Source organism: Cibotium barometz, chromosome 9, assembly GCF_041138505.1.
Source record: "Cibotium barometz isolate CiBa-2024 chromosome 9, ASM4113850v1, whole genome shotgun sequence".
NCBI lineage: Eukaryota > Viridiplantae > Streptophyta > Polypodiopsida > Cyatheales > Cibotiaceae > Cibotium > Cibotium barometz.
The window spans coordinates 52,169,022-52,241,110 of record NC_141054.1 but is presented as its reverse complement, the minus strand read 5'-3'; the positions used below and the strand labels follow the sequence as shown (position 1 = coordinate 52,241,110).

At 43.6% G+C, this 72,089-nt stretch overlaps 1 protein-coding gene across 2 annotated transcripts; it reads right to left on the bottom strand.

Annotated features, from left to right (window-relative positions):
* Positions 1 to 24,074: 24,074 nt before the first annotated feature.
* RID2 (S-adenosyl-L-methionine-dependent methyltransferases superfamily protein) lies at positions 24,075 to 62,528 on the bottom strand. 2 transcript variants are annotated; one of them, XM_086803096.1, is made up of 10 exons: positions 62,420 to 62,528; positions 62,196 to 62,313; positions 61,989 to 62,064; positions 61,746 to 61,829; positions 61,058 to 61,113; positions 60,913 to 60,969; positions 25,302 to 25,351; positions 25,033 to 25,185; positions 24,722 to 24,860; positions 24,075 to 24,341 (listed from the first exon to the last, which is right to left on the bottom strand). In XM_086803096.1, the coding sequence occupies exons 2-10, from the start codon at positions 62,292 to 62,294 to the stop codon at positions 24,174 to 24,176; spliced, it is 882 nt and encodes a 293-aa protein (XP_086659222.1). In that variant the 5' UTR covers positions 62,295 to 62,313; positions 62,420 to 62,528; the 3' UTR covers positions 24,075 to 24,173. The 2 variants fall into 2 exon arrangements, with proteins under 2 accessions (XP_086659222.1, XP_086659221.1); XM_086803095.1 differs by lacking the exon at positions 62,420 to 62,528 and having other exon boundaries at positions 62,196 to 62,388.
* Between the last annotated feature and the right edge of the window lie 9,561 nt (positions 62,529 to 72,089).

The window sequence follows — 72,089 nt, the reverse complement described above, 5'->3', positions numbered from 1 at the left end:
TGAATGAATGTGATAGCATATGAATCGGGATGTGAATGATGAGAATGTGAATGAATGATAAGGGATGTGAATGGATGTGATGTGATGTGAATCAGGATTTGAATGAATGATATAGGATGTGAATGAATGATAAGGGATGTGAATGGATGTGATGTGATGTGAATCGGGATATGAATGAATGATAAGGGATTTGAATGGATGTGATGTGATGTGAATGAATGATATAGGATGTGAATGAATGATATAGGATGTGAATGAATGATAAGGGATGTGAATGGATGTGAATGGATGTGAATGGATGTGAATCGGGATGTGAATGAACGATAAGGGACATGAATGAATGTGTTAGCATGTGAATCAGGATGTGAATGAATGAGATGTGATGTGAAATGAATGTGATAAGATGCGATGTAAACTGGATAGATGTTAATGTATGTGAAGTGATGAGATATATGGGTAGATGCAAGTGGGTGAGATCTGATGAGGATAAATGAGAAAATAAGTGATGAGATAGAAAAAGATGTGACTAGATGAGAATGGGAATGCTTATGAAATGAGGTGGATTGATGTGTGGATAATGTGGATTGATGTGCATGGATGTTTGGATGATGTGGATTGATGTGGATGGATGTATGGAAGATATGGATGGATGTGTGGATAATGTGGATTGATGTGGTTAATGTGGATTGGTGTGTGTATGATGAGTGAATGATGTGGATTGATGTGGATGACGTGGATGGATGTATGGATGAGGTGGATTGATGTGTGGATAATGTGGATTGATGTGCATGGATGTTTGAATGATGTGGATTGACGTGTGGATTGATGTGGATGGATGTATGGATGATGTGGATTGATGTGTGGATGAATGTGATTGGATGTGACTTGATGTAGGAATGATGTGATGTGATAGAGATCAATGATGAAAATAAAATTGTGGTAAGATGAAAAAAAGATGGGGTCTAATAATGTGAAAGGATGCGGAGTAATGAAAAAAGATGGAAATATTGTTGGAACTGTAATTGTTTGTGAAATCTGTTTTTAAATAACTGATTTAAATCAAGAATGCTGGTGAAGCACTTTGATCGTCTTGTGAATGAGGTCGTGGAGACCTATCTGTTAAAGTTGCAACTGCTGTGAGTGACGGAGAGTCATCGGAGGACGTCTCGTGTAGCAAGGTCGGTTGACCAGCCTCGGTTTGATTAAATGGTGAGCTTCCGGTACAGTGGATAAGGGACCAAGGAAGTGGCCTATGAGTGAAGCGCTAGGTGACCTGCGAAGGATCCTAGAGGGTGCTAACCATACGGTGCTCGGGATCTAGGTCACTGAAGATACCCCGAGTACGTCGGGGAAGATATTGGAACAAGGAGTAAGAGTTGTTTTCTAAATTCGGGCATGGATCTGGTTGATTGATCTTGCTGGTCCTCAACGGATGAGTCCATGGCTCTTTTATATGGATCTGTTGGTTGATCTTGCTGATCTTCAACAAAGATTCCATCTGGATATTTTTATGTGATTATATTGCCGGGTACTATGAGCTAGGAACTATAGAAAAGGCCCCTGAGTGAACAGGTGGTGAGCGTTCTGGTTGCCAATGATGACAAAGGTACACCAATGAAGGAAGGAATTAGAAATTAGGATTCAACTGGATAATTCATTAGGGGAAGGTTGAGGTCTATAGGGGCCCTTTAAGCTGCCATATTATGATTTTAATGACTTTTTGTTAAAACGTTAAGTTTCTTTGACTTTAGATACCTTCTTGTTCTTCAAACGGCTAGAATTTTGAATTTCAAAGTTTCCCGCCAAAATTGAATTTGAAATCGAGCGAGCAAAACTATATCATGTGACATATCTATGGAAAGAGCTCGACGAGTAGATTCTGGATCTGTAATCTCCGATAAATTTTGAGCTCATATGTAGAAGTTATGGACGTCCAAAATTTCAAAAACTTCCCCCCCCCCCCCCCACTTTTTGGAAATGAAAAGTACAAAAAGGCATCTTCTAGAGAATCTTTTGACCACCTTTAATCACCCAACATTTTTGTATACATGGCATCACACGATTGGCTCTTTTCCTTAATAACCTTTTAAGCACATGGCATCTTAAAGGGCCCCTATAGACCTCAACCTTCCCCTAATGAGAGGATAATGATCAGTAACACTATGGTTTCATTAAATGATTGTTTTAAAGATTGTTGAATCTGTGAAAAAGGCAAGTTCATATTGGATGTGTAAGTGGTGTGACTAGTTTTATGTTTGCATGAGTATCCGGCTAGGGGGCCTGGGAACTTTTTTCCCTGGTACCCGGGACAAAACCTAACCAAATTCCTAATTGGATCCCATCACTACAGTGGTTGGGCGGTTGGCTAACCCATGGGACTAGATGGGGTTAGGCGGGATTGATGGATTCGTAAATTGAGACTGAATTTCTGTATAGTACGATAGATGAGGTAAATCTTAGATAAAAAATTGTTCTATGGAAAAGAATCAACGGCTGTGCCTCTCAATGAGGAAAAAAGCGTTGGTCTCTATGATCCAAGTACACTCTTTTTCCTTGATCTAACTATGGGACTTACGGGTTCGATCAGATGAGTTCAGTTAGTTAAGGCTTTTGACTACGTTAGAGAAAAGTTATCCTAGAGGAATCACCCCTGCTTTGTGGGCAAGGGAAGTTTTTCCAAGTTCGTTTTGGAAGAACCGATGGATTAGTCCCTTGTCTGGATATCTGTGGTGGGCGAGGCCCTGCCGACTGTGGGACCCTGCCCCACGTAAGAAGTGCTACTTCCACTGCTAGCACTCCCAATTTCGTTGCGCAGTGGGGTCTGTGATCTTACAACTGGTATCAGATCAAATTGGCTAATGAGGATCAATTGAGAAGACAAAAATATCAAAAATTTATGAAGAAGCAGTAAAAGGTTGTAATTGTGTGATAAAAATTCATACAAAATAATATTCAAACTGAAATTCGTAAATTGGTAATTGGGTCTTCAGATGGAAGTACTGCAATTGTATGGAATCCCTGACTTGCTTGAGGCCTAAACATGATGGTATTTACCTTATAGTTCCAAGGACCGTGATTACCCGTATATACCAAGGGTATAACTGTAGCTCTTTACTGGCAGTATATACGAGTAAATCTAAGACTTTAAATTGTAAGCATTAATACTATCTAGATGATGAATTCAAATGTGATTGATATGATTTTAAATTCTGATTGAGAACTAATGAGTTGATTTGGATTTTGATTGAAAAATGAAGATTTTTGAATTTTGGCTGAATTGTAATAACTAAGCAAAACCACAATAAGTTCGTAGCTGGAATGACATTAATGACTTCAGTAAATCACTATGAGATTAGTGGATTGTGCTGGCAGATTGTTGCTATTAACACTTGACCCAGTGGATCAAGTTAAGGGCTGTCAAAATAAAACTCTGTAAAATTGAAAATTTCCATGGCAGACTGTTCAGATAGAAATCTCGGTCTAATGGACCATTATTGTGATAAGGATTGAATGTTACAATCTGAGTGAATTATTATCTGATGATGAGTTTTATATAAGGGATCTTTATCCCAGGATTTTGTTGGGTTCTCCAGACTATAAGGAACCCAGAATCAGTTGGATCTTAAGGAACCCAAAATCGGTTGGATCTTAAGGAAAAGAATTCCCCTCCAGTTTTGCGAGATGAGGACATCTCGTGTTTATTTAAGTGGGGTAGAATGTAAGAATCCTCCCCAGCCTCTTAGGATGTCCAGTATCTTCCCGTGTAATCAAATCCCTCTTCAGAAATATAAAAGATCTTGTTTCTACTTGTTCTGGCTTAGAGAGAGAAAATATTCTAGAGAGAGATTATTCAGATTTTGGATATTTTTTAGTGGAAAAATATCTCTTCTTATTAAAATAAATTCCCCCAAAACAGAAGTTCAAAAAGATTTTCAGAAGGTGCATTACAAATCAATTATAATCTATTCAAAAGGCCTTATCCTGGGGGTCCAGATTTTTGAAAAAATTTAAATTAAGGTTCTGAGGAGGCAATCAGATTCATCCAAATGTATGGAGGAGATAAATGAAGAAATCAAGAAAATCCCCATAAAAATGAGTAAATACTCACATAAGATGAAGAGTTGACTAAGGACAAGGATATTAGTTTAAAAAATAAGAGATATTTAGTGAAATGATGCATTTTTGACACCTCAGTGTGGGGGAATTCCCCTCATGAAGGAGGCGCCTATTTCACATGTGTGGTGGAGTTTTAAACTTACAAATAACGAGATATTTTTATCTCTCCTCTTTCCTGCTTCAACTAGATCCAAAAAGTAAGCTAAACTGGCCTAAAAATGGTCAAAAATTGACCAAATTGATCTGGAAAATTTTAGAATCAGTTTGCTTGGTTAGAGGCTCACTTTTTCCTATAAATACAAGCCTCTCCCTTTGTTAAAGCTTAATAGTGTTTTATGCACTATTACTCTGCTCCACCCCAGAGCCAAGAACTATGAATTTCTTAATAATTCATTAGTTTTTGACCTTTCCCTCTTCTAAAGAATTGGTGACCACTCTTGTTGCAAACAAGAGTAGATCCCTCAAACCATCAAGCCAAAAGAAAGCTCTCAAAATTTTATCTAAATTAGAAATCTTACTTTTTCTTTATTCTTTTAATGGTTTTCTAATTTTTGTTATCTTTAAAATGATAATCTGATGCTATGCCTTGCTGGAAAGGCTGTCCCCCTCTCTCATTCTTAAATTCAGCCCTTCTTTATCCTAGATAAGTAATCTAATTGTTGGAATTAAACTTTTCATATTGTTTCTCTTTTAAAAGTGAAATTTGATTAGTTTAGAGTGCTTAAAACCATTTGGGGATAATTTTAAGTAATTTTAAGATAGGAAAAATTGAAAAATGCTCAGCCATATAAAGGAGGTTATGGCAAAATTTTCTAAAAATTGGTGAAGTAAGTTTTATCTTTTATTATTCAAAAAGAGTAATCCCCACCATTTGTGTATCCAAAAAGTGTTATTTTGATTTTATGCATAAAGAAATTTATTTTTAATTCAAAAGAGTTTTTCTCATCAATTTTGATTTTATGCATATAAAGGTGCATAAAGAAATTTATTTTTATTTCAAAAGAGTTATTCTCATCAATTTTGATTTTATGCATAGAAAGGTGCGTAAAGAAATTTATTTTCATTCCAAAACAGTTATTCTCATCAATTTTGATTTTATGCATAGAAAGGTGCATAAAGAAATTTATTTTCATTCCAAAAGAGTTATTCTCATCAATTTTGATTTTTTGCATAGAAAGGTGCATAAAGAAAAAAAAATTTATTCCAAAAAAGTTATTCTCATCAATTTTGATTTTATGCATAATAGAAAGGTGTATAAAGATATTTTTTTTAATTCCAAAAGAGTTATTCTCATCAATTTTGATTTTATGCATAGAAAGGTGCATAAAGAAAATTATTTTTATTCCAAAAGAGTTATTCTCATCAATTTTATTTTTATGCATAGAAAGGTGCATAAAGAAATTTTTTTTATTCCAAAAGAGTTATTCTCATTAATTTTGATTTAATGCCTAGAAAGGTGCATAAAGAAATTTCTTTTTATTTCAAAAGAGTTATTCTCATCAATTTTGATTTAATGCATAGAAAGGTGCATAAAGATCTCATCAATTTTGATTTTATGCATAGAAAGGTGCATAAAGAAATTTCTTTTTATTTCAAAAGAGTTATTCTCGTCAATTTTGATTTTATGCATAGAATGTTGCATTAAAAAAATATTTTTATTTCAAAATAGTTATTCTCATTAAATTTGAATTTATACATAGAAATATGCATAAAAGATTTATTTTTATTTCGAAAGTGTTATTCTCCTTAAAATTGAAATTATGCATAAATAGATAAGTAAAGAATCTTTATATAAAAAATAAGGATTCTCTTGCATTCTAAGAATGGATGTGATGAGAAGGGATGTGAATCAGATAGATGAGAATGATGAGAATAGATGTGATGAGAATGAGAGGTAAATAGATGTGATGAGATGGGATGCAAATCAAATAGTTGAGAATGAATGGATGGATAGATGTGATGAGAATGTGAGGTGAATAGATGTGATGAGAAGTAATGTGAATCTGATAGATGGGAATGAATGGATGGATGGATGTGGATGTATGTGAAGAATAGAAGTGGATGTATGTTAAAGAATGGATGTGGATGTATGTGGTGATAATAAGTATGGATGTGGATGTATGTGAAGGATGGATGTGGATGTATGTGAAAGAATGGATGTGGATGTGTGTATGTGAAAGAATGGATGTGGATGTGTGTATGTGAAAGGATAGATGTGGATGTGTATGTGATAAGTATGGATGTGGATGTATGTGAAAGGATATATGTGGATGTTTATGTGATAAGTATGGATGTGGATGTATGTGAAGGGATAGATGTGGATGTGTATGTGATAGGTATGGATGTGGATGTATGAGGGAGAATATATGTGGATGTAAATGTGATGAATATGAACGAGAATTGAAGCGATGAGATGTGATGTAAATTGGATAAATATGAATGGATCGAGATGTGAATGAATGATATAGGATGTGAATGAATGTGATAGCATATAAATCGGGATGTGAATGAATGATATAGGATGTGAATGAATGATAAGGGATGTGAATGGATGTGATGTGATGTGAATCGAGATTTGAATGAATGATATAGGATGTGAATGAATGATAAGGGATGTGAATGGATGTGATGTGATGTGAATCGGGATGTGAATGAATGATAAGGGATGTGAATGGATGTGATGTGATGTGAATGGATGTGATGTGATGTGAATCGGGATGTGAATGAATGATAAGGGATGTGAATAGATGTGATGTGATGTGAATCGGGATGTGAATGAATGATAAGGGATGTGAATGAATGATAAGGGATGTGAATGGATGTGATGTGATGTGAATCGGGATGTGAATGAATGATAACGGACATGAATGAATGTGTTAGCATGTGAATCAGGATGTGAATGAATGAGATGTGATGTGAAATGAATGTGATAAGATGCAATGTAAACTAGATAGATGTTAATGTATGTGAAGTGATGAGATATATGGGTAGATGCAAGTGGGTGAGATCTGATGAGGAAATAAGTGATGAGATAGAAAAAGATGTGATTAGATGAGAATGGGAATGCTTATGAAATGAGGTGGATTGATGTGTGGATAATGTGGATTAATGTATGTGCATGGATGTTTGGATGATGTGGATTGATGTGGATGGATGTATGGAAGATATGGATGGATGTGTGGATAATGTGGATTGATGTTGATGATGTGGATTGGTGTGTGGATGGTGTGGATAATGTGGATTGATATGGATGATGTGGATTAGTGTGTGTATGATGAGTGAATGATGTGGATTGATGTGGATGATGTGGATGGATGTTTGGTAGAGGTGGATTGATGTGTGGATAATGTGGATTGATGTGCATGGATGTTTGAATGATGTGGATTGACGTGTGGATTGACGTGGATGGATGTATGGATGATGTGGATTGATGTGTGGATGGTGCGATTGGATGTGATTTGATGTAGGAATGATGTGATGTGATAGGGATTGATGATGAAAATAAAATTGTGGTAAGATGAAAAAACGATGGGGTCTAATGTGAAAGGATGTGGAGTAATGAGAAAAGATGTAAATATTGTTGAAATTGTAATTGTTTGTGAAATCTGTTTTTAAAATGACTGTTTTATGTCAAGAATGCTGGGAAAGCATTTTGACCATCTTGTGAATGAGGTCGTGGAGACCTATCTGTTAAAGTTGCAACTGCTGACGGGGAGTCATTGGAAGACGTCTCGCATAGCAAGGTCGGTCGAGGTCTTGAGACCAGCCTCGGTTTGATTAAATGGTGAGCTTCCGGTACAGTGGATGAGGGACCAAGGAAGCGGCCTATGAGTGAAGCGCTAGGTGACCTACGAAGGATCCTAGAGGGTGCTGACCATACGGTGCTCGGGCTCTAGGTCGCCGAAGATACCCACGAGTACGTCGGGAAAGATATTGGAGCAAGGAGTAAGAGTTATTTTCTAAATTCGGGCATGGATCTAGTTGATTGACCTTGCTGGTCCTCAACGGCGGATGAGTCCATGGCTCTTTTATATGGATCTGTTGGTTGATCTTGCTGATCTTCAACGGAGATTCTATCTAGATATTTTTATGTGATTATATTGCCAGGTACTATAAGCTAGGAACTATAGAAAAGGCCCCTGATGAGTGAACAGGTGGTGAGCATCCTGGTTGCCAATGATGCCATAGGTACACCGATGAAGGAAGGAATTAGAAATTAGGATTCAACTGGATAATTAGAGGATTATGATCAGTAACACTATGGTTTCAATAAATGATTATTTTAAAGATTGTTGAATCTGTGAAAAAGGCAAGTTCATACTGGGTGTGTAAGTGGTGTGACTAAATTTATGTTTGCATGAGTATCCGGCTAGGGGGCCTGGGAACTTTTTTCCCTGGTACCCGGGACAAAACCTAACCAAATTCCTAATTGGATCCCATCACTACAGTGGTTGGGCGGTTGGCTAACCCATGGGACTAGATGGGGTTAGGCTGGATTGATGGATCCATAAATCGAGACTCAATTTTTATATAGTACAATAGATGAGGTAAATCCTGGATAAAAATTTGTTCTATGGAAAAGAATCACCAACTGTGCCTCTCAATGAGGAAAAAAGCATTGGTCTCTATGATCCAAGTACAGTCTTTTTCCCTGATCTGACTATGGGACTTACGGGTTCGATCAGATGAGTTCAGTTAGTTAAGGCTTTTGACTACGTTAGAGAAAAGTTATCCTGGAGAAATTGCCCATGCTTTGTGGGCAAGTGAAGTTTTCCGAGTTTGGTTTTGGAAGAACCGATGGATTAGTCTCTTGTCTGGATATCCGTGGGCGAGGCCCCGAGTGTGAGACCCTGCCCCATGCAAGAAGTGTTACTTCCGCTGCTAGCACCCCCAATTTCGTTGTGCAGTGGGGTCTAGGATCTTACAAAAAGAGTTCCTAGGTCCCCTAGCCAGCGCTTCATGCAAACTTCAAGGTAGACACACCACTTACACACCCAATATGAAATTGCCTGTTTCACAGATTTTAGCCACACCACTTACACACCCAATATGAAATTGCCTGTTTCACAGATTCAACTGTCTTTAAAATAATCTTTTAATAAAACCATAGTATCACTCATCATAATCCTCCAAAATATCCAGTTGAATTCTAATTTCCAATCATTATTTCATCGGTGTACCTATGGCATCATTGGCAACCAGAACGCTCACCACCTATCCACTCAGGGGCCTTTTCAATAGTTCCTAGCTCATAGTACCCGGAAATATATTCACTTATAAAAATCTAGATGGACTCTTCGTTGAAGATCAGCAAGATCAACCAACAGATCCATATAAAAGAGCCATGGACTCATCCGTTGTTTGAGGACTAGCAAGGTCAATCAACCAGATCCATGCCCGAGTTCAGAAAACAACTCTAACACCTTGTTCCATTTTCTTCCTCGACGCACGCATGGGTATCTTCGGTGACCCAGAGCCCGAGCACCATATGGTCAGCACCCTCTAGCATCCTTCGCAGGTCACCTAGCGCTTCACTCATAGGCCGCTTCCTTGGTCCCTCATCCACCGTACTGGAAGCTCACCATTTAAATCGAAGCGAGGCTGGTCAAGACCTCGATCGACCTTGCTACGCGAGACGTCCTCCGTTAACTCTCCGTCAGCTATTGCAACTTTATCACTTAGGTCTCCACGACCTCATTCTTCACAAGATGGTCAAAATGCTTCCCCAGCATTCTTGACATAAAACAGTCATTTAAAAACAGGTCTCATAAATACAGTTTCTAATGAACTCTCATCTTTCCACATTGTTCCACATCATTTCTCGTTATTCCACATTCTTCTACATCAATTCACATTGCTTAATCCACATTCAATCATATGTATTCCCATCGTCCTTAATCCATTCTCATCCAATCACATCTATCCTTATCACATCTCATCCATTCTCATCTACCCATATCCATTCTCATCCAATCACATCTATCCTTATCACATCTCATCCATTCTCATCTACCCATATCCACATCACATCCATTCACATCACATCTCATCCATTCACATCTATCCCGATTCACATATCACATCTCATTCATTCACATCTATCCCGATTCACATCACACCACATCACATCCATCTCACATCACACGACATCACACCACATCACTTCACACCTATTTCACACCACATCACATCCATCTCACATCACTTCACACCTATTTCACATCACATCACATCCATTCACATCGCATCTCATCCATTCACATCTATTTACATCACATCCACATCTATCCACATCATATCTCATTCATTCCATCCACATTACATCACATCCACATCCATCTATATCTCTTCACATCCGTACACATTCCATCTCATTCATCCACATCCATCTAGTCATTTCTATCCACATCCATTCATACATTCACATTCACATCCACATATATTCACATCACATCACATTTCATCCACATCTCATCACATTCACATCCACATCCATCTACATCACATCACATCTTATCACATCCACATCCACATTCATTTTCATCACACCACATCTTATCACATCCATATCCACATTCATTTGCATCACGCCACATCTTATCACATCCATATCCACATTCATTTACATCACATCACATCCTATCACCTATCCTCACATCTCATTCTCGTCTCTTCATTCACATCCACATCCACATCTTTTTACATCACATCCATCTCACATATCCTCACATCTCATTCTCATCTCTTCATTCACATCTTATTCACATCTATTCACATTTAGTAACATTTTCTATTTTTGATACCGATGGGACTTTTCTAAATTTCTACCAATTGTTTGGCCTCGTTAAAAAGGTACTTTTTCTTGACAGATATTTTCATATTCTTTCTCAAATTCCTCAAGTGAAATATATTCAATATTCTTCTTTTGAGTAAAATATTAATGGGATTTACAAAAATCAATCCACCTATATTTCCCAATAATGCTCAAAATTTCACTTTTGATAAATACTCATAATTTGAATTGTGCTAAAAATTTCTCTTTTTTCCATTTAATTTCTTGGATCTCAAATATCATGGGAATTCCTCTTTTTACATTTAAATGATTGAATTCCAAATGTTATGGGAATTCCTCTTTTATCATAAAATAAATATCTCAAACTTCTCTTGTCTTTAATAAAATATCCAATATTTTAATTTTATAAGAATTTATTTTTTACCATTTAAATGATTGAATTCCAAATGTCATGGGAATTCCTCTTTTATCATTTAAATTTTCTCATGCATAAATTAAACTTATCTAAAATTTCTCTTCAAATTTAAATAAAAATATCCTTTAATTTAAATATGATAAGAATTCCACTTTTACTATTTAAATGATTGAATTCCAAATGTCATGGGAATTTCTCTTTTATCATTTAAATTTTCTCATTCATAAATTAAATTTATATAAAATTTCTTTTTAAATTTAAATAAAAATATCCATTAATTCAAATATGCCAAGAATTTCACTTTTACTATTTAAATGATTGAATCCCAAATGTCATGGAAATTTTTCTTTTATCATTTAAATTTTCTCATGCATAAAATAAATTTATCTGAAATTTCTCTTTAAATAAAATATTTATTATTTTAATATACCAAAATTTCTCTTTTTCCATTTAATTACATGGATCTCAATTATCATGGAAATTTCTCTTTTTGCATAAAAATAGAAATACCAAAAATTTCTTATTTTTCTAATTAATTATTTACGCATAAATACTAAAAATTAGTTTTCCATGAATGTAATGAAAATCATTCTTTTAGTATAGGATGACTAATCCTAAAATATGCTAGGAAGTCCTCTTTTCATATTATGTACAAAAATGAATTATGTATTAATTTCTAAAAATTTTACCATAGCTCCGCTTTGCTATTATTGATCATTCTTTATATTTTTGAAAAGAATAAGACTTAGTAATATAATTATGATAGAATAACTATCATTAGATCTAAATTCAATTTATGGAATTAAATCATAATTTTATCATAATTTTATTAGTATAAAAGCATAAAAAGCTATTTTCTTAACCTCTAGCTTCACAAGCCTAGAGTTTGATTTTTAAATTGAGAATTTATCAATGAGAAGCATCATTTGAATAGAGAATCAGTCATAGGAATGACCATTCTTTTGGGAAGAGAGAGATATACATAAAAAATATCCTAAATTAAGCATAAAGATAAACTTTTCTTAATTATTCATTACAACTCTTAAGAAAAGCTTGATTGGCATTATAGACACTTAGTTAGAAACTTCTCAAGCTTGGAGGGATTGAGATATGAAAACATTGAGAATAGTAGAGAAAAACCATGAAATTACATCTTACCTCTTGATTTTTCTTGCTTCTTTATCATAGAAGGAAGCCCCCAACCAATCAATTGGTTTAGTGTGTTCAGAAGAAAGCCCCAAGGATTGTTGAAGAGAGAGAGAAGCTCCACTCTCTCCAAAAGTAGAGGATTTTTAAGGGATAATAAAAAATATCATTATTTTAATTTAATACTAGCATGGTATAGCTCAAAGATGAGAATACAAAAGAATGAGGGTCTATTTATAGGTGAGAGAGGCCACTAACTAAGTCCAACTAAGTTTTAGAATTTTTCAGCTTTAGTTTGGCTAAATTTGGACAAGATTTGGACCAGTTTGGCTCCCTTTTTGATTTGGTTTGATCCAGGAGAGAGGAGAGATAAAAAAAATATCACAATTTTTTTGAATTAAAAACTCGTCCACATGTGTGTAAAATAGGTGCCTACCTCAAAGTCTCCCCCCTCCTTACCAAGGTGTCAAAAATGTATCATTATTCTAAAATATCTCATTCTTTTAGTAATATCTCATAGTTTTTTAATTAATAAACCTTGTACTCAGTCAACTCTTCATCTTATGTGAGCATTTACTCATTTTTGAGTATTTTCTTTTTATTCTTTAGATTTATCTCATCCCAACACTTGGATTAATCTTATTGGCCCATAGGAACCTTAATTGGACCATATTTCAAAATTTTTAAAAAATCTTGTCCCTTAGGCTAAGGTCTTTTAAATCATTTTTAATTGATTCCTAATGCACTTTGGAGAATTTATTTTGAACTTCTGTTTCAGGGGAAACCATTTCAGACACTAGGAGGATTTTTATATCCAAAAATATCTCAATTTTAGATTATCTCTCTCTAGATATTCTCTCTCTCTAGGCCAGAACAGGGTAAAACAAGATCTTTCTTTTATTTCAAAGAGGGGAATAATTACAAGAACAAAAGGGGAGGTTCTTACACCTCAAAAGCTGGAGGGAGGAATCTTACACCATCTACATATAATTGTTTCCATTCAGATTACAAAAATAAGAACACAATAAAGTAGTAAGTTGTCTTTCTAGATTGTTATGCACCAAAATACAGCACACTTAGTAGCTTTGATGATAGCAGGGTTTGAAGCTACCATGCCTTGTTTTTTCATGGACCCCACCATTTCCTCAAATAGCTTCTAAAAATACAGTCTCTTGAGATCGACAAGGTCCTCTTGAAATGTATCTAGAAAATGTATTTTATACTTATCTGTTATTTCTACAAGGACTGTCACACCTTGTGCTCCAATCTCGTGCCATATCACTTCTCATCTTAGCTAATCTCTTAATAAACTTGCATTTGTTGCATTGCCATTGAAATTGTTATTAATACAAGAATATTGCTTTGTATATATTAAGAAAATAGGAAAAATAATTATTACTTACTCTTTGAAATTTGTAAGTCCTTCAGCCTTTGTGAATCTCCATCAATCAAGATATCTAAAATCATAGCTTTTTGGTCATTTGGCAATGTTCTAGATGCCAAGCTAAACAATCTATCCTTTGTCAAACAATGTGGTTTGTCATCCCAATTTACTTACACTAGTTGACTGTAACACACAAAACCAAAAGAAAACCGACATTAAAACCAAAATATCTCGTTGCCTATCAAAAAGACCTTAGAGGGAAGAGCGTAGGTTTCCTTACTCAAAGAAACCTTCTCCTTATGCAAGGTTTGCAATCACGGCCAAACCATCTAGTAGTATGCCTCCACTTTCTCTCATCTTTATTAAATATAGTTCTCCATTTGTCTTCAAACTCATTTGTAGACAAGGTATCCACAAGGGGGTCAATCTTTCGGGTGGCAGTGAGGTACTCATCCTATATTTCGCAGGTTACTACATTAGTATGACAATATATAAATGTTAGTCATATATTGCAAATGTTAGAAGATAAGAGATTGTACCTAAAATACTATTTAGGAAAGTTCTTAAAGTTCATAGATGTACCAAGATGGGCGACCCTTTTTTTGCATTGAGGCATGTTTCTCCATCCATGCCTTTTTTTGCATTGAGGCATGTTTCTCCATCCATGCCTTGTTCATCGCTCTTGTGTGCTTCATAATTGTTTTTTTATTTTCTACTCTAAGCACCCTAATGAGGTAAACTTTATCCATAAGAGACGACAAAACATAGCCCACTTCATTCATCATCCTATGGCAAACAAATTAGACGAAAGATAAAACATACTGCACTTGGACCATCCTAAGTCAAAGAGATTTAAGACAGATATTCTCGTAATGTGTACGTTCTCTTACCTATTTAAGTGAGCTATGAGAACCTCCCCCTCGCTATCCTCATTAAATTCAATAAGGATAGTGTCAACACATGGATGTCTTGATATAAAATTCTTGAATGCTACAATGCTAACGTAATTAGTCCATTGCTATTTGAAAAACTTAACACCGCGTTCAAAAAGTTAGCAATTTAAGATGAATCACATTTACTAATTTCTTCCATCCATGCCACAACGCGATGATTATCGTCCCACACATAAAACATCTTCGTGGTGGATAAGAATGTCCACTCTATGTCTTTGATCACATTCTCTAACTCCTCATTCTTCATTCACAATATGTCATCCCATCTACTGGGCGAAGGAGTGGATCTCTTCATCTATAATGTACACATAGAGGTTGTGCTTGCAACTCATAATAAGACCTTATGCAAGTTTACTTAAAAAGTGGATAACAATTACCTTTACTCTGTTTAGACTGATCTGTTGTTGTAGTGGTCTTAATTCTCGCCTTCTTTTTCATTTCCCTCTTCCATCTCTTCTACTTTCCTTTTTACTTTCATAGACTTCGAAGAAGCACCTTTTTTTTGTAGACTTAGAAGATCAACTTGGATTTGTTCGTGAGAGGTACCCAATCGTCATCTTCTTCTTCTTCTTCTTGCATTTTTTTCCTCCTCTTCTTCGCTCTGGCTTGCTTGTCTAGTAGTAGCAGTGCTCTTTAAGTGTTATCCACGCTTTAGAAGTTTAATTACATGTTGGGTGTGTGGCTCAATCCAAATACAACAACATATACAAGATAAATTAATTTAAGTAAAATAAAAAAATAAACATAATTACCAAGGAAACAATACATATAAAAACACTTATGCAATCTCTTGTTGGCCATAACATGATATAGCCTTTGCTTTGATTTACTATGGATACATCACCTTGGTAAGGTCATCCTTAGTAAGGGTAACCTTATTAAGGTCGCCCCCTCACTTTGGGCGATAATGGTAACGGCATCCTTAGTGAGGGCAACCTTACTAAGGTGCCTGATAACCCACATATGACCAGATTGATGATACATCAAGGGAGAATTTGTATGAGGTGCAAAGGGGCACATCAAGACAAGCATTGCAAAAGATAAGAGAACTTGTGCAAGAGGCAGTTTCAGATGTGGCTACGAGTGGTCCAAGGAAGATACAAATGGATATCACCAAACAACTTATTTTGGATGCAGTTTCAAATGTGGCTCCAAGTGGTCCAAGGAAGATACAAATGGATATCACTAAACAACTTTTTTGGATGCAGTTATTAGAAAGCATACGAAGGATGAATTGAATAGTAGCAACATGAAGTTGTTGCTATTATTGAAACACATGCATCCCCTAATTCAACATCAAAGGTAATTTGAACTCCATATTGATTTTAATTTTTTTGATTGTGCTTATCAACTTAATTATACATATATTGTTAAGTTGTCCAATTCTCTTATAGATTAAGGAGGATGATACATGCTTCTAGAATCAACGGTACAGTGCAAGGTGTAGAGTCCAGTATCCTATATTTGAAGAGACAATGCATTTTTTAGTCCTTCCATGGTAGTCGTTTTCTTGGGCAAGCTTTGGAGACAAGTCAAAGCGGTGTTACGTGTTTAAAATGTCAACCACCGGTGGGTTTAGACCTAGTGAATCATATACGTCAATAGGAGATGGTGATTTGAGAAGAGCTTGGGTTTGTTTTGATCACATCATGTGTGTGCAGGGATGGACAACAATGGCTACACATGTATATCATCGAAGGTACAGTTTGGTCTTATAAAATTCCTAAAAACTTTAAACTTCTTTATAGCTGTTTTACAACTGTTATATGATGCAATGCATCGTTCAAGATCTTATGACAATTGCTTCTTGTGAAATGAAAGCAGAAGAAACATTGGCACAAGTTCTATTCTGGGAGATAATTAACAATGTGGTGGTGCACAAAGGCTTTCCCAAACTAGATTTTTTTAGCTTCGTGGTCTATGAGGCTAAATCTAATTGGAGGGTAGTAAGGACAGTTTATAACAATAGACCAGAGAATATATTAGAAGGTTGTGAGCGGTCATGTCTTTTTCATTGAGAATAAAGCTTGAATATCCATACAGTTCAATATGTAGCCAAGAATTTCAAGAATAGCATAAAGCTTGAATATCCATACAGTTCAATATGTAGCCAAGAATTGTGCATTGAGTGAAGAAGAGGCACTTTTGAAATACAGACACATCAGATCATGGTGAATGAACAATAAAGCCGCTGATGCAAACTTACCAACCATGGATTGCTAGCTTAGTTGGTGGCATACTAGATATCCCCATTGGAGAAAGCACCTTATAAAGGTAAGTATTACTTTCTTGGTTTTGAAAACACATAGCTTGCATTTGGACTCTCAATTGTTAAGTTAATCTTTTGTTATAGAATGTGGTTAGAGCTTATAACTTGGATTCTTATCAGTTAACTTAATCTCATATTATAGGATGTGGACGACGCCACTTTGTCACACATGCCAAACACCAATCTAGCAAAAACTAAACATGCAAGTTGGTTAGCAGGAGAGGGTTTCAAAAGAACCATCTCTTTATATGATGTTGTTGCTTCAGATCTCGCTAATGCCCTCTTGCAATTCACAAAGAAGAATGCATTCATGTAAGATAAATATCACGAAGCAAGCCCTACAAGTAACAAAGTTGATGGAGAAGGCTAGATCATCAAAAGCTCCAAGCCCATCAACCACTAGTAGATTGGTGGGTGGGGAAAGCAGTGAGTGGCACACCAATGCATGTGCAACCAAACTATATCAGTGATAACATTACAATTAGCCGATGTCAAAAACCCACAGTTATAAACCACCTTGAGAATGACAACTCATCACATCATCCGTAGTATGTCACAGAAAACCAGCCACACAAGAAACAAGGTAAGAGATTAAACTTTCCACCCACTATTCCTACAACTACACAAGGTGGTCAGCACCATGTAGAGGGATTTTCAACTGAAGTAGAGGTGCAGGAAATTTGAAGCAAGATTGGCCGAACAGCTGGCAGAGAAAGCCAAACTCAAGGCCAAGGAGGAGTGACTACAAGCAAAGCTCGAAGCAAAGGCGAACCACGCATACACGACTTAATGTGGAGTATGCGTCGAGCACCTCTACACACAGCAAGATCACTTACCAAGGATGGTTAGGTGGCCAAGATGGCAAGTGTAAGAAGAGCATCGGGCAAGGTGTTCTAACTCCATCTTTCTATGGTATGAGAGAGTGATCAGGGAACCAAAGGTGTCAGTTCATGTGGTTTTATAATAGCAGTGTGGATCATACTTGGAGAGTATGTAATACTATCTGTCAATCACCTACTAGACCCCCGGTTGTATGGCTAGTTGGACGAGGTACAAACCTTATTGTGAATGAGATCCGAGCATTGAAGATTGGTGGATTTTTGTTATAAAAGAGACAACACCAAGAAGCAAATGATACAGCCCATCAATCAACAAAGTATAGAAGTGGCATATCGGATATGGTGGCCAAAAGAATAGATTTGAAAATTTCAAACACAGCTACCGTGGAGAGAGAGAGAGAGAGAGAGAGAGAGAGAGAGAGAGAGAGAGAGAGAGATTATGCATAGGGAGGTGAGAGAGGGAGAGAAAGAGGGCAAGGAAGGAGAGAGGGAAGAGGGTGGGAGAGGAGAAGGAGAGAGAAGGAGACGGGGAAAGAAAGAATGGGGTTGGGAGAGAGAGGAAAGGAGAGATAATGCATAGGGAGAGAGAGATTATGCATAGGGAGGGTGGGAGAGAGAGAGAGAGAGAGAGAGAGAGAGGGAAGGAGAGATAAAGCATAGGGGAGAGAGAGAGAGAGAGAGAGAGAGAGAGAGAAGGAGAGAGAGTTAGAGGGAAGAGGTTGGGAGAGAGAGAGAGAGAGTGAGAGATAGAGAGAAGGAGAGAGAGTTAGAGGCAAGGTGGATAAAGGAGAGGGAGTGAGAGGGGGAAAGAGTGTGGGAGAGGGAGAGAGAGAGAGGGAGGGAGGGAAGAGGGTGGGAGATTGAGAGAGAGAGAGAGAGAGAGAGAGTTAGAGGCAAGGTGGATAAAGGAGAGGGAGTGAGAGGGGGAAAGAGTGTGGGGGAGAGAGAGAGAGAGAGAGAGAGAGAGAGAGGAGGGAAATAAGGGAGGAGCTAAGTTGAACTAGAGGGGAAAAAGCAGGTTGGGCCTTCTAGGTGGGTGGAGGAGGTTGTGGGAGGTAGTGGTGGGCTGGTGGGCTGGAGGGAGTGGTGGAGGGAGTGGAGAGAGAATGTCCATGTTTTTAAGAGAAAAGAGTTTCTTATAAAAGCTCCCTCCACCAAGCTCCCTCAAAAAAAACACACTCAAAAAGCACATGGGAAATACATTAGGTTAGGTCACTACAAATTCCTCTAACAATCTGCAAAGGGACACATTAAACCAAAAAGATGTGCTTATAGGAATTACTAACTCTAATAGAATCCCCACCAACCTTAATGAATATTGTAACCTTGCATGTGATTGTGCATTTTTTTAAAGAAAAGAGAGAAAAATCACACGCAATGGTCCCCATCCCAATTAGGATCCCATCTGCTATTAACATTTTTAATTACTAACTAGCTTCTCGATCCCTTTGGAGTATCAAAGACATGTAACATTTACTTATCAACACCACGCATACATCTACCCCTTGACGTCTTCAATCCAATCATGAGGATACGACCGACATCAGGAAAGGGGAGATGTTAACCCATTTTATGATAAACATGCTTGCCACACCCAATTGTATGCTAAAGCATAAGTAATCTACATCAAATGTCAAGGATAGACATACAAAACTCATGTATAAACAACTCATGAAGCAATGGTGTCCAAATCTCAAGCTTAAACGGGTGCCCATAAAAATTTGATGGATAATTAATGGCACTTCATGCTCCAAGAGCATGTGGTATCGAGCTAGGATGTGCTCCCTAATGTTGTAATGCATCAATGTATTATGAGATGAATAAATATACAAGAAATAGGCCAAATAGAAGCTTTGGGTGCTTGCCCAACCATAGTTTGCGTGTGTGAACACTTACGGACATGTATACAAGGCAATTTCTCTCATAATGCAAGTACATTCTCCCGTTGTGCAATTGAGCTTTCCCTTTTGCTAAACCTCTCTCTAATCTTCCCTCTGATGCATACTAGTGAGTGTGTGTGAGTGATTTGAGGTGAGAGGAGAAAGTAGTGTCCATAGTGTAACGCGACGGTGTGACAACGCTCGTGGGAGAAGGTGAATAGCAAGCTACCCTACCTTGTAAACTCGAGCGATAATAACACATTCTTATTGCATCTATAGAGATTCAAAGAAACATGTTGACACAAGATTGACAAAGCGAAGCCAAGAAAGGAGATATGCAAACTTGGTAGAATATCATCTAGATCCACCCGATTAAACCCATCAAATGACTAGAAGAATGGCATGTTGAAGCCAATGGTCCTTTCACTTGGGATTAATGATTATAGAGCTCCAACATGCCGAGCCCCTATAGCTCATATATAGCACAACTCTACAAAACTATATGTAGATTACAAAGAAGGTCGTTTGAAAGCTCAGGTGGTGAAAATTTAGTATCGAGCTCCGCGAAATCATTGGAGTCTTGGCAATCCGGATGCGACGGTGATGATCCGAAGAACTACTATTATACTTCCTCTTCTATGCAAGTTTTGTTTACTTCTGATGGACACTGAGTTCCATTCGTCCGTTTGATGACCCACCGAGTGTGCCAAGTGTTAGTAGCGACTAACATACTCTTATAGTTTCAGGCGGATTCACATTAATAAACCTCAGAGATATAATAAGGCTTACATATCGTTTCAAATCTTCATTGTAAACTATATATACATGTGCAAAGGCAATCATTGTAAGAGAGAAGATGATTACAATTTTACAATAATACAAACTATTTCTAGAATTAGACAACTATGTCTTGATGTTCTATGCATTGTGCTTATCTTCGTTTTATGTCCAAACCTCAGTATGTGTTGGCTGACCCCCAACAACCACGAATTCACATAGATCACAAAGTATATCACTGTGTGGACTATGAGGAGATTCAAACAGGTTTTCAAGAAAGTTTGCTTCTTGAGATGTCTTGTTTTTATCTATAGTGTTATTGGAGCTCTCCTTGTCCTTCTTCTTCTTCTAGAGATCCTTGATGATGTGATTTTTCTTTATAATAGTAACAAGTCCTTGGAGATTTATTACTCTTCTTCTCCATTGCTAGGTACTACTGGAGGAGTAGTAGTTTCAAGCACACTTTGAGAAGATGAGGAAGCCTTTGCTTGCTTCCACACACGAGTTTCCTCAAGAATGAGGGATGATTCCACAGAGGTAAGGGTAAGATTTTACTATTTTAAAATTACTAATACAAATTGTTCATATGCAAGAGGCATGCTAAACACAAAGATAGCTGCTTTTCTTTCATATATTTACCCGCGCACCACTAAGTTGATCAATCAAGCATCTTATATCATTCACATGACTAGCAACACAGACAACTTTTCCTTCATCAATATTTACCCTTGCACCATTAAGTTTATCAATCAAGCATCTGATGTCATTCACATGACTAGCAACACTAGTTCCTTCTCGCTTTTCAACACGATAACGTTTCTTTTTATAAAAAAGATGTGTTGATGAATTAATTTGGCTAAAAATTGATTTGAGTCTTTGCCAAGCTTCATGTGAACTTGATGTATCTGGCTATCACTTAATCTATAGATGATAAGAGATAATGTGTTGGTGTCAATGCCTCCCCACTTGACAACTTGTTCTTGATCTTGAGTAGGTTTCTTCTCTCGGATCCATTGCCACTCCCTAAATGTCAAGGTCCACAAGGAACATTTGCATTTTCTAATGCACCATGTATGATACTTGGCACCATTAAATTTATAAGATCCACGGAGTCCATGGTTAAATCCCGCCCAAAGACGTGTTGCACCTCATGCAACTTGCTTGCACACACACATATACACTTCTAATGTTGGGAATTTGTTTATAGACGGAGGGATTTTACAAGAGAGCTTGAAGGAGGAATATTGATCACAAAGGAGTCTGAAGAGATTTTACCCTAATTTCACACAGTTGAGGTGTACCCTTATTTCACACAACTGAGGAGTACCCTTATTTAACTAAGATCACAAAGATGGTAGCTTTGATAACCCACAAGGTAACCCTTTAATCGCAAAATTAAGGTCGAGAACAAGACTCAAAGACTTTATGGACTTCCAAGTAAAATATGAGGAGATTGCTCGACGACGAGTGGTTAACCAAGGTTTGGGAAAACAAAGGTTCAGGTTAGCCTAACTTGTTCAATTTTCTAAAACGGAAGCCTTCTCAAATGATAGAAAAAGGAAAAATACCTCATCAAAATTTTCAAATTTTAGTTATAATTTGATAAAAATGTGAAGAAAATATGCTTGTTCAAAAATATGTCTAACCTCCTCCAAAGGGTAAGCGCCATGCACACAGGCACACAAGAGGTTACTTCTTTACTTATACGTGGGCACAGCCCACTACTGATTGCAACTTACTCTCAGCCGCTTGAGGGAAAGTCTGGGAACGCAAGAGTGCACAGTCACCACCTTTGTGTGACGCGCAACACCTGCTCAAATTGGCTGCCGTGGCTTCCACAGATGTTGTGGATTGTTGGGACAGAGCCACGCAAGCTCATGGGGGCTCCTAATCTTGGCCTCCTAATCTGAACACATAGAAATCTTCGTCGCCACTGCTAGGCAGCCCATGCAAAAGTGAAAGGGCCTTTTGTCACTCAGATTAATGATAATTTAATGATTATCAATGGACAAACACAATGCTTTGGTTACTCACAAAGGTGTGAGAATGTCCTATTTGTAAATAGGCAAAAATAATATAACAAGCCACATATAAGGGTAGAAAGCTAGCCCCCTAGACTGCATGGGGTTTTGCTTTTACCTCATGGGTACATAGACTGCAGAGTACGTTAAACTTGCATATGCTACAAAGAGAAGAGAGGCAGAGGAGCAGCAGGAGGAGGAGGAGGAAAAGCTAAGGCATGAGTGGAGGCCGCCGAGACCCGAGTAGAGGCTACAAAGGCCCAAGCAAAGGCTACTGAGATCCAAGTTGAGGCTGCAAATGCCAAAGTCGAGCATGTGAAGCCATAGGCAATGAAAGAGGTGATTATGCGGGAGTACTTTCAAAAGGAGTTGTAAGGGACATGGAAACGGATGCAGAAAGAGGTAAACTCTTAAGGGTAGCTTTAAAAGTGGAGCTGAGAATGAATTTTCTTGAGAGATGAGGTGCGTGTTCAAAAAAAAATTGGCATAATTAAGAATAGCCAAACCTCAAATTTATAAATAATGAAACCATATCATGAAAGTTGAGAGGAAAGGATCGTGGCTAGCACACTGATTAGTCCCATGTGGATCTAGCAAAATGAAGAAATAAGTGTTTAATACCTGCTAAACAATAGTAAGATGAGGCATCACAATGAAGCATGTGATTTCAAGGGACATATTAATCTAAACAGATCTCCTCAGTAGTTTCCATCGCTTCACAACATGTTCTTGTGTCCTACAGAGTTACCCCTCTTCATTGTTTTTTCTTATACTCACTGATTCTCCTTAGCTTTCCTCCCCTTTTGCTTCCCATGCTGAACTAAAAAACGCTCGTATCCTGAATACTGCACCACCCCTTCAACATCTTCTTAGCTTTCCTCCCCTTCCCCTTTTGATTCCCGTGCTGAACTAAAGAATGCTCCTTGGCTTTCCTAAGCTGAGGGGATATCCAAGGTGAGTGAGTCGAACAAAGGGATCACACCAACACAACTCACCTAGATGCTGTGACCAAAATGCAGTTGGGGGCACGGGCAAGGTGTCTTCTCAACCCACTCACCCAAGCTGCCCCGTGATTGGCCAAACCCCCTCTTCTAAACCCTCTTCTTTGGCTGGACCCCTGTTCACAACCCACTGACTGAGATACCCCTTCTTTGCTATTGGCACGACATGCATGTCAAATAAAACTGTCGATATGGCCATACCATCCACATACATTCTCAGTTGGTGTGCCCATACCACCCACATGCACTGGACCGAGGGTATGGTTCACCCCTCATTGTGGCTGCCTTTGGGATTGTCCTGCAGCATAGCAGGTATGGTGCAGGATTGGATGGCTGTTTACTAAGAGCCAACACTAATTCGCTCACATGAGCTAGGCCATGAAGATGCACCACACTCTAGGCTAGTGGAGATCTCCCACTAAATGTATTACAAACAATTGAAATAGTCTCTAGAGTAGCCTCAAGAAGTACACTGCCTCAAATCGAAAAGAGAAAGGAAACAAGCTTTTTCTTTTTAATCAAATCTTCAAAACTGCATTATGATGACTCATAGGCACTACATCTATTTTAACAAGAAAATCAGAAGTGAGCTTTCCTTTTCCGGCCTGTGTATTTAGTGTCCCTTGGCACATTAATGAATCCATGATTCCTCCTTTGATCCTTTTTCTTTAACACCCAAGCCCGTCCTTTGGCCTTGTTGCCGAGCTTACGCTTCTTAATTGGCCTTTGCCTCTCTGTGATTGTGACCTGAACAAGCAATGGAAAAACACGCCAACAGTAATTACAGATACCTTCTGGGCCAAATCAATGTCATACGTAGATACGCTATGACAAAATAAAGGTCACTCCAGGCACAAATGTCAATCCCAACAATAGCATGTGTCTACCTATATGAAATGATCACCACACCATACAATTGAGCTAGACCTGCTAAGCACAATATCTTATTGGTGTGAAAGAAAGAATTCATGAACTTCACGTTTAGGGGCTACCAGGAAGGGTATTGAGGTGTGTGCCTGTGTGAGTGAGGCGTGTGCGTGTGTGCATGCCTGCGGTGTGTCTCTGCAAGTATGCCCATGCAGAAGAGAGAGAGAGAGAGAGAGAGAGAGAGAGAGAGAGACTCTTACAGTGTGTTGCTCTTCATCTTCACTATCTACGTCACTTCCACTATCACAACCCCCCATTTCCCCTTTGGCTTTCGGAAGAGCCGAGTTTATACTAGCCGGCCCACATACCAAGCAGAGAAAATACTTTTTTGCTCGTGTACTGCAGATACCATTCAAAAGTTCAAATCAGATGGGCCTCAAACATAGCTACAATTTGCCCCCAAAAACAGCTTATGCATCACCCCTGCTACAAGGAGCATGTACAGTATATCCAAACCAGTAAGAGCTTAAGCTCTCGTGCATCAAATCTTAGGCACATAATTGCAGCATACCTGTGGGGATAATCCACAACCAAGCCACCAGAAAATCCACAGCGCATAGCAGCTGTGGAGATCATCTCCAGTTGGGCTGCATTCTGAGGATAGATCTGCAAAGCAGCCCTTGCTCCCCTTGCCAGAGATCGATACAAAGAGCTGAAGAAAGTCCTGCAAGATTTCCAGAAATGATACACAAGGCAACACATCATGCAAAATCTACAGAGTACATAAAAACACCAAAAGAGAGCATTTGATACATAAGCCATGATCATGACAGAACTCACTTAAGCCTCAGCCTGGGATCATTGCAGCTCTTATCAGCATTGCACAGCCACTGGTTTATCAAAAGAAAGTAAGCCTTCATTATAAATATTTACTCATCACATCATTGAAACTAAAACTAACATAGTCGAAGTACGCATTCATCTCAAATAAATCAGTTCCCATGAATTTTTACAAGAAGCTGTGTTTTAAAGGATCGGTATGATAATGGGCAAATCTTAGGACACTGCCATGACTCACAACATCTTCCTTGTGCAATAAACATCAGTTTCCCAACAACTGCTGGGATTGCCCATCTACTATTTAAAAAAGTGCATCATCCCTAAGGTATAAGGTGCACACATGACTCGTTGCATATGTTTCGCAATGGAAAACATTCCCTGATCGTAGTGTTCCCTAATAGCTACGACACATGCATCCTTGTCTAGGAATGATATGTCAGAATACGCAGCAGAGATGATGACCAGATCTGGGAACACGAGCAAAAACGCAGGCAGAAAAACGGCACGAGAGAGAGAGAGAGAGATGTAGGCGTGTAACTCTGCTCTGATATACACAAGAAGATCCCGAATATGATACAAATGAGGTATGGGGGCTGAGGACCTATATATACCTCCTTGGAAGGGCAGTCGGCCAGCACTAAAGTGCCCACGACTGAAGAAAGAGGTCCCACGACTGCATAAATGCAGTCGGCCAGCAAACTGGTGCCCACGACTGATGAAAACCAGTCGGCCAGCAGCAAGAGTGCCCACGACTGATAAACACCCAGTCGGCCAGCACTGTACTGCTCTTGGCACCCTCTGGCAACCCTCCCAAGCCTCAGAAAAATGGGAAAAAATAGGGGAAAAATGCGGAGAGTGGGGAAAAATGGGAAAACACCTCATAAGGGCGGGCACACCCACAACAAAGGCCCTGGTGTATAAAACTGGACAGGAGATGACTTCTAACACCCCCTCTCAGCTCCTGGCTGTGTAACCAACCACTGGGAGCTGGGGTGCCGCCTGAGCAAATCCTAAGAGCGACTTCATGAAGAGGTCCACAGTACTGTCCTCCGTCGAACAGAACTCCAGCAAGATGTCATCAGCAACAATCTGTTCACGAACAAAGTGCCTCTGGATGACCATGGGTTCCTCCAGTGGAAGCCCAAACCTGCAATGTAACCTCCTGCTGCTCCGTAAAACTGCTCCTGGGCCATAAGTAGATCCCCTCGTGTCCGAATCTCCTCCCCAAACCGAGTCACTCCAACCGCGGAGTCGGACTCCATCCAACAATCCCCCTCCTGTGTACAAGAGTCCCTGATCCTTCGCATGCCGCAGAAACCACAGGAAATGCAATCCTGCCTCCCAAAGAGACATCTGCAACCATGAGCTCAACTGCCTCATCAGGAAGCTCCCGTCCAATCCGGTGTCCATCAACCAGATCAATGAACCATACAGCTTCTGAGTCACAGAGACATCACACTGCTCACAAGGATCAACACCTGTTACGGTGCACAAACAAGTCTTGGAAACCTGATGAAACCTGTCAACCACCCCCTCTGAGTCCGGAACCACAAAACCTGGAGAAACCACCTCCTTCTGCAAGTAAGCACCTGTCACCTGCATGGCTTTCCGAAAGGTCCCCATGGAAACAACATCCTCAACTACTGGAAGTTCTATGTCCCGAACACTACGAGACATCAGAGCATAAGTGACCTGTTCAGCTTCTTCTGACTCACGAACACAAGAATTACCAACATCAGTACTGGAAAGTTCCTGCCAACTGTTGCATTCTACTGGCAAGCTATCCACCACCTGGTCTCGGAAAGCCCGCACCTGCAGCGTATCCACACTTGAGTAGCCATTACCAGACTGCCACTCATCACAATCCTGAGGACCTGGGAGAGAGAGTGCTGAAAGCCTGTAAACTCCATTCTCCACTCCACCTTCCCAAACCACTTGGCCTGTTGCTTTGTCCCGAAGAGCAACAAAATGCTCATCAAACTCCACCCGTATGCCAGTCTTGCAAAGCTGATGCACTGACAACAGATGAAAACCAAGTGCCGGAACATACAACACCTGGGAGGAATGCTTCCCCCCTCTGCCATCGGGAACTATCTCCATCCTGCCCTCACTCTGAACTAGGATAGTGGACGTATCCCCAGTAAGAATGTGACCAGAACACCTGCGAGATCCTGTAAACCGGAACGGGAAGGAGTCATGTGCCTGGAAGCACCACTATCGAGAATCCACTCCCGAGTATAAATTGCGGCGGCGAGTCCTCCAATCTCCTCCCTGCCTGAAGAAAATGAAACATCGGTGTCCATCACCTCCAGGTGCACGAAAGCCGGAGTCTTCATGATTGCTGCTGAGGAATCTTCACCCTTCTCGGTCTTCCGCTTGGGACACTGCCTCCAGTAGTGGCCTTTCTCGCCACAATCATTACAGGTCCTCTCTGCCTTCAGTTTCTCGCGGTCAGCGTCGAACTTCTTCTCGAAAGACTTCTCCGATGAAGCCTTCCCTTTGCCCGAGTTACGGCCTTTCGACCGTTGGCCAGTTAAGGCCTCCGAACCTCCACCCTGAGGAGGGTTCGTGAATCGTTCCTCCTGGTCCAGGACCATGGACACAAGCTCCTCCCACGTGATGGTGCTGAGCCTGCCCACTGGTAATCAAAGACGAGTAAAATACTGAGTACGAAGAAGGCAAATGCGGCAGCAACGTTATGGCCATGTCCTCTGACGATATCTCCTTCCCAGCCTGAAGAACTTCCTGCTGAAGAGCCTGCAGCTTGTTAATATGCTCCTGCATCGTCGACGACTTTGCAGGGCTCATAACCTGCATCTGTACTTCCAAGGAAATCCTCTTCATGGGCGATACCCTGTTGTAAAGTGAGGCCAAATGCTGCCATATACCTCTGGCCAGCGTCATATGCTTTACATGATTGATTACCTGTGGTGTGCAGTTGAGGAAAATAAACGAACGGACCCTGGCGTTGACACGATCCCACATGTGTGTGTGAGCCTCCCGATCCTTTCGGGTTGACGGTAACTCCCCTTCCTCTACTTCCGGCCGTGGAACACCAACAACGACGAAATCGGCGAGGTCGTAAGACTCTAGAACAGATTCCATCATCACCTTCCATATGCCGTAGTTGCTCCCGTCCAACTGACGGTCCACCAGGAACGTGGGGAGTGTCGGGATCTTCACATGTCTCTCAGCCATCTCAAACAGATCTGCCATTGCGGGGATGTCCTCTGAAAAGGGTGGGTGGGTGGGAACAAAGAAGAACTAAAACCTACAAGTGGCTGTCCAGCAAATCAGCCCGCCTTCCTCTTGCTTCTCCTCTTCCCGAACAGTCCAAAACACTCCACCAATCAGCCACAAAACAGTCCCCCTCTTGCTCACACAAATCCCAAGACCTATCTAGAGCCTAGGGCTCTGATACCATGTCAGAATACGCAGCGGAGATGATGACCAGATCTGGGAACACAAGAGCAAAAACGCAGGCAGAAAAACAGCACAAGAGAGAGAGAGATGTAGGCCTGTATCTCTGCTCTGATATACACAAGAAGATCCCGAATATAATACAAATGAGGTATGGGGGCTGAGGACCTATATATACCTCCTTGGAAGGGCAGTCGGCCAGCACTAAAGTGCCCACGACTGCATAAATGCAGTCGGCCAGCAAATTGGTGCCCACGACTGATGAAAACCAGTCGGCCAGCAGCAAGAGTGCCCACGACTGATAAACACCCAGTCGGCCAGCACTGTACTGCTCTTGGCACCCTCTGGCAGCCCTCCCAAGCCTCAGAAAAATGGGAAAAAATAGGGGAAAAATGCAGAGAGTGGGGAAAAATGGGAAAACACCTCATAAGTGCAAGCACACCCACAACAAAGGCCCTGGTGTATAAAACTGGACAGGAGATGACTTCTAACATGATACATGTCACAATACACACTAATGGTGCAATAGAGCATGCTATGCAAGCACCCTGTACTACACAACACTAAGAACCAGAAACCCACCCTAAGAATCTTTTATTTCTCAACTTGCATTAACAGGACTAGGCACGGACTCTCTACCCACACCAAATCACACAAATAACAAGTAAATCAATCAAAGAAAGAAGAAAAAAACTGATTTGGAAATTAGTTTTCAAATAGCAAATCACATGCTTCCTTCTTAGAAGCACGTTCTCAATCAGAAAAACCACACTCCAAGGTGTTTTGAAACGTAAGGATCTGCGATATATGGGCACTCAAGCACCCAACTCTTCCTCTCGTATGTTTTTTCTATGGCAACATATTTATGACTCTTCTTGACTGCTTAATAGACCCCAAAATGATAGACGAAGGCATGCCATGATACTTGAAGATGTTCGCCATGAACAACTTCACCATGTGATCAACTTTGATCTTCTTATGCACGGGAATGAAATGAACCTGCTTACTGAACCTGCATATGATAGTCCAAATGCCATCATTCCCCTTTTGTGTCCTCGGAAGATCAAATATAAAATCCATGGCAATGCTCTCCCATGGTCTATCTGGAATAGGTAAATGCTGAAGTAATCCTGGTGTCTTCTGACGGTCATACTTCACCTTCTAACATACGATGCATTGCCTAATAAAAGCATCAACATCACTTCTCAAGGTCGGCCAATAAAAGAAAGCCTCAACTGCCTTTATAGTGGCGTCAATACCTCTATGACTTGCATACGGTGGAGCATGGCTTTCAATCATAACCTTGAGTCGTAGCTGCCTGGTAACACAGTCTACCATGCATCAACAAAAAGCCATCCCTGAGAGTATAATGATCATGCCGCTGACCCTCAAACATCTGATCATAGACCCTACCAAAATCCTCATCCTGGGCATACTGCTCTTTCATCTCATCAAGTTCATGATGATAAGCAAGTGAAACTACTGAGACATGTGGCTTGCGTGACAAAGCATCTGCCACAACATTCTTTTTGCCTTCCACATGTACAATCTGAAAGTGGAACATAGACAAAAAGTTGGCCCATCTCATATGCTTCTCAGAAAGTTTAGTTTGTGTGAGGAAATAACGCAAGGTCTGATGATCTGTCTGCACAATGAAATCAGCCCCAAGCAAATAGTGTTTCCATGTAGAAAGAGCATGAATTACAACCAACATCTCTTTCTCATGAATCTGTAAATGCTTCTCGGCATTCTGTAATATACGACTCTCATAGGCTATCACATGTCCTTCCTGCATGAGAACTGCTCCAATGTTGTTCCCACATGCATCACACTGGACAACAAAAGCCTTTCGGAGATCCGGTAATACCAATACGGGATCCGAAGTAAGCTTTTCTTTAAGCTTTTTAAAGGCTACAATTTCCCGATCAGCCCATCGAAACGGAGTTCCCTTCTTTGTTAAAGCATGAAGGGGCGAAGCAATCTCAACAAAATACCGTATGTACCGCCTGTAATAGGAACTCAATCCCAAAAAGCTGCGTACATCATGCACGGTCCTCAAATCTGGCCAATTGAGAATTGCTTCCACTTTCGAAGGATCCATACGGACTCCATCCTTAGACACAATATGCCCCAAGAAGTGTCTCTCTTCCAAGACGAACTCCCTCTTCTTGCCATTTATGACCAACCTATGCTTCCGAAGTTCTTCAAACACAGTGGCCAAATGCTTCCTATGCTCCTCCTCTGAGCGTGAATGCACAATCATGTCATCAAAGAATGTACCCACAAACGCTCTATGAGGCCGGAAAATCCTATCCATCATCCTGTTAAAGGTAGCGGGAGCATTTGTGAAGCCAAAGGGCATGACCAAGAACTCATATAGCCCAAAGGTGGTCCGAAATACTGTCTTATGGACATCCTCGGGTCTAATGAGTATCTGATGATACCCGCTTTTCAAGTCTATCCGACTAAAGACTGTGGAGCCCTGTAAGCGGTCCAATATGTCATCAATCCTCGGAATAGAGAATCGATTCTTGATGGTGTTCTTGTTTAGCGCCCTGTAGTCTATACACATGCACCAAGAACCATCTTTCTTTTGCACTAAGAGCACAGGTGAGCAAAAGGGTGATGAGCTAGGCTAAATCAACCCCTTTTTCAACAACTCCTGTACCTGGCTCATAATTTCCTCTTGTTGGGCTGCACTAACATGGTACAGTGGTCTATTTGGTGGGGTACTCCCCAGAATAAGATCAATAGCATGATCTTCATGAGGAAGTTCTCCTCGCAATGACTTGGAAAAGCAATCCTGATACTCACATAGGAAATCAGTCCTGTCTTTATCTAACATAGACAAATTAGATTTAGACTCATCATCTTTTGCATCCTTTACAAAAACCAAGTACGCGGAAAGATGCTTTTTCATTACTAATGAAATGGCCGAAGCCGATACAATAGGAACAAATTCCCCTTTAAGCTTTACATCCAAAATATGCTCTTTCTCTCTATGAGTCAAAGTAAGCTTCCTGTTATACGTATCCACCACCGCATGTACTCTATGACACCATGGCATACCCAACAAAACATCACACCCATCAAGTGGCATGATATAAAACTCCCATTGTCCACATAACCCTGCACATGAAGCCTCAGCTTCCCAATAATAGGGGTAACGGGTTCTGCATACCCAAGACAAGCCATATTAGCCTCATACAAAGGCCCCATCTCCTTTGCACAGATCCCCTGAGATAAAATTGGCTCTAGCACCTGTGTCAAAGAAAATCAAAGCATTGCATTCTCTATCATCTGCGACATATTTGTTACTCAAGTCTTTATGCAATAGTCACGCATTTCCTTGGGTAACCCACAACAATACTTCTCAACCTGCTCAGACATGGCACTGCATGAAAAGAAGTAACTAGGAGTAAAGCTTCCCAAAACTTCTTGTTGTAATCCTCAAGATTCTCACATTTCGATGCATCCAACTTATGCCATGCTGTCATTACATCCACCTCAAACATCCACACGGAAGAGAACACCTGTTTAAACTGTACCCAAGTAGATGGTGCTATGCCCTACAAAAGAAGAGTGGACCACCACTCCAATGCATTGCCCTTAAGAAAAGTCACAGCTTTTCTCACTTTCGAGGGTTCCGTGTAATTTCCACCAGAAAAAGCAGCATCAAACTGTTGTAAAAAGGTAAGTGCCTTGAGCTTGTCTTTGGCCCCACTGAATGTGTCAAATTTTACTGCAGCTCCCCCTTCCTTATAATCCTTTGCCTTACCCATAGGCGTTAGATTATCGTAAGGAAGTGGCCTCACAAGATTGCTACCCCCTGCATTCATGCCCATCATAGGGTCAACATTGCCAATTCCCACACCTTGTATACCATGCAATCTTGCTGATCCTCCCATGTTTCCAAACATACCACTATGCATACCGGGCTGCATGCCCCCATACATGTTTCCTTGCATTCCGGGCTGCATGCCCCCATACATATTCCCTGCTTCCTGGACTGCATACACCATACATATTGCCTTGCATACCAGGCTGAAAATTAGCTCCAAAATTCCCTTGCATTCCCATGCCTCCTTGAGGGTAACCCCCAATCATAGATTGAAACCATAGTTTTTTTTATACTCGTATGGAAAATATTCCATACTTCCATACCCGTATGCATATGCGTATGGTCACGTATGGAAAAACTTTTCATACTCGAGCCAAAAAAGAAAATGTTTTGCATCTTTTCTAGACAGAGAGATTAATTGTCAATGTGTGAAAGTCATGACGGATGAAACATGGTCAATTTGTGAAAACCATGATAGACCATCTATCATGGCTTTCACATATTTTAAGTCTCTCATGGTTCACTTCTTTGAAAATGGCATGTCTACCCTTTAATTTAAGAATCAAGTATGAAATCCCACGTATGGAATTTCTCCAAGGTTTGAACCATACTTATTTCATAGTTCCAGACTCATACACGTATGTCGTATGGTTGCCGTATAAAAAAACTATGCCTGCAGGTGATAGGTTTTGGCATTTGCCCACTCCACACTCCCTAGTCCCTATTTATGTAGCATGTTACATGATACATCATTGATCATACATGTATCATGTAAACAAGTTACAGTAATATAAAGCCCGGAGTTTTGATTTTGGCTCTACATCATTTATTTTTTTTCTAATCCCAAAATCTTTGCAGTTTCAAGTTTCTTTGGTTTTTTGTGTCATATGTAGCATGTTTTTCCTTAAATTTAGGGTGCCGTATGGTATCCAACGTATGGAATTTCTTGGGGGTGTGAACCGTACTTTTTTCATACTTCCGTACCCGCGTATGCATTTGCCGTATGGTTGCCGTACGGAAAAACTATGATTGGAACACGGAACCACCGCCAAAATAGCCTGGATGCATAGACTGTTGCGGAATAGGTGGCTGTCCGAAAAAGAAACTCTGTGGGTTTGCACCGTAAGTGTTCTGCATGTTAGGAAATTGTCCAAAAGCAGGATCCTGTGGGAAGGCACCACTATTGCCCTGAGGTGGGTTCCTAGAACGCACTTTTTTCTTCTTCTTCTTCTTCTTAGGCTCAGAAGGGGCTCTCATAAATTCAGCAAACTTCTCACTTTGTGTGTCATGTGCATCACAGATGCCATGGACATTCTCAGGGCTAGATCCAGAAGAGGCAAACAGATAAAAACCATGAACCAGTAGAAGATAGGTAGAACCAAAATGTAGGAGCTTTAGGCGTAGCATCTGAAGTGGACATGGAGCAGACTTGGAGCAAAGCATGGATCAGATGGCTGTCGGCTGCAGGACAGAGGGTGCTGGCTGCCAGAAGAGCTGTCGGCTGACGTCAGCAAAGTGTGGGCAGCAGGCGCATCAAGAACATGAAGTATAACCAGTCGGCGGCATTAAAAAAAGGGAGTTATGAATAAATGAACTGGCCGACCAGCAGTCGGCCAGTTCCCCATGTAGTCCAAGGGCTATAAATAGCCCCCCTTGCTCTATGTTGTAGTCATTCAGCCCACTAGGGGTTTGAGTCAGTAGGAGTCCTAGTTTGGGACTAAATTTTGGTGTGTTATCACCTTTTCAAGAAGGCAGTCAAGGGCTGCAGATATGTACCCTTTTTGTACCATAGTATATACTGAATTTCCAGCACTTCTCTCTCTCTCTCTCTCTACTCTCTCTCTACCTGCGTTTTTGCATCAGATGGTGCGTTTTGCATCAGAAGGTTTCCAAGAGTGTTTAGGGCTGAAAGAAGACTCCCCAGAGCTTCCGTGTGTTACATTGGTATCAGAGCATCAGGCTCAGCAAAGCTAAACACTGATTCAGTCCCAGATGATGGTATACAGGTCCAAGGTACAAGAAAGTACACGGATATGAAGCCCAAGGCAAGGAACACAGATCGGGAAGAACTCCCACGAGGTTTGTTGGTGGTGTTCCACAGTGCCAGATGGGGATGGCAGTTCCCTGAGCCAGATAGGTTCTCAGGTAACGGTCCCAAGGGAGGTTGATCCTCCAAGGGTGATGTGAGAGTGCCAGACTCAGTTCCAGGAATGAAGACCAAGACGATGTTCAGAGTCAGGGCAGGAATGGATTGTGGACTAGAGGAAGACCAGATGCATAGATCTTCATCAGAGACAGAGTGGTTTGGAGAACAGGCCGGGTTTTCAGAGAAAAAGGTTTGCCAGGGATGGATGATGACAGAGGGACTTCGGGACAGGATTGGGATGATGACAGTCATCCAAGAGCAGGTTGGATTCCCGTCATCAAGTTTAGCAGAGGGGGATGTCATGTGCATCACAGATGCCATGGACATTCTCAGGGCTAGATCCAGAAGAGGCAAACAGATAAAGACCATGAACCAGTAGAAGATAGGTAGAACCAGAATGTAGGAGCTTCAGGCGTAGCATCTGAGGTGAACATGGAGCAGACTTGGAGCAAAGCATGGATCAGATGGCTGTCGGCTGCAGGACAGAGGGTGCTGGCTGCCAGAAGAGCTGTCGGCTTGTCACGTGCATCCCGCACTTGGATGCCACGTAGACATTTCTGTACAGAAGGTGCAGGACCTAGGATGGTGAACTGGTCCCATGTGAGCCCAGTCCGGGACGAGTCAGCCAGGGATCCATCTCAGTCGTCCGAGGTCAGGTGTGCATTGTCCTGCACATGAGTCCAAGGTCAGGTGTGCATTGTCCTGCACATGAAGCAGTGCCAGTCCGCGCTGTGAGTCTCCCTCTGGAATGATGTCAGATGTGCTGTGTATCTGGTTTGCAACTGGATGCCAGGCCTCTGTAGGCATGTAGTTTGCATGTAGAGATGGGGCCAGCCCATAGGGCTATCCCAGGGCAAGGTTTTGCATTGGCATACTTAGTATGGGCATGGGGGAGGTATAGAACCACCCCCAAGGGGCCAGGAGGGCCCAAGATATTGCCCACCAGCCAAGGCAAGGGCTGGTGGGGTTGTCGGCCAGCTCCAGAGCTCCTGGACAGGCAGCCGGCAGAGACTAAAACCCTAACAGCAGGCGGCCAGGTGTGGGGGGGGCAGTCCCACACCCATGCGCAGCATGCCCAGCAGCCAGGGTGCTGCCCAGAACATGTGCGCAGGCTGGACAGCCATCAAACAAGTGTGAAAACACTTTATTGTGTGAGTATTTTATTAAAAATACTCAGTCGTGGGCTGTCCTGAAGCCAGCCGACTGCATGAAGGGAGGTAGTATAAAAGCCCAGCCCATAATTCATTCATCCTATCTCATAATTCACCAAGAGCATCAAGCATTCAAGGGCCAGGACAGCCAAGGGTTTGCTAAAGCTAAGGGGTGAAGGACTGAAGGTCAAGGGCAGGTTTTCCAGCCAAGAAAAGGTCAAGTACTTTGTATTTGTTTCAGATTTACATCATTCTAATAAAGCAAATACACCATCCGTGGTGGGGGCCCTACAGAGGGTAATTGGGACCCAATACTGTGTCCTTCTCCATCTCCCCCTTCTCTCTCTATTTTCTGCACATCGTCTTTCAGTTTTGTGCGTTAATTCCGTCGCAAAAAGAGTGCTGTTTTCTGAGTTTTGAAGTACCGATCCTTCTCCGAAGCTTCCGCATATTACGGTGGTATCAGAGCTCACTTCAAGGACAAAGATTCAGCAAAGAAAACCAGAAAATTTTTTCGCTCGTGTGGTTGGTTTTTAGACACCGGTGGACTACCCCTCTCGGAGTGACTCCTGTCCCTCGAAGGACGGTTGGTTTTTAGCCTCCGGAAGCCCCCGGAAGTCTCCCACACAGATAGTGGATGGTCAGATTGCGTTCCGGAAAGGAACTGCATTTTCCCGCTATGGCGAACTTCGGCGACGAGAGAGAACCAGAACCATGGGACCAGAGTGCACCAGGCAGCCCAGCTAGGGCACCCGGCTTGAGTGTACAAGACATGTTCCAGCAGATGATGCGAGCAATCGCAGACCAGACAACCAAGTTGGATGAGCAGAAGGCGCGGATTTTGGCTCTGGAGGAGCGTTCTCGCTCTCCAGCGTCGCGTTTTCCATCTCCTCCTCCCTCTCCTTCCGTACCCCAGATACCAGATCTTCGTCACAGGGACCCTCTCGAGGGGTCACAGCCGCAGCCAAGCTCCCTGCTTGAGATGCAGATGCGTGCATTGGAGATTCGACAACGAGAAGACGAAGCCATGCGACGAGTGGAACACGAGCGTTACCTCCGAGCTTTGGACGCCAGATTGACACCGGCGGCGCCCTCGAATCATTTTCCCGAGAAAATGAATTTCAGTAAGTATAATGGTAAACTCGATCCCACTACTCTGTATTCATGGTTACATCAATTTGAAGCTTACTTTGCCGCAGTTAGGAAATCAGATATTGACAAAGTGATCTTAGCCAGTTGGTATTTGGAAGGTGAGGCCATTCCTTGGTGGACTCAGTGGGCTCATGCCCACACCAGATCAGGTATGGCAGCTTATGGGTGGGACGAGTTCGTCCGTGACCTTAAGCAGCGGTTTTAACCGCCCCACTACCTTGAGCGACTCGAAGACGAGTTCAGGGGTGCGCGTCAGAATGCGCAACCAGTCCTTCAGTTTGCCAATAGAATTTCGACCTTGTGTCTACAATTAGGCTTATCTGATGCGGACAAGAAAGGGCAGTTTCTGTATGGCCTGGACACGCAAATCCAATGGGAGGTGCGTATGTTTAGGCCAGCCACCTTTGAGGACGCACTCTCGCTTGCGCAGAGTGCAGAAATGAAACACAATGGTGGCAAGCCCAAGACTTCCCAGCCGGCTTCTCCCAAGGCTAACACCTCGGGGGGCAAAAGCCAGAACCAGACGGGGTCTTCCCCAGGACAGAGCCCGGGAGCCTCTGGCTCCAAGAACTCGACCAATGCGTCTAAGCTTACTCCAGACCAGAAAGCGGAGGCAGGCAAGACAGGTGGCAAGTTGAGTGCTGAGGAGCTTGCTCAGTACAGGAAGGAGGGTAGATGTTACTTTTGTCACACAAAAGGACATACTTCTCGGGATTGTCCGAAGAAGCCTCCAAAGGCCGCCGCCGCCTCCACAGCTTCCGTGGTGGGCACAGCTCCCACACAGACCCCAGCGGCTACCCCTAGTTCTTCAACCCCCGGTGCTTCAGTTGGAGCAATTATTAGCCGGGAGCTCGAAGATAAGCAGAAGGGCGCCCATGACCAGGAGTATGAGCGCAACGAATTGCTCAAGTCCTTTGGCTACATAGGTGGCCAGAGAGTCGTTGTCTTGTTTGACAGCGGCAGCACGGAGGATGTGATCACGGAAGAGGCCGCTAGGCATGCCCGTTTCGAGCTGACTCCGGTGGACAAACAGGTTGAGGGTTTTAGCACAGGTATGACAACGAGCGTCAAGTATGAAGCTCTAGGTGCTAAGTTAGTCATTCAGGGCATAGAATTTGTGCGTGACTTTATGGTTGCCCCTCTTGTAGGAGCAGACATAATTTTGGGTATCCAGTGGTTTCACAAGTTTCTTCCAAATGTCAAGTGGGACAGGCACACGTTCCAGATCGATCGGAATGTGTCAAACACCCCGGTGACCATTAAATGTGAGCCAGGTATTCCAAACTTTCCGCTCATAAGCCACTTGCAGGCTAAGCGACAGTCAGGAAAGGCGCACAGTGTGCGATGATTTACATCCAGACAGCCCAGACGGTGGCCAGTGCTTCCGAGAAGTACTCGGTTCTCCATGAAAAGTTCCAGAAGATTTTTCTTCGGGACAGTCTCCCTCCCCAGCTTCCCCCGTCCAGACCGGAGGATCACAAGATTGACCTCCTCCAAGGCTCGGAACCCCCGAGCAAGTTTCCGTATCGCCTTTCTAAGGCAATGGAATCGGAGTTGGACCGCCAACTCCAAGAATTGTTGCAAGCTGGCTTCATCCGCCCCAGCGTGTCGCCATTTGCAGCTCCGATCTTATTTGTCAAGAAGAAAGATGGGTCTTCTCGGTTGTGTGTCGATTATCGTGCACTCAACAAGCTGACTATCAAGAGCCGATTCCCGATGCCTCGAATTGACTATATTCTCGAGAGGCTGAATGGAGCTAAGGTGTTCTCTAAATTGGATTTAAAGAGTGGGTACCACCAGGTTCGGATTGTTGAGGGGGACATCCCCAAGACAGCTTTCCGTACAGAACGGGCCCACTATGAATTTGTGGTCATGCCATTTGGTTTGACGAACGCCCCAGCTACATTTAACCGCATGATGATGCGTATTTTCCAGGAGTTGATCGGAGTGTGTGTGTTCATATTTCTGGACGACATACTCATATTTTCAGCTACAGTTGAGCAGCATGACATTGATGTGGAGAAAGTCCTTAGGTTGCTGGAAAGCAACGAGCTCTATATCAATGAAAAGAAGTCAGAATTTTATCTGTTCCAGGTACATTACTTGGGATATATAATCAGTGCCGAAGGCATTCGACTTGATCCGGCTAAAGTGGCCGAGATTGTTAACTGGGAAGTACCTCAGACTGCTTATGACATTAGATCATTTGTGGGTATATGCCAGGCATATTCCACCCACATTGACAAGTTTTCTGATCTCTCGGCAGACCTCACCGATCTGCTGAAGGGAGTGAAAACATGGAGGCAAAAGATTCGAATGACTCCACGAGCGTTGGAGGCATTCCAGAACCTCAAGGTGGCTTTGTCTGAAGCGCCTTGTTTAGCCCTTGCCTCGTGGGACGAACCATTTCAGGTGATCACCGATGCGAGTAACATCGCAATTGGAGGTGTATTGCAACAGAATGGAAATCCAGTAGCTTACATGTCTCGTAAGTTACTGCCCGCCGAAAAGAATTACTCAGTCTATGATCGTGAACTCCTAGCAGTCATTCAGGCCTTGAAACATTGGAAACATTTCCTGTATGGCCGTGACTTCGAGGTTCGCACTGACCATCAGGCATTGCGCTGGATTCAGACGATGCCAAGTGCACAGTGGAGTGATCGACAACACCGCTAGAGTCAGATATTCCAGCAGTTCGGTGGTATGATTGAGTACCTTCTAGGAAAGGCCAATCCAGTGGCCGATGCTTTGAGCAGGAAGGGACAAGTATCTGCGATTCAGACCACTAGACTTGACCTTGTTGGTACAGGACTAGAAGACATGAAGCACACGTACGCGGATTCCGAGGAATTCGGTACACAGTGGGAACAGGCATTGGATGCCACAGGACCATGCCATTTTCTTTTCTGATACGCGATGGTTGGCTTTACTACAAAGGCCGACTGTGTGTCATGAAATCATTCCGGGCAGCTCTTCTCCATGATGCCCATGACGCCATTACAGGTGGTCATAGGGGCATGAATTCGACTCTGGAGAAATTAGAACGGCAATACTATTGGCCAAAGATGAGGCGTGATGTGTTTACATATGTACAACGCTGTGACATTTGTCAAAAGGTGAAAGCTCCTCGTGGAAAGAAGATAGGGTAGTTACAGCCTTTGCCAACTCCTGAGGGTCCTTTCCAAGACATTTCGATGGACTTTGTCACAAATCTGCCTCCCAGTCCGAGTAAGCGTAATACACAGTGTTTGACTATTGTTGACAGGTTCAGCAAATTTGTGATGCTTATTCCTTGCAGGGCCAATGTGACCGCCGAGGATGTTGCCCAGCTATTCATTCGGCATTGGTACCCGATTGGTGGGATTCCTAGGACCATAGTGTCAGACCGAGATGCCAAGTTTACCAGTCATTTTTGGAGGGCATTGTTTGATAATTTTGGTACTAAGTTGAATTTTTCCAGTGCATTCCACCCACAGACAGATGGCCAGACAGAGATATACAACCAGTTGGCCTTTGATGTGCTGAAGTGTTATGTCCACGATCAGCAAGGTAAGTGGGAATCGTTTTTGCCTTTAGTTCAAGCTGTTTTGAATGACTCTTTTTCTTCAGCTATTGGCAGGACTCCATATGAGGCAGCGTTTGGAAGGCCTTTCCAATCGTTGTTAACCAGGACGTCGTCTTCAGTACCGGAGGCGAACAGAGTGACGGAGTCTTACCAGGAGATCCTAGAGTCCGTCAAAGACAGATTGGCTAAAGCGCAAGAGGCCTACACTCGACAGGCCAATAAAGACCGAAGGGACATGAAGTTTTCGGAAGGAGATTGGGTATATCTTCGGATTATGAAGCAAAGATTAAAGCAGGTGGGCAAGCGATGCCCAAAGTTGTCTTTCAGGAGCTTCGGACCATTCCCCATCCGGAAAAAGATTAATGAGGTGTCTATGCAATTAAAGCTACCTCCGAGTTGGACTATGCACGATGTATTTCATGTCAGTTGGTTGAAGCCATATGCAGGTCCACCCCCTTCAGAGGTCAAGGACGAAGCGGAACCAGACATCATTGATGAAGCAGAAGTAATGGTTCCAGAACAGATCCTTCTGCACCGTTTCAAGCATGGCTCAGGCCGAAGACTACGATAGTTTCTCACGAAGTTTCAAGACTGAGGAACTCATGAAGCGGTATGGCTCGACAAAGAATTTTTCGAAGACTATCCGGCTTTATTGACGGATTATTTGGAGGCTATGCAGCTTCCGTCAAGTTAAGCAAAAGGGGATGTCACGTGCATCCCGCACTTGGATGCCACGTAGACATTTCTGTACAGAAGGTGCGGGACCTGGGATGGTGAACTGGTCCCATGTGAGCCCAGTCCGGGACGAGTCAGCCAGGGATCCATCTCAGTCGTCCGAGGTCAGGTGTGCATTGTCCTGCACATGAGTCCAAGGTCAGGTGTGCATTGTCCTGCACATGAAGCAGTGCCAGTCCGCGCTGTGAGTCTCCCTCTGGAATGATGTCAGATGTGCTGTGTATCTGGTTTGCAACTGGATGCCAGGCCTCTGTAGGCATGTAGTTTGCATGTAGAGATGGGGCCAGCCCATAGGGCTACCCCAGGGCAAGGTTTTGCATTGGCATACTTAGTATGGGCATGGGGGAGGTATAGAACCACCCCCAAGGGGCCAGGAGGGCCCAAGATATTGCCCACCAGCCAAGGCAAGGGCTGGAGGGGTTGTCGGCCAGCTCCAGAGCTCCTGGACAGGCAGCCGGCAGAGACTAAAACCCTAACAGCAGGCGGCCAGGTGTGGGGGGGGCAGTCCCACACCCATGCGCAGCATGCCCAGCAGCCAGGGTGCTGCCCAGAACATGTGCGCAGGCTGGACAGCCATCAAACAAGTGTGAAAACACTTTATTGTGTGAGTATTTTATTAAAAATACTCAGTCGTGGGCTGTCCTGAAGCCAGCCGACTGCATGAAGGGAGGTAGTATAAAAGCCCAGCCCATAATTCACTCATCCTATCTCATAATTCACCAAGAGCATCAAGCATTCAAGGGCCAGGACAGCCAAGGGTTTGCTAAAGCTAAGGGGTGAAGGACTGAAGGTCAAGGGCAGGTTTTCCAGCCAAGAAAAGGTCAAGTACTTTGTATTTGTTTCAGATTTACATCATTCTAATAAAGCAAATACACCATCCGTGGTGGGGGCCCTACAGAGGGTAATTGGGACCCAATACTGTGTCCTTCTCCATCTCCCCCTTCTCTCTCTATTTTCTGCACATCGTCTTTCAGTTTTGTGCGTTAATTCCGTCGCGAAAAGAGTGCTGTTATCTGAGTTTTGAAGTACCGATCCTTCTCCGAAGCTTCCGCATATTACACGGCTGACGTCAGCAAAGTGTGGGCAGCAGCGCATCAAGAACATGAAGTATAACCAGTCAGCGGCATTAAAAAAAGGGAGTTATGAATATATGAACTGGCCGACCAGCAGTCGGCCAGTTCCCCATGTAGTCCAAGGGCTATAAATAGCCCCCCTTGTTCTATGTTGTAGTCATTCAGCCCACTAGGGGTTTGAGTCAGTAGGAGTCCTAGTTTGGGACTGAATTTGGTGTGTTATCACCTTTTCAAGAAGGCAGCCAACGGCTGCAGATATGTACCCTTTTTGTACCATAGTATATATTGAATTTCCAGCACTTCTCTCTCTCTCTCTCTCTCTCTCTCTCTCTCTCTCTCTCTCTCTCTCTCTCTGCGTTTTTGCATCAGATGGTGCGTTTTTGCATCAGAAGGTTTCCAAGAGTGTTTAGGGCTGAAAGAAGACTCCCCAAAGCTTCCGCGTGTTACATTGTGTGAGCTGCATAAGCACATCCACTGCCCCTGCCAAACGAGCTTTAAACTGGGCATCATCTTCCTCTTTACTTGGCATGTCTTTTGGCAACGTTAAATCCTCATATCGTGCATCTTTTGTAGCCTATTCTCCTGCGAGTACATCCTCAGATTCAGTCCTCTCAGCAGTGGTCTCCTGCTCTTCCTCATCATCATAAACATAGTCATATTCAGAGTCTGACATCTTGCTGAAATTTTCAGCAATGGCTTTCCTCGAGACAACCACGAGCTCACCCCCTTAAGAAAGTTGATGATGGTCCCGGCAACGGAACCTTGAAACCGGCCTTTGGTAGAAACCAAAGTGCGGTAGACTAGCAGTCACCCAATCCAATTGGGTCCACCCAATAAAACAAATAAATAGGAGCTAGAGTGCTCCAACACATGAAACAGAACAACACCTGTTGGCCCCGAAGCTTGGCGCCCCTTTCGGTATTTCTTTATTCAATTTCAATGGAAAAGTTTTAAATGATTACAACATGGCCATTCATGGCTCGTATGTCTGCAAGTCCAATCTGCCAATCCTCTTTACCTCTTAGCATAGAGGTTACACACAGCTTTGTGTCCCAGGAACACCACACTGTTATCTCCTCTAATCTGCTAAGTCAATGCATCCATGAGGCCTTGAATATGCATCTGACTGAACCATGCACATAGCCACAAACTCAGCCATGAAAACAATCCACAAAACTCTGCCAAATCAGTCCACAATCTTGCCATGTTTCCACCCTCTGAACTGTCAAACCCTTCCTCTCACAAAGGGCCAGATAAACAACTCCGAGACAGTCACAAGCCAGTGAAAAGAGAGTTGATTATACACTACCTGCAGTCCCACCTGCTCGCAAAGGGAGAGAGAGAAACCTGCAATTCTTGTGCCACCTTCCTCCAAAGAGAGAAAGAGAGATATAAACCGTCAACTGTGCTGCCTACAGTCTGCCCGAATGCATCCAACTTTCCAAGCAAGAGAGGGAGACAGAGAGAGAAAGCGGTTCAGCTTCTGTATGCCGCCTACAAGCAGCCCGCCGCCCCTGCTGTTCAACTTCTGTGCACTGCCTGTAAACAGCCCGCCAACCCTGCTGTTCAACTTCTGTGCGCTGCCTGCAAACAGCCCGCCAACATGTTGTCGCCCCTGCCCCTCTGTCCAGCCCGTGAGAAATCTAGCCCACTTTCCCTGCAGCCAGACTGTCACCAAAGAGAGAGAGAGAGTAAAAAGCACCTGCGCCTGTAGCATCAGCCGGTTCCTCCCCTTCTGTAGCTGTTTTCCAAAGCCAGCCTCCAGCGCTGCCCGTCAGCCCCTCTTTCCAAAAAGCATGAGATAGAAAGAGAGAGGCGTGTGCTCCAAAAGTAGAGTAGCCCCCCCATAAATAGCCTAGGGGCCACTCAAGGTTTTAAAACCTTCCTAGGGGCCACCCAAGGTTATAAACCTTTTGAACTTTAATTCCTTTGTCCCCTTCACACTTGGGGTTGTCCACACATGGGTCAATAAACCTTAGCCCCAAGTATGAACCTTTAAATATTTATCTTGCTCACCGACCACCATGCTCACACTTATGCTGCACCAATTTCACAGGGTCATGACAGAGTGGGATTTGGAGGGCACCTGTACACCAGAGAGAACCCAAAAAGTGACTTTTCCCAAACCCGGACTTGTGCACCTGTAACCTAGGGGGTCAACCCTATACAAGTAATCCAGACTTGTGCACCTGTAACCTAGGTGATCGACCCTATACAAGTAATCAATGAACACGGGTTGCCACAAAAGAATAAATTTGCAAGTTCACTAGGCTCTAATACCAACTATAGAACACTTAAGCATGTGTGCAAGTGCTTTCAGAGATAGAAAAGAGTGCAGCAGAATCACACATACAGCACACAGGAGTCCTAAAACTATTGTGTTACAACTGTCACCGGAAAGAAGTGTTACAACTGTCACCGGCCTTTGAATTTTGACATCCAAGGAAAATGGAACAATGGAGTATGCTCAAGGTTTAGATTCCACTGCAAGGAATTGAGGATTCTAAAACTCGAGGGTTGTTGTCCAAGTTGTATATATATACCTAGATGAATCTAGGAACATGCCCAAATTCACCTTTTAGGAACGTGCATGTTATATACTCATGGTAGTTAACCCACAAGACTATATAACTATCAACTCCATTATGCATAGTATGGACTAGATACTACGACATCCCCACTAACGTCATCAGTGCCCAATAGTGGGTGTAGAACACGGTATCAAGATATGCTCTCTCTCTCTCTCTCACACACACACATAAGGGCATATATTCACACAGACCTTCGTACTGAGTTTCTGTCAAACCTCCGGAGATGCAGGGCAGACTCAGCCATAACGAAGCCTAGCACTAAGGGAAGTAGCAGATAGAAAGAATTAGTACAACAAATAAGTAGTTGATAGGATCCAAAAGGAGCAACTTTGAGATTGAACAACACTAAATCTTTCGTACAAGAGTCATGGGACTAGCCATCTCATGGAGACGCTATCTCATGGAGACACTGTTTATCAGTGAAGGAAATCAGAATTGAGTACATGGATATGAATACTATTAGTTGTCGGAATAACTGAGAGCAGAAAACACAGAAATGCAAGAGAGGAGAAGGCTGTATAAACTCTGCTATATACACCTGAATACAGTACAGAATGTGCGGGGGGGGGGGGGGGGGGGCAAGTGCCCTATATATATGGGCAAGGGGCAGCAGTCGGCCAGTAGAAACACGCCGACAGCCCCCAAAATGGGCCCATGACTAGGTCTAACCTAGTCGGCCAGCACATGGCATGGTTGGCCAGCCCATGACCAGGTATGACCTGGTCGGCCAGCATCAAAAGTAGGCCCCTCCTGACCAGCCAACTCCTACAGGTCGGCCAGGGAAAAAACAGTCCCCCCACGACTCCAATAAAACTCGAAAAAAAGGGAAAAAACTGAACATGAACAGGGAGTCCTCTCATGGGCGGGCACACCCACATCACAGGCCCTCATTCAGTATGGTACAGACAAGAGATGAATGCTAACACCCCCTTCAGCTCCTGGATGTGGAACCAATCCCAATGAGCTGGAGTGCTGACGGCGCTTCTACAGAGGAAGAGGCTTCGTGAAGAGGTCTGCCACATTGTCCTCCGTCGAACAAAAGGCTAGCAAGATGTCACCATCCAAAATCTTCCCTCGAACAAAGTGATATTGTATCTCTATATGCTTGGTCCAAGCATGGAATACCGAGTTTCGAGCAGTAGCTATACAGCTCTGGTTGTCAAACTGGATGACAATGGGTTCCCAATCTCGCCAAGTAACCTCCTAAGCCACACCATCTCGTAAAAGTAACACCACAAGTAGCCCGATACTCTGCCTCAGTGGAAGACAAGGCAACAGTTGGCTGCTTCTTGCTGCTCCAACAAATCGCTCCCGAGCCAAGGGTAAAGCCGTATCCTGAAGTAGACTCCTCGTGTCTGGATCTCCTCCCCAATCAGAGTCACTCCAACCTCGGAGTCTGACTCAGTTCTTCGACCCCCCTCCAATGTCATAAAAGAGTCCAAGATCCTTCGTACCCTGCAGATACCGCAAGATCCACAATCCTGCGTCCCAATGTGTCTTCAAAGGTGTCTGCATAAATGAGCTCAACAGCCCCACTAGAAAACTAAAGTCCAATCTGGTGTTCAGCAACCAAATCAATGAACCGACAAGTTTCCGATACAAAGAGGCATCAACCTGCTCACAAGGATCATGTACAGTAAGTTTGGTATTCGTGTCCATCCGAGATGAAATAGGCTTGCAATTCTCCATCCCAAAGGCCTCTAGCAACTCATGAACATACCGCTGTTGAGAAACAAAGAACTCCCTTTGGGTCTACCAAATCTCCAATCCCAAAAAGAAATGGAGTAAGCCTAAATCCGTCATCTCAAACTCCTCTGACAAGGCAACCTTCGTCAAAGCTATGTGCTCCACATGACTGCCAGTGAGAACAAGATCATCCACATAGAGGATAATCAATGTGACCATACCGCATTCCCGAAAGAAATACAAGTTCGGATCTGTAACTGATCTCTGGACACCCTATCTCTAAAAGAAAGCATCAATCTTCTGGTTCCAAGCCCTGGGAGCCTGTTTCAGACCATACAAGGCCTTCCGCAACCTGTAAACCATACCTTTTAAGCCCAGAACCTCAAAGCCTAGAGGTTGCTCAACATACATCTCCTCCTACATTTATCACGAACTCTATGTGATCTTTGAGGTCCATCCTCCATGGTCCACTCTGAGGAATACTCTATCACACCAAACTCTCGAATGCTATCCCACAACCACTTTGGTACCCGAACAAAACGTGGAGCCTCCTCCTACTGCTGGGGCAAATCTCCAACCTCGTGATCAACCTCTCCTACTGACTGAGCCTGGCTAGCTGGAACACTGGGACTCATCTTCATACACATCTAGCTCTCCAAGAAGCAGTGGCTTCTCAACAATGGAAGCTGGAACATGCTTATCAAAGACAACATCTCTACTCTCAGTACTTTGTCTCATTTTCATTGCACATTCCCACATGGCACGGCTGCAAGTTAGGAATCTGCACCTTTCTCGATGCTCCACTGAGGACATTTCCTCCATTAGTGACCCTTCTGGCCACAATGGTTACAAGTCCGCTCAGTCTTCAAAGCATCACGATCTAAGTCGGGCTTCTTCTCAGAAGACTTCGCTTGTGAAGACTTCCCTTCACTCTTATTGTTGTTGCGGCCTTTCAACCACTGGCCAATCAAAGCCTCAGAACCTCCGTCTTGTGGAGGGTTTAGAAAACGCTCCTCGTCCAATATCATCGGCACAAGCTCCTCCCGAAGTAATGGTGTTGAGCCTCCCGCCGCTGGTGATCAAAGAAGAATAGAAAACTATTAAGAAGACGGATGAGAAGCCTGAAGAACCTCCTGCTAAAGAGCTTGAAGTTTGTTGATATGCTCCTGCGTTGTCAAAGATTTTGCAAGATTCATCACTCGCATCTACACTTCCAAGGAAACTCTCTTCATGGGTGATACCCGATTGTACAAAGGCCAAGTGCTACCAAATCCCTCGAGCCAGCGTCATGTGTTTGATATGATTGATCACTTGGGGTGTGCAATTGAGAAATATGAAAGAGCGCACACGGGCATTGACACGATCCCACAACTGTGCCTGGGCCTACCGCTCTTTGACTGATAGTGAAGAGTCCTCCGGATCTAGCCTTGAAACTCCAATCGTGACGAAGTCAGCCAAATCATAAGATTCCAAAACAGACTCCATCATCACCTTCTAAATGAAATAGTTGTTTTTCGTCCAACTGTTGGTCCACCGGGAACGTTTGAAGGGTGGGGATCTTCACACCATCTCGAGCAAATCTACCATCTCGGGGTTCACATGGTCTTGTGAAGGAAGGGTGGGTGGGAAAAAAAATTTGAAGAAGAGGCTACACTTTCTTGCAAGGTGGCTGTCCAACAATGACGCCCGCCTTCTACCTGCTTCTCCACATCCTGTACGGCCCGAACACACTCCAATCAACACCAAGTACAGCAGCCCCGCAAGCCCTCACCGTCTCCAAAGCTTCAAGCCACCTGGAGCTCTGATACCATGTCGAAATGTGCAGCAAAACTGAGACAAAATATTGAGAGCAGAAAACACAGAAATGCAAGAGAGGAGAAGGCAGTATAAACTTTGCTATATACACCTGAATCCGGTACAGAATGTGTGGGGGGGCAAGTGCCCTATATATATGGGCAAGGGGAAGCAATCGGCCAGTAGAAACAGGCTGAAAGCCCCCACAATGGGCCCACGACTAGGTCTAACCTAGTCGGCCAGCACATGGCATGGTCGGCCAGCTCACGACCACGTATGACCTGGTCGACCAACATCAAAAGTGGGCCCCTCCTGACCAGCCAACTCCTGCAGGTTGGCCAAGGAAAAAACAACCCCCCACGACTACAGTAAAACTAGAAAAAATGGAAAAAAAAACTGAACATGACCAGGGAGTCCTCAAATGGGTGGGCACACCCACATCACAGGCCATCACTCAGTATGGTACAGACAGCAGATGAATGCTAACATTGGTCTACCATAGTCAGACACTGACATGGGTAGTTGGACTACAGTAGAAACTAGTGTAAAAACCAAGGAACTGTTTGTGCATTCATTTCTTTATTTGATTTATGCTTGTGAGCATAATTGTGTATGTGTGCCAAGAGTCAGGGACGCCCGGTTAAGCCTAAGAACGAGCATGTGTGCACGTGTTTGTGTCTTCTGACATATAACGAATGCGTGTTGATCTTCACAAGAAGAGAATCATGCTCGGAAAATCCTACCTGAGGGCGATTCTAGAGGAGCAAGGGATGGGAGTATCTGCCAGAGAGGTCAAACCCAAGGTCACTCTATGTGAAGGGTGAAAACTGTGAGGGCAAGATGCTCCCCAAAGCCAAGCACAAGAGAAGAGAAGAACATTCCGCATGAAGAACCATGTCTCAAGAGCCAGAGAGAGAAAAGCTAAGCCCACAAAAAAAACAGAGAAAAGCAAGACCTAACAATTGAGAACAATTGTTTAATAAGTTGGGGGGATGTCACCAAAGCATCAAAATACAAGTTGCTGATATGCAAAAACGCAACACGTGCAATAAATAAATAAAAAAGTTTTGGAAAAAAAAAGGATGGCGTGGCGATGGTAACGTGGCACTGACACATGGCAGGATAGCAGCACAAGGTCACCTTACAGGCTTGAAATGACACGACTAGCTTTCGGAAGGCAAATGATTAAAAGCTTTTTAAATTCTAGAAAGAAAAGAGCTTTTATTATTATTAAAAAGATGCTTTTTGGACTATAAGTGAGTTTTAAAGCGCTTTTCTCGAGTGCTTTTGGACAAGAACTATAAATTCAGCTATTCTCTCATTCTTGAGACGTGTAAAAAGACAAGATAGCTCTCTGACTCTAAGAACTTGTACTCAAAACTCCTCCAAGGAGTTTTATCCAAGGCTTTCCAAGCAATACATCACAGCCATTCAAAGGCGCCAGTGGCCACAAGAAAATCCTCATGATCCACATAGCCTTGAATGTGTATGCGCAACTTGCCAAAAATAGGCATGACCTACACTTCTCTACCAACAAAGACAGCCCCTGCTTCAATTTGAGGACCCATGTCCTCCACTTCATTATACCCAAAGCAGCTGCCATCTGTGTAGATATGAAATTTTCAGATGCACAATCATCAAAGATGAACAAAGCGAGCTAATCCTTGAGCTGTCCCCAAGCTTTACATACAACCCTGTCTTTGTTGTCATGTGAAGTGTTGCCCTGCACATCCGGAACCATATGCACATTAGGCTTTGATGCATTTGCATTATCACGCTTCTTCTTGTTTGGGCATGCCTTTGCAATATGCTCGGTGCTACCACAAGTAACGCATTTCCCCTCACTCATATATTGCTTTTTCTGCTCCGGAGTGAGACCATAGTCTCTCAGTTTGAAGGGACGCTTCTTGGCAGTGTTATTTTCAGCCTTTGGATCATTTTTATCTTGGTTTTGGTCCTTTTTAGGTGGCTGTCCATCATTTTGCAGGTTTTGGACAGCCCTCTCTTTGCCTTGAAATGAGGGTTTAGCCTTCTTGGATCGACTCAATTTGAGTTCCAATTGCTCGGTGGCGGTGGCGGCTGCGATTAGTTGATGTAAGATATGACCAGGATACATTTGTAGTCCCGCTTTGTACACAGGTTGCAATCCCGATTGAAACCTTCTCTTCCTTTCCGCCTCGGTGACATGCATAAATGGAGACACCTCCAAAAGCACTTTCCAAAACTTGTACATATGCATTTACCGATTCCCCCTCATTTTGCTTCACCCAATCCCACTTCATTGTTATCTCATTCAATGCATTGGGAGGCAAGAATTGAGCATAGAACCTCTCCTTGAATTCTTCCCACGATCTAACAGGATTCGATGAGAGCTTCTCCATGAGCCCGGATCATGGATTTCTGAGTGAAATCCTCATCACTGAAAGCAATATCAAACTGGGCAGTGCAAGCAAGTGTCTTTGATGCATCATATTCCCCATGATATGTGTCAAACTTCACAGATTTGTCTCCGGCTTTGAAGTCGCGAGACTTTGATGCATATGCCTGCATCTCAACATGTTTTCCCCCATGTTTGTCCATTGGAACAGCCCCTGTGACTCGCATCATTTTTGGACCAAAAGGTGATGCATAAGGCATAGATACATGTGCCCCGTAAGCATGAGGCATGACTGGCCCCTCAACATGCATTGATACATTTTCAGCCATAGCTTCTCCCTAACGAGCACACTCGAAGGCATGAGTGGCATGAGAGATACGTGGAATACCTGCACCAACAGAAAATTGCAGCCTATGTTGAATGTGTTGTGCATGCACATTTTCAACCGGCAATGGCATTTGACATACATTTTGACCACTGCCATCAACATTGTATCCTTCACGGGCTACATAAGGTATTCCTGCACACTGATTGTTCCTCTCCCATAGCATGGAGATTCATCCTCTTAGACATAAGTTCTTGTTCGGGCACCTGTGGGGATTCCAAGACATGTGGGATGGTTGCCTTTTCTGCATAGGCATCCTCGGTACAAGCCAAGTATGCACTGTCAGAATATGCAGCGGAGATGATGACCAGATCTGGGAACACAAGAGCAAAAACGCAGGCAGAAAAACAGCACAAGAGAGAGAGAGAGATGTAGGTGTGTAACTCTGCTCTGATATACACAAGAAGATCCCGGTATGATACAAATAGTGGTATGGGGCTAGGGGCCTATATATATGCCCCCACATCAGCAGACAGTCGGCCTACTGTAGGGCAGCCGACTAGACACAAGAACCTCCACGACTGGATAATCACAGTCGGCCAGCATCAAAATGGGTCCGCCAGCACCAGAAGAGTCCCACGACTCATGCACTGCAGTCGGCCATGTCACAGATGCAGTCGGCCAGGCTCAGGGTCCTCCTGCCACTACTAGACTGCCTCCCATGCCACAGAAAAATGGGAAAAATTAGGGAAAAAATACGGGGAGTGAGAAAAAATGATAAAACACCTGATAAGGGCGGGCACACCCACAACAAAGGCCCTGGTGTATAAAACTGGACAGGAGATGACTTCTAACACCCCCTCTCAGCTCCTGGCTGTGTAACCAACCATTGGGAGCTGGGGTGCCGCCTGAGCAAATCCTGAGAGAGCGACTTCGTGAAGAGGTCCACCGTACTGTCCTCCGTCGAACAAAACTCTTGCAAGATGTCATCAGCAACGATCTGTTCACGAACAAAGTGCCTCTGGATGACCATGGGTTCCTCCAGTGGAAGCCCAAACCTGCAATGTAACCTCCTGCTGCTCCGTAAAACTGCTCCTGGGCCATAAGTAGATCTCCTCATGTCCGGATCTCCTCCCCAAACCGAGTCACTCCAACCGTGGAGTCAGACTCCATCCAACAACCCCCCTCCTGTGTACAAGAGTCCCTGATCCTTCGCATGCCGCAGAAACCATAGGAAACGCAATCCTGCCTCCCAAAGAGACATCTACAACCATGAGCTCAACTGCCTCATCAAGAAGCTCCCGTCCAAGCTGGTGTCCATCAACCAGATCAATGAACCATACAGCTTCTGAGTCACAGAGACATCACACTGCTCACAAGGATCAGCACCTGTTACGGTGCACAAACAAGTCCTGAAAACCTGATGAAACCTGTCAACCACCCCCTCTGAATCCAGAACCACAAAGCCTGGAGAAACCACCTCCTTCTGCAAGTAAGCACCTGCCACCTGCCTGGCTTTCCGAAAGGTCCCCGTGGAAAGAACATCCTCATCTACTTGAGGTTCTATGTCCCGTATACTACGAGACATCAGAGCATAAGTGACCTGTTCAGCTTCCTCTGACTCACGAACACAAGAACTACCAACATCAGTACTGGACAGTTCCTGCCAACTGCTGCCATCTTCTGGAAAGCTATCCACCACCTGGTCTCGGAAAGCCCGCACCTGCAGCGTATCCACACTTGAGTGGCCATTACGCGACTGCCACTCATCACAAACCTGAGGACCTGGGAGAGAGAGTGCTGAAAGCCTGTAAACTCCATTCTCCACTCCGCCTTCCCAAACCACTTGGCCTGTTGCTTTGTCCCGGAGAGCAACAAAATGCTCATCAAACTCCACCCGTACGCCAGTCTTGCAAACCTGATGCACTGACAACAGATGAAAACCAAGTGCCGGAACATACAACACCTGGGAGGAATGCTTCCCCCCTCTGCCATTGGAAACTATCTCCATCCTGCCCTCACTGTGAACTGGGATAGTGGACGTATCCCCAGTAAGGATATGACCAAAAAGCCTGCAGAGATCCTGTAAACCGGAACGGGAAGGAGTCATGTGCCTGGAAGCACCACTATCGAGAATCCACTCCCGAGTATCCGTTGCGGAGAGTCCTCCAATCTCCTCCCTGCCTGAAGAAAATGAAACATCGGTGTCCATCACCTCCAGGTGCACAAAAGCCGGAGTCTTCATGATTGCTGCTGAGGAATCGTCACCCTTCTCGGTCTTCCGCTTGGGACACTGCCTCCAATAGTGGCCTTTCTCGCCACAATCATTACAAGTCCTCTCTGCCTTCAGTTTCTCGTGGTCAGCGTCGGACTTCTTCTCAGAAGACTTCTCCGATGAAGCCTTCCCTTTGCCCGAGTTACGGCCTTTCGACCGTTGGCCAGTTAAGGCCTCCGAACCTCCACCCTGAGGAGGGTTCGTGAATCGTTCCTCCTGGTCCAGGACCATGGGCACAAGCTCCTCCCACGTGATGGTGCTGAGCCTGCCACTGGTAATCAAAGAGGAGTAAAATGCTGAGTACGAAGAGGGCAAATGTGACAGCAACGTGATGGCCATGTCCTCAGACGATATCTCCTTCCCAGCCTGAAGAACTTCCTGCTGAAGAGCCTACAACTTGTTAATATGCTCCCGCATCGTCGACGACTTTGCAGGGCTCATAACCCGCATCTGTACTTCCAAGGAAATCCTCTTCATGGGCGATACCCTGTTGTAAAGTGAGGTCAAATGCTGCCATATACCTCTGGCCAGCGTCATATGCTTTACATGATTGATTACCTGTGGTGTGCAGTTGAGGAAAATAAACGAACGGACCTTGGCGTTGACACGATCCCACATCTGTGTATGGGCCTTCCGGTCCTTTCGGATCAACGGTAACTCCCCTTCCTCTACTTCCGGCCATGGAACACCAACAACGACGAAATCGGCGAGGTCGTAGGACTCCAGAACAGATTCCATCATCACCTTCCATATGCCGTAGTTGCTTCCGTCCAACTGACGGTCCACCGGGAACGTGGGGAGTGTCGGAATCTTCACATGTCTCTCGGCCATCTCAAACAGATCTGCCATAGCGGGGATGTACTCTGAAAAGGGTGGGTGGGTAGGAACAAAGAAGAACTAAAACCTGCAAGTGGCTGTCCAGCAAATCAGCCCGCCTTCCTCTTGCACCTTCTCTTCCCGATCAGCCCAAAACAATCCACCAATCAGCCACAAAACAGTCCCCCTCTTGCTCACACAAATCCCAAGACCTATCTAGAGCCTAGGGCTCTGATACCATGTCAGGATATGCAGCGGAGATGATGACCAGATCTGGGAACACAAGAGCAAAAAACGCAGGCAAAAAAACAGCACAAGAGAGAGAGAGATGTAGGCGTGTAACTCTGCTCTGATATACACAAGAAGATCCCGGTATGATACAAATAGTGGTATGGGGCTGGGGGCCTATATATATGCCCCCACATCAGCAGTCGGCCTACTGTAGGGCAGCCGACTAGACACAAGAACCTCCACGACTGGATAATCACAGTCGGCCAACATCAGAATGGGTCGGCCAGCACCAAAAGAGTCCCACGACTCATGCACTGCAGTCGGCCATGTCACAGATGCAGTCGGCCAAGCTCAGGGTCCTCCTGCCACTACTAAACTGCCTCCCATGCCACAGAAAAATGGGAAAAAATAGGGGAAAAATACGGGGAGTGAGGAAAAATGATAAAACACCTGAGAAGGGCGGGCACACCCACAACAAAGGCCTGGTGTATAAAACTGGACAGGAGATGACTTCTAACATGCACGTGCTGCATCCCTCGGTTGCATGTGCAACTCTTGAGCATGATCCATATAAGATTCAGCTTTCTTGGCCTTCAAACAGTCATGTATCAATGGATCCTCGCAGCGATAGAGATTCAATTCTTCTTGTTGTGCATGGAGAAGAGCCTGCATACGAGTAAGTCCAACCCTCAAGACTATGGACTCTTCTTCCTGCATCTTCTCTTTGCCACGGGACGGCTGTCCCACATATTCATGTTCCCTATTATGCACCACATGAGTTTGCTCATCCTGTAAAGCATTGGAAGCATGCATGTCATTGTCCCTGCCTCTTATGTTAGCATCTCCAACATTTATCTCCAACATTCATTGTATGGCTGTCCATAATGTTCTAAGTGTAGAGATAACTAGTGTTCACGGTGATCGTCTCTCACGATGAAGTGAAAGAGAACCGTATGCTCTAATACCAATGTAACTTGGTTGAACACAATGCTAATCAATACACTTAAATACACTAAGATTTGATGGACACTTGCTCAAATACAAGAAGTAAATTGCTGAATTGACGAGACACACAATGAGCCGGAACGGCCGACCCCTCCCTCAAATATAAAGTATATTAATCTTGGAAGAACATAGTGTCATCGGCATTTCTGACCAGATTTCCATACCAATGCATATGAATACAGTATTGAAAACAAGTGGTTGTCGATGTAGACTTGCAACCCACACTACCCTCTCAAGTGCCCATGTTCCCTACCATCTGCTCTCTATTGTTCCACCAACACATGGTAGCAACAATCTGCAAGAGAGCACGTAGGACAAGAGAACACTACACAGGGTATGTGATCTTGTAATCTGGTTCCTCCCTCCTGCTACTTGCTTCCATATTTAAGCATTAAAGCTTACCAATTGCAAGTAGAGTCGATGACAGTGGAAGTCTTCACGATGGAAGTCCTTGGAGTGAAGAGATCTTCGATTTGTCGCAATTCTTCACGACAAAAGTCTTCAAAAGGATGAAGGGAACCTTGGAAAAGCTTCGCCTATGGTTCAACTTGAGAAAGGAGGGCTGAAATTAGGGTTTTCAGCAAAAAGACCAAAAATTACAGCAATAAAGAGAGCTGTTTTGCCGAATTTCAGCATTGGAAGTGTGTAAGAGAGTGATTAGCATCCGGAAACACTCTTGGAAGCTTGAAAATCACCTGAGCAAGCTTGGAAATGGAGTTGGGAAGGAGAATGTGCAGAAAATGCAGCCCAACAACCCTCATGAAGGAGGCGCCAATCTCTAGAGAGAGGAAGAGGAGTGAGGTGGTGAGTTGTCCAGTGTAGGTGGCAGGCAGGTGCTTTGTGGAGCAAGCTAGAGTGGACACATGGCTGGTTACTCCCTTTGTACAAAGGGGATAAGGTCTAGGTGGTGGACATTGGGTTATGTCCACCTCGGGACATCAGTGTGTGTGAACATCGGACTGGTCATAATTTATAAGTGAGTTTTGGTCACCCAAAACTTAATGAAGTGTGTACACACTCACTTATAAATTAGTGCTAACTCCTAAGGCCAAGTTTATGACCAGTACTTACCACCTGTCACATGCCACATAACCATGTCAGCAGACAGTTTCACACACGCGGTTCGCGGGCGGGCGTCCCCTTACCCGGAACTACACATTGGTCAAGCAAGCATGAAAACAGCATGCAATTTCAATTGCAAGCAAGCACATAAAGATGCTATGCAATGCAACAGTGGTATGGACAATCCCCGTTCATGAGACTATACCAAAATAGACGTGCTGCAAGCAAGTACACGAGGTACCATACCCAATGGAACACCAATCCACCAAGCATTTCCGAGCATGTACACGAAGGCATAAGTCCCAACGGAAAGCCAAGTCCACAGTATCACATGAGCGGCATCAATCCAGGCATAAACAACTGCCATGGACACCACTCCAATGTACATATATGATAAGAAAGCACGGGTGGACCAATTGGGTGGCCAAATGGTGACAAGGTCCCACCTAGAGGTGGTACCTGGCTCGTCACTTGAACAGTGACGCGGGGATGGAGGCCCAAGAAGAATCCTCTCACGAAGCTCTCTGTCTCTAATGATTGACACAGTGCAGCTCAATAATTTTTCTAGAACCACCAAACACAGAACTTGAGTGGGCATCCCTGTGATTTTAACAAACAAACTGTCTACTAAGGAATTTTTCCTTTTGCACCGGGGTGCGCACAGCCCCGGGAAAGCCTTAGTCCTGATACCATTATTAAATAAGCTAGCAGAAGATGCGTGATTAAGACGTGCGCTTTGTTAGCACATTCATCCCCAGTTTTTGCCCATGTTTGGTGTCCTTTTGGTCCCTTTTTCATGGCCCTTGATTGTGGACTGGCCACCCCTTTTTTATATATTTTTCTAGGATTTTTTCCAACCTGGATGTATTTTCCAGGTCGGCAAGCTATATCATGTCCAGTCGGCCAGTATTAGCATGTCCAATCGGCCAGCCCTTCTTACCTATAAATAGGTGGGCTTACCAATGTAACACGCGAAAGCTCTGGGGGTCTTCTTTCAGCCCTAAAACACCACTGAGCACATGCTGATGCAAAAACGCAGACAGAAGGGAGAGTACTCTAGTCTACAGCCCTAGGCTGCCTTGTAAAAAAGGTGTAACACACCAAAATCTGCCCTACTCTAAGGACCCATTCCCTAGAGAAATGAATGGTTCTATCAATGAGCACATGGGCCTATTTATAGGCTTCTTGGACCAAAGGAGAACTGGCCGACCAACAGTGCCAGCCGACTGGATAAAATGTCAAATCACTTGATCCGCCTGCAGCCGCCTCATCTGGTTCAGCCGACAGGTTCTCTTGCAGCCGACAGATCTTCTGGTTCTTCTCCAAGTCCACACTAGCCACTACTACACCCTATGCTCCAACTTCTGGTTCTAAATGCTCTTTTTCGGGTTGCCCCTTCTGGATTATCTTCTGAGAATGTCCATGGCAATTCTTGCACATGATAGCTGGCCTCTCACTTTTCCATCTTGCCTAGTCTTTCTTTTGCTCCCTCACTTATGAGACTCGTTCTGTCTCTTGCTTGGGACTGTATCACTTCAATATATTCAGCATAGTTGCTCCATATCTCTCTCTCTCTTGCACTCTCTACTCAGCACACTCTAGTGCTTATTTGCTTCCGCTCTGTGCACTCTCTCACAATTAACTAGAAAAGAGGAAAGAGATACAACCTGACACACCCAATTGGAACTTGATAATCCAAAGGGACCCCACCTTGCAATATTTTCGCTTTATTATGAAGTTGAATTGAGGTTCTGCCTTGTTGAGCTGAGCAATGGCCTGTGAACCCAGGCTGAACAAGAGGTGGCTACTTGCTAATTCGAGCAAGGACTGTGTAACATTTCATGTGCAGGACAATGCACACCTAACCTCGAACGACTAGGATGGAACCCTAGCTGACTCGTCCCGGACTAGGCTCACATGGGACTAGTTTACCATCCTAGGTCTTGCACCTTCTGTGCAGATATGTCTACGTGGCATCCAAGTGCGGGATGCACGTGACAAACTGTAATGGCCGAACAGGCTAGCTTCTAAGAATTGGATTGATGGATGTCTATATATATACCTAGATGAATCCAAGAGCATGCCCAAATTCACCTTATAAGAAAGTGCAATTTATAACCTCATGATAGTCATCCACAAGACAATAAACCATCAACTTCATCATGCATAGTATGGACTAGATACTACAACATCCCCACTAACGTCATCAGTGCCCAATAGTGGGTGTAGAATTTGTTATCAATATATGCTCCCACACACACACACACACATAAGAGCATGCATTCATACAAAGGTCTACGTACTTTGTTTTTATCAAAGCTCCAGAGATGCAGGGCAGACTCAGCCATAATGAAGCATCATAACAAATAGAAAGAATTATTACAACAACAAGGTAGTTGATAGAGCATATGCACCAAAAAAGATAGAAAGAATTAACACAATATCAACTGGCTGTCTGCAACTTGGACGAAAACTTCACAATGTGAAATTTGCATGTCCGCTAATACAACATAAAGATATACCTAGATCAATCCAAGAACATGCCCAAATTCACCATATAAGAAAGTGCAATTTATAACCTCAAGGCTCATGGTAATCATCCACAAGACAATAAACCATCAACTTCACCATGCATAGTATGGACTAGATACTACAACATCCCCACTAACGTCATCAGTGCCCAATAGTGGGTGTAGAACTTGGTATCATTATATGCTGCATGTCTAGCCTGTAGACCTGGAGTAAAATGCTGATGCATGTGCTCAATTGCTGAAGAAGAATGCTAATTGCCTTGGATACCTTTGCTAAGGACGAAGAGGATCTTTAAATAGCCTGAACTTGGTTAGGAAAGCTTGCCGTGGGCCAATCACCCAGCTCCATCCTAGGAAAAATGGGCTCAATTAACCTTTATTTGAAGGTTGGTTGCACACACTTGTGGGCACCCAAACCTGGCTGGCCCAAAAACAAGCCAGCCAAATGCATACAAGCTGTCCGCCCTTGACCTAGCCTGCTCCACGATGTTCTTGACTGCCCATTTGTCCTGTGCACTGCCAACGCTGCTGTCCACCTCTTGCCAGGCAAAAAACACACTTGTGGGCACCCAAACCTGGCTGGCCCAAAAACAAGCCAGCCAAATGCCAGGCAAAATATATGCTTCCTGACTCGTCTACCTTGATGTCCAGTACTTTGCCTAATACGCATCCTTGACATTTGCACAACACTTCATGGGTTACAAAACCATGCAGGACATCGCATCTACCTCGATGTCCAGCGCCCGGTGCTGGGCCTTAAAGCATCCTTGACATCTGTAGAGCACTACATGGGTTACAAAACCATGCAGGACATCTGCCTAGACTTACACCAGCCTAGGCTGATGGCAAATGGACACTGATCCCTAGATTAGAGCTCACAAAAGTGCACAATGTACATCACTAACCCAAAATTGTGCACTTTACGATACAGTATGTCCACATGCCAGCAAGTGCACTTGGTGCAAGTGACACTTCAAGCTAACTGTATTAATCTAATCGCTTACCTAGTAAGGTTATATTAATTACCTTGCAAGTGCAATGAAGGCTTGTTCAGAAATGGGAAAGGAGAGAGAACAACTCTTGTAAGAGGAGAGGTTTTCTAATGATAAAATTAGTGGAAGAGCTCTTAAGTTTGGGGATTAGGAAACGGCCCCTGAGTGGACAGGTGGTGAGCGTCCTAGTTGCCAATGATGCCATAGATACTCTGATGAAGGAATGATGGGAAACTTAAGAATCAACTGGATAAATTGGAAGATGGTGATCATTGATACTATGGTTTTATTAAAGGATTGTTTTAAACTGGTTGAATCTGTGGAAAGGCAATTTCATATTGGGTGTGTGAATAGTGTGACTAGTTTTATTTTTGCATGAACATCCGGCTAGGGGGCCGCCCTGGATGATTGGTTTTGACTTGTGTATGTGATCAGACCTGGACATTGCTTGACATCTTATTGCATGTGAAACCATTTCCAGGCCCCTTAGACATAAAGAAAACTGTAGCCACCTGTGTATTTTCTGTGTTCTGAGATTTAATGGGCAAAAGATTATGTGTTTTGCACATGGTAGGTCGCTTAATAGAGAAAAACCAATTCTAATGCTAATTTATGCTGGCAAATAACAAGTGCTCTTCTTTTTGCAGGCTGAGAGGGGGGGGGGAAGGGGGGGGGGGGGGACTTTATTATTGGACCCCAACAAATGCCCTTACTAAAAAAGCTTTTGTTAATAAAGAAGAGTATGAATCCCAGAGAGGCAGTCATAATCTAAAAGAGCAAAGATGCTGCTAATCTTTCACAAGTGATTAGAAAAGAAGTGAAGTCCACACAAACTGAAAATACCTGCAACGCCGAAATGCTGATGGCACCATCCACTGTTCCTGGTCGAATTCCCAGGCCCTGATGTATGAAAACACCTGAAGTTATAATAATTATAGGAGGGAAGCTGTAAAAGAGCATTAAAGAAAGTGCAGCTGTGGACTCTTACCTGACCAATGTCACTTAAGAGCAAATCTCCATCTACTTCTCGCTCAAGTGCAACATCTGCAAGCCCATATTCCAGAAACTCTCTTATTGAGGTGATGACAAGAGCCATGAAAAAATTTTAAGTAGAGTCCTAAATCCCTTTGTGAGGGAAGAAATTATGGACACTTGTGGGGGTACCCAAAATCCCTCATTACGGAAAGTTCAAGTTATTCTGCAGACTTGATGACAATTGGGAAAGTGCTATCTTGACATTGTCAAAATCAACTTAATCATGCCTGGAGTCTGGGACATTCCTGCTCATTGGAGTCTGCACTATTCCTGCATGTTCACTCGTGTGCATGCCAGTAGGGGTACAATGAGTATGTCTACCTTAGCATGCATAACCCTGAGTATCGACAAATTATTTAGAGGCAAAGGGCAGACTAAACAGTGTTAAACTCTTAATGCCATGCTCTACAGCATTCCTACATGTTCAGTTCTTTGCGCTCAAGTAGGTGGACAATCAACCTGTCCCGCATTCATAACTCAATGCTTTGGAGGTAAAAAGGAGGCCAAAGGGCATTTGAGCCATGCCCACGACAACCATCCTTGGATGGCTACGACAGTTATCTTTCCTACGAGAGCATGATGAAAGGGGACATCAAAAAGCCAATGATAATTGCAACTATCAAACTAAAGAGAACTTTTACCGAGCATTGCTTCTGAGATGTCAAGACCAATCCAAACATGCCCCTTTTCAGAGAGGGTTTCACCACTGAGCCCAGATCCACATCCTGTGCAATGAAAAGATCAATTTTCAAGTTTTTCCCAGTTTAAATAAACCCATTAAAAAAATAAAACCAGAAGCATCAAATGCAAGTGATTTTCTCCAAACCAAACCAAACCAAAAAAAAAAAAAAGAGAGAGAGAGAGAGAGAGATAAATCAAGCAACCTATGTCTAGGAGGAGTCTTGGTAATCCATCATCTGGCAGAGCCAATAGCTCCAACGCCCTTTCTGCCAATTTTGCCTGCTCAGAACAACATCAAAGCTATTCCGAGAGCTCCCAAGATGTCATAATTGATGCGTTTTTAAAGTTATCGATTCTAAGATTAGCATTAATCGAGAATAATCAATGAGAGCAGCACGTAATCGATTTACCTGGATTTCGATGATACGGGAAGAGGTGGTGTACTTGCGAGCTTCAGACTCGTTGTAGAAGATCTCCGGGGGTGCCTGCAGCTCGGGTCGAGTCGCCATTGCAGAGCTTGCATTCGACCTAAAAGTGAACAAAGAACTTCAAAAGTTTCATTGAATAACGAGCAATACACTCGGGTAGATTGGAACCCTTCAAAAGTTTCATTGAATAACAAGAAATGTCTCACACTATGAGCCAAACACCCTTGTTTTTTTACTTTCCACTGTGGGACTGGCTAAATTAGAACCATGTGTTTGCCTTTCGAGAGGCAAGGGCGCTATCTTTGGGATAAACCCCAAGACGCACACACCCTTGTTCTGTGGACTCAAAAGTTTCATTTCTTGTTATTCAAAAGTTTCATTGAATAACAATAAATGTCTTAAGTATCACACACTATGAGCCAAACACCCTTGTTTTTTTACTTTCCACTGTGAGACTGGGTAAATTAGAACCATGTGTTTGCCTTTCGAGAGGCAAAGGCGCTATCTTTGGGATAAACCCCAAGACGCACACACCCTTGTTCTGTGGACTCTCAAATTAAATTTTTTGAGTCTGCAACTCATCCTCGTGAGATGTGAACATCGTTGAAATTATTTAGCCCAAGAGCTGATATAACACACCCTTGTCGTATGGACTCTTAGTCCACCATGTTTACACATCAAGAGGACGAGCTAATTTCTTACATACTCAAAATTTTATTTTGGTATGAATCCTATTGCGGAGACCTTGTCCTTGTCCAAGAAGCCTTAGAGTTGTTATTTTGAGAGACCTTGAGGCTAGTTTACCATCGAGAGCAAGGACCTATGGAAGAACTGTCACCTTCAACTTTGAGCCTATACAAATAGAGGTCGAGTTGCGGCCTCAACAACAACCAACGACCATAGAAGAAGTTCTCCTGGCGCCATAAGGATTCATGGAATAAGAGCTTCTAGATCATCACTAACTAATGATGTATATACCAAAGGCAAAAAAGAGTTGGAATAAGAGCTTCTAGATTATCACCGACTAATGATGTATATACCAAAGGCAAAAAGAGTTGGGAGAACAAGCTCGATGTCATCTTAGTCAAATGCAACCTGCTGGAGCCATACAAACTACAATTCTGGAAGATGCTTAGGAAGTACGTGCCTTAGAGCAATTGACTATCCTTGAAAGGAAACACCATCTCTTTCAGGTTATTGGGACTCATAACATAAACTCCTTGTGTGGGTATTGTGATCCAAAGCAAAGTGAAAAGACCTGAAACCCAGTATAGAGCAGAAACTCTACTTGTACACCAAACTTATTAGGAACTATTGAGGGGCTCTAGTGTCGGAATCTATCGTGAAACATGGGAAACATTGTTGGATGATATCCTAGCTCATCCCCCCACGGCCTGACACGTGTCACATATCCCATATTGTGTCTGCTCTCACCCTCGCGTAGAGTTCATATGGCACATTCACCCTTTTAGGGATGGTGAGGGGTTTGGGTGGCTAGGTGGCAAGGGAATGGGAATGGGACCCCCCTACACACGACCCTTCCTTGGCTTTTACCGTTTTTGATAAACATTAACTCAACCCTTAAATGAATCATTGATTCTTGGTGTGGAAAGAGCCATAAAGGCTACATAACTAAGAATAATGACAATGGGAGTGCACCACAGTACTACGTCCAATTGTCCCTATAACAACCGAGTTTAAATCTGTAATGATAATTCCACCTTCCAATCATTACTATTATAGTAGGATGACGTATAGTGAGCACCTAGGAGCTAAATTTTCTCCTATGATGCCACCTTATATACCAAGAGCACCCTTTTATGGTTTTCCATAAGGTAGATACCACCGACTACACCATTATCCTCGAGTGCAACCATGCAAATATGTTGAGATTAGCACAAGAAATAAGAAAGAGGATGGTGAGAGAGGTTGAAAGAGGTCCAAGAGGAACGCAAATCAAGCTAGCTTAAGTGGCCCAAACTAATGCACAAATTTCAAGGAGATACAGCTCTTAGGTACACAAATATATGATATGTTTGGTGAACTAGATGACTTGACTAAGGTTGGGGCATTTAGTCTTACACTGGATAGAGAGGTAGAGCATAAAACACTTTCTTCTATAGAGGATGAGTTAAAAAGGCAGCATGATATGCTTCATGTGAAGGAGTCTAGTTGTTGAGGAGAATTTTGGGGGAGATCGGTATGGCTATGGAGCATCCAAATGAGCTGATGTTCGACAATCAAAGTTGCATGGCAATTGTGAAGAACCCGATGTTCCACGCTCGCCAAGAACCACATTGAGATACAGTATCACTTTGTGTGCAAGCTGATCTTGAACTAATATTGGATGAGAGGTCGAGCTGACAACAGAGAATTGTGCGGATATCTTCATAAAGGCTCTTACGGGAGATCTACTGCAGTGGCATCTTCATTGATTTAGCATTGGACCGAGGGGATATTAGAAATCAATGCTCTAACCTCGTCACTATCATTGTGCAAGTGATGGGGCGAGTTGATCTATTTTGTAAAGCCCCATTGTATATGGAGTAGTTGTTGTGTTGAGCACCCGAGTGCTCACCAATTCCAACTTAGACACTATATGCTGGCCATGTGTAGTCAGATGGTTAGGAGACATCATATGTAGACTTGGCATAATGTGCATGTTAGTGCACACACCAATTGGCCGTTGTTAACCCATGGCGGACGCACTATGTTTTACATCATTAATTTAAATATTCTGAGTCATGGGCCGGGCTTGTCGGCACCATATGTTAAGGATGAAGGGATTGGGTGATCGCCGATGAGAGGCGCACCTTGGATATCAGTAGGATAAGGGTTAGGGTCGGCCGGCCATGTATGGGCGCCCAAGTGTGAACGGCCAAGTCGCCTATAAGAGTCAAATGTAACCCTAAAATCCTCATTCTCATGTGTTGTGAATACAAGAGTGCTCTTGCCTTATCTCTTTGGTTTCCTTCTCCTGCGTTTGTGAGAGAGAGAGAGAGTGAGTGAGAGAGCGATCGAGCACTGTGTAGCGGCACGGCGGCGGCGGAGAGGCGGTAGAGCGGCGACGACGGCGGCTCCTCCTTCACGGCTGCGACGCGGGAATCCTTCAAGGCGGCAGTTAAGCGGTGAGTGACACACCTTTTGCATTCTGTTTTGAGCTTGCCTTCCTGGTTGTATGCTTGCAGCCATTTGTGGCTCGCATACGGTGTCCGGCAAGTCCCCAACTATGACCTGTGCGGCAAAAGCGCACATTTTTGGCGCCGCTGCCGGGGAGTTGTCTTGCACCAAGCTCCAGTTTGCAGCTCGGCTGCTGCGTGAAGTTTAATCTACACTGTAGGAAAGCGACTGTGTGTTTGTTGTTAAGGTGTTTCTGTGTTGCATTTCTGTTTCTTTTATTATATTTTCGCTCCGCGTGTGGGCGTGCGTTCTGTTATCTGGTTTCTGCGTGTGAGAGGGATTTCTGAATCCCCAGAGCTGCGCTGTGTGTGCGAACTGCACCGCGGCCAAGGCTGAACCCCAAGGAAACCCTAGAAAACTTATCTCACAAAAAAACAGAAAATAAAAAATAAAAAAAATTATAAAAAATAAAAAATAAAAAAATTAAATTTTATTTGGAAAGAAAGAACCAAACGTGTGGAGAGGAAAGATTTTCTAATTGGAGAAAAATTTTTTGAAAAGAAAGAACCCCAATCGACCCACGACCTCGGCCTCGGTCTTTTGATATATATATATAGGAGAGTGAGCCTCCATAGCTTTCTCTCAAGTGAGAGCTTATGGGAAGTCGTGCCCTATATGTAGCCCACTCCCCAAGGAGTAAAGTGAGCATGTGGGATAAAGCCCTCACCCTTTCCTCCACAAGCAAATAGGCTTTTGTCCCTTCCCCCCAAAGGAAACGGACTATTTTGAGGACTACAGGAGCTCTAGATAGGCGAACACGGTGCTGTAAAGCACACTAGGACCCTTTAAACGATACGCTCGTTTCGAGCTATCACACGCCCTAGTCCAAGTTCGACCGTAAGTAAGGGGGTCAAAAACGAGTTAAAAACAATCTAAAAACAAGTAAAAACGAGGTGCAAAATACCCAAGAAACCACTTGTGTGGGCTTCAAGGGTAGTTACCAACGCACGTAGGGTACCCACGTCACATGCATCTACGCTCTGGTCGGGTGCTGGAGTCTGAGCCACTAGAAAGCGTTTCAGTCTACGCAGGCTCACACCATCCCTCCACGTTAGCATCTTGGCCTTCGGCTGGAACCCAAGGGAGTGCAACCCAAGATCCACGAATAGTGGATAGTGACTCGTCTTCCGACTCAGAAGTCATGGAAGGACACCCTACCAAGAACCCTGAGGAGACAAGCCAAAACATGCCAGTGTGGGCCCCACAGCCTGGATCTAGCATGTTTAGTCGTCTAATAGAGACCTTTAGTAGAGCTAAACGCTCTGAGCATGCGACAAGCGAAGTAAATGAAGGAGGGGTAGTAGATTCACCATTCACATCTTATGTAGACCCTACCCTCCCAAAGAGTGTCCATGTGGATATTCTACCCACTTCGTTTAATGAGGGCCCTACTGAGCTACCAACTTCCGATGCTCTTCCTAAAGTAGAGGTCCCTAGAAGCCAACCCATAAGAAGTGACTTTGCGTCCACTTCAAGAGAACCGTTTGGCACACCAAGTCTAGATGGGATATTTCTCAATGAAAATTGGGAATATGATCTACACACAGAGACTCTAACGGACCTATACACGGGTTACACATACCATGTAGGTTGGTTAGAAGTCCTACGATCTACATCTAGCGCCACTAATCTAGAGGAGCAACAACACATGATATGTGAGGTGATTCATAGAATTATCCAAATTGAGAGGCAAAATAGGGGAGTGGACATAGTTTCCACTGGCCCTATGAGGTTTTTGGATACGGGCAAGGCCAAACTACCAACCCTATCACAATTGGAGACTCCCTCGGTGAGTCCCATAGACCCTTCGTATGTTGTTTCGCCTGGAGTCTCAATGCAGGTTGAGCCCACGAGCAGTAACTTTAGTTTTCCAACCTTGGCTCAACTTTCCATTAAGGAATCCGCAATGCCTACCCCAATGATGAGCATAGCTGAAAGTGCACCTGTTACCGCTGTAGTTAGTACGACACCGCTACCTAGTGGAACAGTACCTACAACAGTGCGTGCCAGTACCTATCGACCCTATGTACCTATCGCTACTCATGCTCAGGTAGCTCCTACGCCTCTTAGTATGCCAATGGCGTATGCTCCACGACCGCCTTATCATAACCATTATCCAAGGGGAGCTAGGCCTAGTCACATATCATATCCTACGTCATTTGCCAACTTACTCAGACCAACGCCAACTCCTATCAGCCAGGCTATCCCAGAAGTGCCTCCACCAACTATGCCTGCTCACTTAGGTGATCTCGCAGCATTTGCTCAGACGATCGGACGATCCATTGCAGAAAACATGCGGGGTATGCCTGAGAGAGAACCTAGCAGCAAGGCAGTACAAGTGGCTAAGCTCACTTAAAACTTCAGTGGTAACGAGGATGTTAGGAAGCACATTGAAGTCTTTGAACACGTGTGTGATTCCTTGGAAGAGCACAATGAGCTGCACAAGTGTAAAGCCTTAGGCTTAACCTTGAGTGGGAAGGCCGGAGATTGGTATCGAACCTTAAGGGTTGAAGAGTGCACTCACTACCCCACTCTCAAGAGATTGTTCTTGAAAGAATACATACGCGAGGGTGTGCTTTGGGTGGGGGGTAGCATCTCAACTCCAAAAAGCTGAACGCGAGGAAGGGGAGTCAGTGAGAGACTTTATAAGTCGATTGAAGCATCTAAATTCTCGCTGCACTCCCGATGAACGCTTCAATAACAACCAACTCCTCGACAGATTCATCCGAGGATTGCGCCACGAGGACATTTACAATGGCCTAGTCATTAGAGGTCTTACAACGTGGGAAGCAGTCACTGCCAATGCAATCCAGTTAGAAGACAACTTGATGATTGCAGGTAAAAAGGTGTCTTCAGAAACAAAATCCGTTAGTTCGCAAGTATCTGGGCACGAGCCAATGACGGTAAAACCTATTGCCAAGGAGCCCAAGATATCTGAAACGTCTGTGACCGACCTTACTAAGGCTCTCCAAGAATACTTTAGGGGTAATCGAGCTCCTCAGAATAGCCATATGTACCCAAGGAGAGAGCAACAATGGTGTTCGGTGTGCTTAGGACCACATAGCACGAATGAATGTCCCATATTTAGAGTCAAATTCAATGGAAATTGCAATGCATGTGGTAAGTATGGCCATCAATCTAAAGATTGCCTAACACTTAAGCGAATGTTGGCAAACCAGGCACCACTAGCTTGGTCAAACACACCTCAAGTACCCGCGCTAATGCCTGCACAACCTATCGAGCAACCGTCACAGCACATAGTTCCAAGGAACCCGAATGTAGTCCAGTCTGTGCCGTTACCACCGCCAGTGCTAGGACCACAACCTCCACATCCAAGGATTACCCCTATAAACCAGATGGGTTGTGAGTCACATAGTGCATGTGGAGATTATGAAGAGGAGATAGACCCTACTGCTCCATACGGGATTGATACGTTTGAAATGATTCCCCAGTACTACATGGAGGATCATTTCGGGCAAGTTAAGCCTGTATATCAAGCGGCTGCTCTTGCCACAAGAGGGCAAAACCTTAATACCATGGCAAGGAGACCACCTCTTCAATGCTATGAGTGTGGTGGACCGCATCGTGTAGCGGAATGCCCTAATAGGCTACAGAAGATCGCTACTCAAATGCAACCAAATCAAGGGAGCACATCGGGAATGCCGGTACTTACATGTAATCGTTGTGGCATAGATCATTTGATCGCTCAATGTCCACATAATCCTAATGCACCCAAGATTACGCCATTGAATTTGGTTGAGGTCACCAACCAAGCACGAGGAACCACACCCATTGTACCCGTGAATGTAGTTACACGGTCAATGCTTCAAAATCAAAACTACATTCTTGAAGAGAGGGATACTGCATCAATCGCTCAGGCAAAGAAAAAGAAAACACGGCGAAAGAGATCGCTTAATGCCACGAGCTCCAGGCCTAGTTCAAAGACTAACATAGGGACAGGAGACGACCCCGTGTATATGAATGATCCTGAAGACGATTCTGATTCAATAGAAACCATGGGGACCAAAGCCACTACCTTAAGGGAGGAACCCACTCGGGAGCTCAACGAACGAGAATCAAGTGAGTACATAAATAAGGGGAAACAGAAGGAAACTTCTTCGGCCCCACAACCAAGTCAGTTTATGCCCTCTCGACCACCCAAACTGACTGAGACTCCCCAAGACAAGCCACGTGGGCCAAAAACCCTCAAGAAAAAGATTGGTACTTACCCAAACCCAGTTGAGGAGATTGAACAAGTGCAACACTTAAGGGGTTTGGTGGAAGAAACACAAAGAGAACTGGAGCCCAACCCGAGAAAAATCAAAATTCCAGACACAGTGTTTCCTATGCAAGTTCAACCTCACAGGAACCATAAACCGTTAGCGATACCTAGTATCATTCGGGAAGAAAGTGAGGATAGGACATCAGGAAGTGGGCAAACACCCTTTTTGCTTGAAAGAATGTTTAGTGAGGGAATGCCTGACCCCATCGAAGAGGAAGTGATTCCATCTTCACCAGTCCCTAGTCAAGGGGCGATGTCTCGAAAAGTACCGTTGAATGTGTCTAAGCTAATGGATTTCATGTCCTCTGAGATCAGAACCACGATCATATCCAAATTATACGGAGATCCTGAGCTATTCTTAGCTCTTCGGGCATTTCTCAATGGAGAACTAAAGGCGGGGCTACCACAATTTGCAAATATGGATAGACCCGACACGCTTCAAGATGAAGGGGAGCATTGGGATCTACAACCCAACTTTGATGAAGATTCGGTCGTGGAAATACCTGTGAACAAGTTGGGGCAGTACTTTGAAGGTGACGAATCTAATGCCACCCTCCCCATTACTACCAAGGGATTAACTCTAAAGGGAATCCTTGATGGTGGTGCTGGAGTAAGCATTGTGACTAAAAACTGTGGGAATCTATGGGAAGGCCTCACCTCGAAGTCACAAACATAGTGGTTAAGATGGCAAACGGAACCATAGCTAAACCTATTGGAATGTTAAGGGACCTCAAGATCAAGGTCCTGGGATACAAGGTAAAACATACCTTCATTGTAATGGATTTCTCCAAGCATCCTATGTCATATCAAATGATCTTAGGACGTCCTTTCATGAGGGAAGCACAAATGGTACATGACTGGTCGAAAAACCATGTCTACCTACAATTCCAGGACTCTGTCATTCGAGTTAATCTTGAGAATGGTCGTGCACATCCTTTAGGAAGCAAGGTTATCATCGATAATCGATCGGATACCACTGTTCATTCCGCCCCATTAAGGCATTGCTACACATGCAAAAAAGAGACTGATGATGGGAAAGATTCTCCTTACATGGATGTCCTACCGGGTATGACTGAGTCGGATAACATGGATTGGGTACACCTAGCGGCAACCATAGACACATGGGGGAATAGAGGCACAAGCTGGGTAACACCTGAGGGGCAAGATATGCCACCGTTAGTGCCAATAAACATGATAGGTGTTATGCACTTGACCCTTGATGGCGAGAAAGTGGCAAACTCCACCGACACTGAAAGTAGCGAAGACTCTGACCAATGCAACTCTGAGTACGAATCTCAAGAAGAAACTGACCCTGAGCCTGATGGGAAAAATGAATCAAATATTCACCCAAATGTGGAAGCAAGGTGCTCAAGGTCTAGGACAGTGGCCTCCTGCAGTTCATCCGAAAGTGAAGATCGACCAAGTGAGTCCGAATCGGATAGAAACAAAAATCAAAAACTTGGTAAGAAGAAAACGAGACATAAGCGCCAACGCTATCGAGCTAATGTACGAACTGCAATAAACAAGGAAAGATCCACTGCAGAATGGCTTAGTTATGTAGGAGCCATTGATGCTCATCGGAAGATAGCGGATAATTGGGGACAATACCTCCAAAGTGTCATGTGGTGTATTCCGCAACCTCATGACGTCGCCCAATTAGAAATCGAAGAGAAGCCAAAACTAAGTCGTACTGCAAGAAGGCGGCAAAACCAAGAGTTGGCTCAACAACAAAAGGAGGCGGAATTAAAAGAAAAAAACCGGGCACAACAAGAACCAGTAGACTTACACCCCGCACCCGAGCATTTCAAATCATTCACCACAGGGGAACGTAAAGTAGTCTACACAAAAGCCCAATGAACGCCTACCAATGAGAGTAGCGGTGTCTACGATGGCCCTGCGGTAGTTAAGGAGATAGACTTAGCAGATCTGGGTGAGGAGTCTAAACCAGTTTTTATTGCTCAAGACCTCACCAAGGCGGAAGAAGCTGCACTTACGAAGCTTCTTAAAGAATTCAAGGACATATTTGCTTGGACATATCATGATATGAAGGGTGTTCCACCTTCGGTGGTGCAACACACGATTCCAATGATTAGCACTGCTAAACCAGTCCAGCAACGTCCCTACCCAATGAATCCTAAGTACGCAAAGATTGTACAAGAGGAAATTGAAAAGCTGGTAAAATGTGGATTCATATACCCAATTGAGCACTCAGAATGGGTTTCTCCGATAGTCATCGTGCCAAAGAAGAATGGGAAACTCAGAGTGTGCGTTGATCTCAAAAAGGTTAATGCAGCCACCAGAAGGGATCATTACCCCTTGCCATATTCTGAACATGTGCTTGAAAGAGTAGCAGGCAAGGAGGCATATAGCGTTTTAGATGGGTACTCGGGTTACAATCAGATCACAATTGCGGT

Excerpts from the sequence above, each read along its gene's own strand:
- RID2 (XM_086803096.1), bottom strand. The coding sequence starts at position 62,294 with ATGGCGACTCGACCCGAGCTGCAGGCACCCCCGGAGATCTTCTACAAC. Across the intron at positions 61,830-61,988 it reads AAGACTCCTCCTAGACATAG|GATGTGGATCTGGGCTCAGT; the intron begins GTTGCTTGATTT and ends TTCATTGCACAG. Across the intron at positions 25,186-25,301 it reads GATCCCAGGCTGAGGCTTAA|GACTTTCTTCAGCTCTTTGT; the intron begins GTGAGTTCTGTC and ends GAAATCTTGCAG.